Source organism: Hibiscus syriacus, unplaced genomic scaffold (assembly GCF_006381635.1).
Source record: "Hibiscus syriacus cultivar Baekdansim isolate YM2019G1 unplaced genomic scaffold, ASM638163v2 tig00110065_pilon, whole genome shotgun sequence".
Taxonomy (NCBI): domain Eukaryota; kingdom Viridiplantae; phylum Streptophyta; class Magnoliopsida; order Malvales; family Malvaceae; genus Hibiscus; species Hibiscus syriacus.
The window spans coordinates 661,523-733,611 of record NW_024062585.1 but is presented as its reverse complement, the minus strand read 5'-3'; the positions used below and the strand labels follow the sequence as shown (position 1 = coordinate 733,611).

Here is a 72,089-nt window from a genome sequence, read left to right as displayed (position 1 = left end):
AGGAAGGATTAAAGAAGAAGGGTTTTTAAATGAAATCTTGGTAGAGAGGTAGTAATTAGATTTGAAGACTAAATTTGACTTGTCATCAGTATAATTAAGGAATGTGAAGTGTTAAAATTGAAATTATAACCTATTGAAAATTTGGTGTGATTCTTGAATTCTATGTAGATGATAGCATTTGGAAGATAAAGATGTGATAAATTAGTACAAATGGATTTAAGCATGTGTATGTGAGTTAAGAGTATGTAAGGGAATGAAACATGAAGAATTTAAGCTGATATGGATGAATTTTCAGGCTTAAAATTGTTTATGGGCTATGGGTATCGGTACTGATTCATCAGGTACCGATACTTCAAGAGTAAAATAAAGAAGGTATTCTCATGAGGTATCGATACCTGAAGAACAATATCGATACCAAGAGTACTGATACCTTAAGGATGATATCGATATCATCTTTGAAACGAAAATTACATAATGCAATATGGGTATCGATACCTAGGCATGGTACCGATACCACAGTTAGGGAAGTATCGATACCCTATAGGGGGTACCGATACTACTTTAAATAGAAAATGAAATTTCATCTTTCCTTTAGTTTAAGAAATGAAGGGTCATAGTATGCTATTTGGAATATTGATATGTATAAATGTATGGTGATGTAGATATTGAACGTAAATTCATTCCAGAGTATCGAAGAATTAGAAATGGTCGAGAGAGAGAGACAGATCTAGAATCGATTCGAATAAAGTGAGGCTAAGGTGAGTGCATACTATAAATATATTTCAATGAAAATAAGACTTGTGATAAGTCTATTTCCTATATTGGATTTCATGATTTCCTTTTTCATATACATACATATGTTATGATTATAATGAGTACTTGCATAAATCTTAAATACTTTAATATGATATAATATGTAATGTATGAAATCATAAGAGAATAAATCCAAGTATGTGTAATAAGAAAAGTAAACATATTTATGCATGTGAAGTGATTGATATGTTTATATGAGAAGTGATAAAAGAGATACGAAAATGTGAAATGTGTCTATATTTAAGCTCGTGTTATATAATATGAGAGTTGTATGTATAATTGGCACGCCAAGAGTCAAGGGATTATAAGTGGTCCTTCGGGACAAAGTGGTCATTCGGGACAAATTTTAAGTGCCCGTAGTGGGAATTCATTCGAGATGTGGTGACAGCATTTTTTTTATGTCTCACTAAGTCTGTGACTTAGCGTGTATGTGGTTTACACATAGGTACCAAGAATCAGGAGAATCAGAATTAGAAGTAGCATGGACAAAATACCTCTACTAGCAGATCAGATCAGAAGTAATTTGCAAAGTTTGTATTTTGTTGCATTAAGTGTACTGTCATGTAAACAAGTTGTGAATTACACATGCTCTGATCGATTTTGTATTATTTTGGTCTAACTTATGTAAATTAATGAATTTTATTTAATGAAAGTTTAGATTTTCATGATTTTTATAAGAGTCAAGTTTTGAAAAGTCAAATGTGACACCTCGTATTCGTATCCGGGTCGGGTACGGGTTGGGGGTGTTACATTTAATGGTATTAGATCCATGGTTTAGCCGGTTCTAGGTGTAAACTAAAGTTATAATGATTTTAAATGTATACATTCCAACAAAAATATTGAGAACTTCTCATCTGATAGAATAGTGAGTATGTTGTTTTGCTAATAGAATGGTATGGTTATGTCTTATTAGATATTCAAACATGATAGTTATAAAAGTGAAGTGGGAGACGATAAGGCCACTGAGAGTAGTAATTCACCTGCCCTGGCCAGGCAATGTGAAGAACAAGCACCTTTTGGAGTGCCTGTGGGTGATCAATATGTTTTCTTCTGGACGTTGTATTGGCGCGTTTCCAACCTCCTGCCTCTTCAACTTAGAGAATGAATGTTGCGAAAAAGTTGAAGGGTTTAGGAGCTCTAGAATTAGGGGTGAAGCCAAAGAAGGTCCTGTTGCTGCGGACCTTAGGCTCAATGATGTGAAAATCATGCTTGAGGGATTTCATTGTTCCGATTTAGAGAAGCTGGATGGAGTGGTTTCCTTTCTTAGAGGGCAAACAAGGATTTGGTATACCAATGTTACACTGAGAATGACTAGTGATCAGATAACTTGGTCCTTGTTTTTAGAGGAATTCAAGCATAAGTATATAGGAGATCATTTCATTAGATAAATGAAGCAATAGTTTATGAATTTGAAGGAATAGAATCTCACAGTATATGAATATGAGTGTGAGTTTAACAAGTTGAGCCGCTTTGCTGCCGAACTTATTCCGACAGAGAAGGATGCTTGAAAATGGTTCGTAGAAGGCCTGCGTCCAAGATTAAAAGAAATGTTGATTGTATTGAACATGTCCTCATTCCAAGAGGTGGTAAACCATGCCAAAGATTTGGAAAGAGCTCAGAATGAAAGGTTTGGAGATCAAAGAGTTCAGAAGTCTAAAAGAATGGGTGCTTCTTCGAGTTCTGCACCAACAAAAAGGGGCAAAGATGTTGGTTCTCGACCCCATGCTAGATCGGAGTCAGTGGCATTCTCTGTAAGAGGATCAAATCCGATGAGAGGCATACAAACTCAGTCTGTAGGATCTGGAACTGGGAGATATAACCTGGGCCAAGTCAGACAGTGTCCATGTTGTGGAAAGAATCATCCGGGGATATGTAGAATAATTTCTGGAGCTTGTTTCAAATGTGGGGTCACTGGTATTTTATCCGGGATTGTCCTATGATATATGGGGAGTCTGCACAGCTGGAGAGGTCTACTTCTATGACTCAGAGGGGAAGAGGTATAGGTCGAGGAAGAAGTCAGCCAGAGTCCACTACTCAACATGAAATACGATCAACTGCTCAAGTGTATAATCTCAAGACCAATGAGGATCGAGATGCCCCAGAGATAATAGTAGGTATCTTTCAATTGTATGACAAGAGTGTTTTAGTATTGATTGATTTGGGGTCTACCTATTCTTACATTAGTAGTAAGTTAGTGAGGGAATTGAACATTCAATTAGAAGTTACTAGCAATGATGTGATAGTGATGAATCCGTTAGGGGACAATGCTCGGGTAAATATGGTGTGTCGGGGGTGTCCCATATAGGTTCAGGGAATTGAATTCCCTACTAATCTGATGAAATTACCCTTTGTCGAATTCGAAGTGATACTGGGAATGGATTGGTTATATCTTTACCATGTTAATGTTGATTGTAGACTGAAAAGGGTAATGTTGCTAAGTTCAGAAGGTATGAAATTTATTGTATTTAGTGAATGATGGAATCATTTGGCAAATGTGATAATGGTGATGTCAGCAAAGAAGTTACTGCTACAGGGATATCAAGGGTTCATTGCTAATGTGCTGGATGTTAGAACTAAGGAAAAGGGATTGAAGAAATTCCCATAGTCAGAGAGTTTCGCAATATATTTCATGCAGAGTTGCCAGGTTTACCTCCAGATAGAGAGTTGGAATTTCAGATTGAGATAATGTCGGGAACAGCGCCCATTGCAATGGCACCATACAAAATGGCTCCAAAAGAGTTACAGAAATTAAAGATTCAATTACAAGAACTGTTGGACAAAGGGTTTATTAGACCAAGTGTATCACCTTAGGGAGCTCTAGTTTTGTTTGTCAAGAACAAAGATGGTTCAATGCGTCTCTACATCGACTATAGGTAGCTCAACAAGGTGACTATTAAGAATAAGTATCCCCTCCCTAGAATTGACGATTTGTTTGATCAGTTAAAGGGAGCTTTGGTGTTCTTCAAGATTTATTTGTGGCTGGGATATCATCAATTGAAGATTCAAGAGAAATATATTCCAAAGAAGACAATTAGAACGAGGTATAGTCACTATGAGTTTATTGTGATGCTATTTAGAGTTACGAATGCACTGACTGCTTTTATGAACCTAATGAACATAATATTTCAACCCTATTTATACCACTTCGTAGTGGTATTCATTAACGATATATTGGTGTATTCGATGTCATAAGAAGAACATAGTACGCATTTGAAGACAGTTTTACAGATTTTACGAGATAAGAAGATATATGCTAAATTATCTAAATGTGAATTCTTGTTGAACGAAGTGATATTCCTTGGACATGTAATTACTGTAGAAGGAATTTGAGTGGATCCTCAAAAGATTAAGGCCATTATGGAGTGGGAAGTTCCAAAGATTGTGTCAGAAGTTCAAAGTTTTCTGGGGTTAGCCGATTATTATCAAAGATTCATTAAAAACTTTTCGATGATAGCTTTACCCTTAACTAGGCTGATGAGGAAAGATGTAAAATTTTCTTGGACTCTGGAGTGCCAAGAGAGTTTTGAAATGTTAAAGTAGATTTTGACATAAACTCCAGTATTGGTCCAACCAGAGTCATGCAAGAATTTCGTGGTTTATAACGATGCGTCCTATAATGGTTTGGGATGTGTGTTGATGCAAGAAGGCAACGTGGTGGCTTATGCTTCAAGATAATTAAAATCACATGAGAAGAATTACCCAATGCACGATTTGAAAATGACTGCAGTAGTGTTTGCTCTTAAGATATGGTGTCATTATCTATATGGTGAACGTTGCTACTTATATACCGATCATAATAGTTTGAAGTATTTGATGACTCAGAAAAAGTTGAATTTAATAAAGAGAACATGGGTGGAATTTCTAAAGGATTATGATGTGGTGATTGATTTTCATCCGGGAAAAGTAAATGTAGTAGCGGAAGCCATAGGTCGAAAGATGTTTGCATTCTTGCGAGCTTTAGATGCCAGATTATCATTAAGTGGAGATGGTGCAATATGTGTGGAATTGACTCTTAAGCCATCATGGCTAAATCGAATTAAGGAAATGCAAGCAAAAGATGAAAAGTGTTTGAAGAAGTTATAACAAGTAGATATAAGGAGATAAAAGATTATGAGACCAAGTCTGATGGAAACTTGTATTACCAAAGGAGATTGGTGATTCCAGATGATGATGAGTTAAAGAATGAATTGTTAACAGAAGCTCATTGTAGTCCATTGACGATACATCCCAGAGGAAACAAAATGGATATAGACCTTAAGAGTCAATATTTGTGGCCTAGAATGAAGAGGAATATTACAGAATTTGTATCCAAGTGTTTGACTTGCCAGTAAGTCAAAGCTAAGCATCAGGTTCTATCTAGAATTTGTGGCCTAGAATGAAGAGGAATATTACAGAATTTGTATCCAAGTGTTTGACTTGCCAGTAAGTCAAAGCTAAGCATCAGGTTCTATCTAGACTGTTACAACCCTTGTCTATTCCTCAGTGGAAATGGGAGTAACGATGGATTTTGTGACGGGGTTGCCTTTAACTCTGAACAAAATAGATTCATTCTGGATAATTGTAGATAAATTGACTAAATCAGCCCATTTCATTCTGGTACGAGCTGATTTTTCTATGGACAAATATGTTGAATTATATATCAGAGAGATTATATGATTACATGGGTTACATGTTTCCATTATTTTCGATCGAGATCCTAGATTCACATCGCGGTTTTGGAAGACTTTGCATGGAGCATTAGGAACTCGACTGAACTTTAGCACAACATTTCATCCTCAGATAGATGGATAGTATGAGCGGACTATCCAAATTCTAGAGGATATGTTGAGAGCCTATGTAATAGAATTCAAAGGATCACGGGAAAAATACTTGCCACTTGCCGAATTTGCTTACAATAATAGTTATCATTCAAGCATCAAAATGGCTCCCTATGAAGCTCTTTATGGAAGGAGATGTCGTACGCCTTTGAATTGGTTTGAGATTAAAGAAAGAGAAGTTATCGATCCTGAGTTGATTCAGAAAGTGGAAAATGTTCAAGTAATTCAGAGTAATCTCAAAGCAGCAGCTAATAAACAGAAATCATATGCGGATCTGAAGAGAAAAGAAATATTATATCAAATTGGAGACAAAGTGTTTCTAAAAGTACCTCATTGGAAGAAGGTTTTGAGGTTTAGATGTAAGGGAAAGCTTAGTCCCAGGTTCATTGGACCCTATAAGATTGTTAAGAGAGTGGGACCGATGGCATATCAATTAGCTTTGCCACCTGAAATAGAGAAGATACATGATTTCTTTCATGTTTCAATGCTTCGAAAATATAGATCTGATCCCTCCCATATCGTGACACCAAAAGAGATCGAGGTTTAACCTGACTTGACTTATGAAGAAGAGTCGATTTAAATTGTAGCTCACGAGGTTAAGCAATTAAGGAACAATATTATTCCATTGGTTAAAGTGTTGTGGAGGAATCATAATATAAAGGAAGGAATGTGAGAGCGTGGAGATGATATGAAGAATCAGTACCCCCATCTTTTTGCGTAATGAAAATTTGAGGATAAATTTTCTTAAGGGGGAGATTTGTAACATCCTCAATACCGGGTTAGTGACTAAATTGTTAAACATTAGAATTTGGTGACTAAAGTAGAATAATTGAATAATTCAAGGACTTATATGGGAAATGTTGTGTAGGATTGAATTACAAAGAAGGAGGAATAGAAGAACAAAATGGTCATTTAGTAAAGGAAATAATTAAAATTGGTTATGGTTATATTAAACCCACGTGGAAGGAAATGAGGTAAAAATAAAAGTTCCAGAGTTCTATTCTTCTTCTTCTTCCTTCATACGTGAAAGCCCAAGGCAAAGGTGAGTTTTCTTGTTAGTGGATTATTAGTTGAAAATTAAGTTTGGTTTTGATCATCGGGTGATACTTAAGCTTAAGGAAAGCTTAAGTGGTCTTAAAGCAATAAGATGAAGGGGATAGGAAATATTAAAGATGAGGGTTTTTTAAATGAAATCTTGGTAGAGATGTAGTAATTAGATTTCAAGACTAAATTTGACTTGTCATCAGTAGAACTAAGGAGTGTGAAGTGTTAAAATTAAAATTAGAACATGTTGAAAATTTGGTATGATTCTTGAATTCTATGTAGAGGATAGCGATTTCAAGACTAAATTTGACTTGTCATCAGTAGAACTAAGGAGTGTGAAGTGTTAAAATTAAAATTAGAACATGTTGAAAATTTGGTATGATTCTTGAATTCTATGTAGAGGATAGCATTTGGAAGATAAAGATGTGATAAATGAGTACAAATGGGTTTAAGCATGTGTATGTGAGTTAAGAGTATGTAAGAGAATGAAACATGAAGAATTTAAGCTGATATGGATGAATTTTCGGACTTAGAAAGTGATTTCTGGGCTATGGGTATCAGTACTGATTCATCAGGTACCGATACTTCAAGAGTAAAATAAGGAAGGCATTTATGAGGTATCGATACCTGAAGAATAGTATCGATACCAAGGGTACCGATACCTTAAGGACGGTATCGATATCATCTTTGAAACGAAAATTACATAATGCAATATGGGTATTGATACCTAGGCATGGTACCGATACCACAGTTAGGGAAGTATCGATACCCTATAGGGGGTACCGATACTACTTCAAATAGAAAATGAAATTTTGCCTTTCCTTTAGTTTAAGAAATGAAGGGTCAGAGTATGCTATTTGGAATATTGAAATGTATAATTGTATGATGATGTAGATATTGAATGTAAACTCGTTCTGGAGTAATCGAAAAGAATTAGAAACAGTCAAGAGAGAGATACAATTCTAGAATTGATTCGAATCAAGTGAGGCTAAGGTGAGTGCATACTATAAATATAGTTCAATGGAAATAAGACTTGTGATAAGTCTATTTCCTATATTGGATTTCATGATTTCCTTTTCCATATACATGCATATGTTATGATTATAATGAGTACTTGCATAACTCTTAATTACTTTAATATGATATTAATATATAATGTATGAAATCATAAGAGAATAAATCCAAGTATGTGTAATAAGAAAAGTAATCATATGTATGCATGTGAAGTGATTGATGTGTTTATATGAGAAGTGATAAAAGAGATATGAAAATGTGAAATGTATCCATATTTAAGCTTGTGTTATATAATATGAGAACTGTAGGTATAATTGGCATGCCAAGAGTCGAGGGATTATAAGTGGTCCTTCGAGACATAGTGGTCCTTCGGGACAAAATGATCCATCGGGATAAATTTTAAGTGCCTGTAGTGGGAATTCATTCGAGATGTGGTGACAGCATTTGTGCACAACCTCAGTGTACTCACATACCTCATGTTCTCAATAATGTACATGGAAATCCAAAGATAAATTGAATTGAAACTCTTATAAGAGGTTAGGCTTCATATGTGCATGTTATGATCATATATGTTATAGTTTAGTAGATAAATGCAAATGGTAATGTGATGATGTAATGTTAGTAGTGCATGTTTCATGAATTATTGTTACATATTTTTTTATGTCTCACTAAGTCTGTGACTTAGCGTATATGTGGTTTACACGTAGGTACCAAGAATCAGGAGAATCAGAATTAGAAGTAGCAGGGACAAAATACCTCTACTAGCAGATCAGATCAGAAGTAATTTGCAAAGTTTGTATTTTGTTGCATTAAGTGTACTGGCATGTAAACAAGTTGTGAATTACACATGCTTTGATCGATTTTGTAGTATTTTGGTCTAACTTATGTAAATTAATGAATTTTATTTAATGAAAGTTTAGATTTTCATGATTTTTATAAGAGTCAAGTTTTGAAAAGTCAAATGTGACAACTCATATTCGTATCCGGGTCGGGTACGGGTTGGGGGTGTTACAGAATGTACCTACACACATAACATAAAGAATAAGTTACGTATATGAACTATATTAATAAGTATAAGATAAAGATGTGTACTATAGGTTATATTTAATAATCAATATGAAACATATTAAACAACCTATTATCTAATGTTTCTTTCTCATTAAAAGATTTAAAAGCATGAATGCACTTATGAGAAAGTACTTCCTGAATTGTTTTGCCTTTGCACGAGTGATAGGTCCTTTAGGCTTGACTTCAGGATCCATTTGTGTGGTTATGATCATATCAATAGCGTAGAGAGTGAGTATTCGATAATAATCACTAAAGTAGTTTTAAAGCATCCTAGCTTGGCACAAGGTCCAACACTAAAGGAGTGGGCTAGTAGAACATAACAAATATTAGAATAGATAACAATAGACTTGATAGCTTGAGCATGTAATGAACACTTTTAGTATGGCTCAGTTGTTAGTGTGGCATTGTTCTAGTTAGCTCAGCGTTTGGAATTTGTTTCCTTACGTAGGTTAGTCGATAAGCAGTCTGACTTTTTGACAGTAGTGATCCAGACCCAGCTAGTGCAGAGTATATCTCGAGTTCATCTTTAGAGGGCATGTATATTTGTAAACCCCAATTTGTATATTTTGTATGAGTCATAACTCATTTTGAACTATGATTTGTATGATTTAAACATTATTTTTGGAGCTCCTAATGTAAACTATTTTATTTAAATTGTAGTTGATTATTTTAGCATTAATGAATACAATTGGTCATTTTAAAAGAAAAAAATGGTTAGCCACTCATGTGGTTCCGTGTGGCATTCTGATTGGTCGACTGTGTGTCGTACTGGTGTAGGGTGTTACATTCAAACTCAGGTTTGCCTAAAGCTTTTGTGAATATGTCTGTAACTTATTGATTAGAAGATATTCCCTTCAGCTAGATTTCTTGATTAACACTTTCTCATGGATAAAATGATGATGAACCTCAATATGCTTCATTCGTGCATGAAAGACCAAATTTAAAGCAAGATTGGCAGCATTTTGGTTGTCATAATAAATTTGTAATTGAGAATCCCTTGCATCAAAAATATATTTTTATCAAACACTTCAGCCAAACAAACTCTTGTGCTGCCATTGTTGCAGCAATATATTCAACTTTAGTGCTGAAGAGTGAAACGACCGATTGCTTTTTACTGCACCATGAAATAACAACAACCAAAACTGAAAAAGTGCCCTGAAGTTGATCAATGATCATCTATGTTGCTAGCCAGTCTGCATCAGTAGAGGTGAACACTCAATCGAGTTGAGTTGAGTCGAGTCAAAAAATTTAGAGTTATTCGAGTTGACGACTCGTATTTTTCAACTCGAACTTGAATTGAAATTTTTTCGAGTCGAGTCCAATTTAATAAATTCAAGTCGAGTTATTTGAGTTTCTATACTAATTTTATTATAATTATTTATAGTACTATGACAATGATTTGTTCCAATTTTTTTACTTTCTTTAAACATATATATATATATATATATATATATATATATATATATATATTCTTTTCACATTATAATGTTATTTAATATATCAAATACAATCTAAAATTATAAAATATATTAATAATATTATATTTTAAAGAAATTATTTTGAGAGTAAAATATTGATGAGAGTATAAAGGAGTCAAGGAATTGACAAGAATAAAGAATTTGCAAACAATTGTAGACAAAATACCAAATTTAGTAAAATGCAAAGTTAAAGGACTAAAAAAGAGCACAATTTTAGTAAAAAAAAATAAGAATTGAAGTTACATAAGTATTCTATTGTGGTATATGAGCATGTGGTTCAAATTTGGTAAAAAAAAATACTTAAAATAAAGGATGAATTGAAGAAATAAGGAAATTATTAAAAATTGAGGGACTAAATTGAAAAATTGAAAATTTTTAATCAAAAATAGGAATTTAAAGTAAATATGTATTCTATGATGTTTTAGGAGCATGCGGTTCAAATTTGGTAAAAATGAACTTAAAAAGAATGAGAAATTAAAGAAATAATAAAATCAGGGACTAAATCGTAAAACTACCCAAATAATTAGTAAAATTTTTGATTTTTCGAGCGACTTGAAAATTCAAAATTTCAACTCGAACTCGAAAACCAAATTGATATTTCGAGTTGACTCGAATAACTTGACTCTCGAATAACTCGAAATTAAAAAAAATTGATTATCAAGTCGGATCGAGTTTTACTCACCCCTGTGTATCAGTGTAGCCTCGCAAAAAAAACTCATTTCATGTCTTGTTGAAAAGACCAAAATCAGTAGTGCCCTTGATGTACCGTAGAATTCTCTTTGCAACATCCAAATGTGGAGTTCTTGGAGCTTGCATAATCTGAGAAATAACAGTAACTGCATACGAAATCTCAGGTCGTGTGATAATTAAGTAAATTGCCAACAATTTGTCTGAATTTTCTGACATCCTTTAACAACTCCCCTTCATTTTAATTTTTTTTGAACTTGAGATGTGTTTCCATTGTAATTGATTTTTCTTTGGATTGCCCCATATTAAAAAGTTACAACATTTGATTTAAATATCTACGTTGACAATTGAAATATCCTTGGTATAATTTTCTAATTTCTAAACGAAGAAAACGACCAACCTTTCCCATGTTTCTTCATTTCAAAATGTACTAATAGTTCATTTGTCATCATAAAAATTTCAGCCTCATTATTCCCAGTAATTATCATATCATCCACGCACAAGAGAACTAGCAAACATATATTTGATTCTAGCTTAATGAACAAACTAGAATTGGTGTCAAAAACTATAAATCCATAAAATATCATAAATTAAGCAATTAGATCATACCAAGCACGTGGTGCTTGTTTGAGATCATACGTTGCCTTTTTTAAATGATAGACATAATAAGAATATTGGGAAAATAGCCAACAGATTGTTCCATGAATACTTCATAATCTAACTCTCCGATTAAAAATACATTTTTCACATCAAGTTGTCATGCTTTTCAACTTCTCACGGCTACAAGAGAAAAGATGGTTTTCAAAGTTATTATTTTTGCAATAGAGCTATGCGTCTCTTCATGATCTAACCTATAACTTTGAGATAATCCATACGCTACAAGTCATGCTTTACATTGATCAACTATCTATCTAATTTTCCCTTAAAATGGTACACCCATTTACAAGTGATTGGCTTATAATTTTATGGTTTAGGCACCAATTCCTATGTTTGATTCTTGTTTAAAGCCTCGATCTCCTCATTCATTGCTTATTCCCATTCTAGACAACCTTTGTCTTCTTCAAAGCTTATAGGTTCCTTACTCATTCCTGTAGTAAACAAATGATACAACATTGTTTAAGGTTGAGCTGCACCTCGTAATCTTGAAAATGACTCGACAATCATTTTCTCTTGGAGACTTTCTCAACACTTGCTTAGAGTTTGAAGCTGGACATCTATCATTATTTGACGTATTTAAGTCACTTTCTGGTTGTTTCTCCAGGCACCTCTGATTACTATTAGTATCAAAACGAAGGTGAAAAGAGGTTTTATGTGGAAAAAAATAAGATGTCACTTCAACGAACACCACATTTCTAGAAACAACAACTTCTTTATTTCTGGATATATGCACCTCTAGTCTTTTTAACATGAATCGTAGCCAAAAAATGCATTTCTTTCTTTCGGATCAAATTTAGTTCGATCAGATTTTGGAAAATGAACATAACAGATTAGCCCAAATACTGGAAGATAATTTACTTTTGGCTTTTCATCATATGGAATTTCAAATAGAGATTCTTCTTTACCTAGCCATGGAGGTAAGCGATTTATGACATGGAATTGATGCTTCAAATAATGTAACAACAATCAGTTCAAGCATACACTATCGTTTATCAACTAATAAAAGTGGACGCAACAAGTGCATTGAGTATCATATACACATGGATTAGTATTACTTCATAGAATTGTTATGCAGCAAACGTAAAATTGTATATAGTTGATGCGGAGAGAAATGATGTAGCAATATAATAGAAAATAGAATAGAAATAATGGGATTGCAACTCAAGTAAATGAAGCAATGGTCGATTTAGGCAAAGGATTGTGGGATGTCAAATAGCAGCATGCAATTAACAATGTTGTAGCATTATGATTGATGTGTCTAGCATTAACCTAGAAGGTTATTCTTCTCTCGAAAATATTCACCAACAACTTCCAAGAAGGACTATATCTCTATAGCAATTTAGATAAGCATACTAAGAATGCTATGATAAAACAGTTAACAAAAATCTCTTTTATGCTAAATGTTGCTCTCGTATACGTTGATGGTATTCATGATGTAACCTAGTCCTGCAACATTATTGGACATTTTATAACTTTACAAATAAGCTAAAAATTAAACTCAAGCAACTCCAATCAATAATACTGAGGCAAAGCAAATAAACATGAAATTCATAAAGTATATTGAAAATAACGATCCAAGTTTAACATATCAACATAAAATAAAATAAATTATCTTAACAAAAGAAATCCCCCTTCTCAAGTTCAATCTAATCGCTAAGAAGACGCCAAATCGATCGTCGGTCACCGCTATCACGATTACAACATGCTTTACATCCAAGTGTTGTTTTCCCAAAGGTTTTTAGGTTGTCATGGTGGTGGTAATGGAGAAAAATAAAAAGCGTCTATGAAAATTACGGTTTTCAAATGTGTTTAAAGTGTGTAGAAAATAATATATTTATAAGGCCATCAATGTCAAATTTTCCACCAATAGGAAAATCTATTTTTTTCTCTGAAAATCCCTTTTTTAAATTCAATTTCCAAGATTTTTTCCGTAGCTTTATCAATTCTTAAAATTTCTCTAGCCACTTAGTGACTCAACTGTTGTTATAGAATCGATTTGACAATCCAGTTCGGCATCAGCTGTAACACTCTAAACCCGATTGGACCTAAAATACCACATTGGGCCACCTAGGTAAACTAGTGATTTTCAGAAACCTGCTTGTTTCCTTTTAAAACATACTCAATGGTATCATAATTAAACATAAATAATTGTTATAAAAACATTTTATAAAACGGAGCTCCATGACATGAGTTTAAATCAAAATATTACAAACTTTCTAAATACATTATATGGGTCCTATGAATACACATGCCCACTAAAGCTATAGTACAGTACTCTAAAGGGGGATGCTGGAAGTGCTACCGTGACGGTGCTCCTCGAACTGCCCAACCTATAAACCTGCTAACGAAAACATCTGAAGGCTGATCTTACAAACCCCAATAGTATAGTCGCTAAACTAGAGCAGCATAAGAATTTTATAAACATAGGCATGTTGAATATTGGGTATTAAACAGTAGGTACCTGCATGATCTAGATCAAGTACTACCTACTTAAGGGTTTACTATTCTATAGCTAAAGTAGGGGTCTCACCTTCCCGTAATCTTCTGCTAAGGGTATCTCCATGATTACACCTATAAGGGTCTCTAACCCTAATAATCAAAAATGTTACACATTATATAAATGTGACACTGAGACTCATGTGCATTATCTGAATGTAAACCTGTTGTATTGTGCATTATCTAAATGCAACAGTGTTTATACTGTGGTAGTATCTGGTATCACATAGCATCAAATACTTACCTACTCGAAGGGAGTATCGGTATCACATAGCATCAGTAGTCCCATTTAATATGTTGGATAATCATCCGGTATCACATAGCATCAGGTAGACCATCGAAAATGAATCTTGGTATCATACAACATTGGATATTCCCACATAAATGAAGCATTATCTTGGTATCACACAACATCGAGCAAAATTTTATGATAACTGAGGTACTGGACTGATGCAATTAGACATACATATCTAAGGCCCAAAAGCCACACAACACTGACACCGCTAACCCACTCCCTGCAATTGTTCGGGCCTCACGCCCTAGCTAGCTCCTGAAGTTCCTTACGCACTGACAATGGCCCACAAGGGAAACTAAGATAACCTGGGTATACGCTAGCATAACTGGACTCATTAAAATGTGGTTATCCTCTTACTAGTTGTTATCTCGCTTGTTATCTCATCTAGAATGTTATGCGAAGGCTCATTAGTCTGTTACGAATACTAGTTACTAAGTTGCTCTATTTTGACCGTTTGATACTTAGGGATGCTTTAGTCACTGTGACTCAAGAGGAGTCTCTATGTGGTTTTTGATACTACGACAATGTAACATCCCAAACTATGGGTCAGTGACCAAATTGTAAAAAGTTCAAAAGTTAGTGATTAAAGTAGAATTTATTGAAAAGTTCAGAATTTTAAAGTGATAAATTCTGGTTTTTGATTAAATTGTGAGGAATGAAAGTATGAAGGGTAAGGTGGTCTTTTCATGAAAAAATATATTTATCTCTTATTTAAGATATAAGCATGGGGGTTGAATGGGCATCTAGAAGCTTATATTCTTCTCCTTCTTCTTCTCCCCGTAGGTCTCCATTAAAGGTAAGTTTTCGGTTTAGTTAATTATTTGTTAATTTTAAGATTGGGTTTTGATCATTAGATGATAACTAAGATTAAGGAAAGCTTAAGTTATCTTAAAATCAAAAGATGAAGAAGTTATGAAAGATTAAAGAAAATGGGTTTTTAAGTGAATTCTTGGAAAAGAATTGATAAGTTGAATTTGAAACTAAATTTGACTTGTCATATGAGTGAATAAGAAGTTATAAGTGTTAAATCAAAGTTTGGATAATATAGAAAATTTGGTATGATTCTTAGCCTTAAGAATTTGGATGAAATATGGAAGATTATAAGGTGTTGGAATGATAGGAATTGGTTAAAGTTGTTATAGATGAATTTAGTAGCATAATAAGGATTTTATACATGAAAATTTGGGTGAAGTATTGATGAATTTCGGGTGGAAATAGTCTATTCTGGGCAAGTGCGTCGATGCACTATGAGTGTGTACTGATGCACTAAGACAATTTTTGAATGTGCATCGATGCATTAAGGGGTGCATTGATGCATGGAGATTTTGAAGCTATTTTGTGTACCGATACACCCATAGTGCATCGATACACTCCTAAAGGAAAAGCTGAAATTGGGTTCATTAAATTAGCTCAAGTTATTAGTATCGAATTATAAGGTTTAGGCTTCTTATGATTGTCTTGAAAATTATATTTATGTAGATATTGAGCCTAAACAAGTTCCGGAACAAGTGACAAGTAAGATCGATCGAAGAAAAGGAAAAGGGATATAGGTGAGTGCATACTATAAGTATGGTACAATGGAATAAGACTTGTGATAAGTCTAATTCATATGTTGATTTTCATAGTACAATAGTTATGAACATGCATACATGATAATTATTATGATACATGCATAAAGTATATACATTCATATGATTTGATAAATGATATATGTGAAAAGATCCAAATGCACATGTGATATGATAAGTGATATTAGCTATGTGATCACAAGAGAAATGGCATGAATACATGAACATATGAAACATAAGAATAATCCCCATGGTATACGATATGAGAGTTATAGGTATAGTTGGCATGCCAAGAGTCGATGGTTCTACGTGGTCCTTCGGGACGTATATGTATCCTTTGGAACATTTATAGGGCCTTTCGAGACATATTTGATCCATTGGAATATGTATATGGTTCTTAAGGAGTGGTCCTTCGGGACAAATACAGTACATAGGTCATTCGGGATAAAATTTCATAGCCCCTAGTGGGACCCCATACGAGCTGTGGTGACAGCAATAGTGCACAACCTCGATGTACTTCGAATACCTTGAGTTCTAAAAAATGTACATGGGCCTATAAAAGGTTATCAAAGGTAAGTGCATTATTATAGTTATATGTTACCATATTATTATTGTTTATATTGAATTGCATATGACATGATTGAATGGATAGATTGCATGTTCATATTCATACGGAATGCATTATTATTATATTTTTATGTCTCACTAAGTCTATGACTTAGCGTGTAATCGATTTACATGTAGGTACTGAGAAGCAGGAAGATCAAAGCTAAGCTTATCAGAACAACATAACTCCACTTGAAGGTCAGATCAGAAGTAGATTAAATAGTATGTCTTATTATGTGAAAATAGATTGGCATGTAAGCAAAGTTGATAAATTAAGTATTTATGCTCTGGTCGAGTTTTGTAATGTTTTAAACGTATTAATGTAAATTTAAATGTATAGTAATGAACGATTAAGTTTTTACGAGTTTTGTGTACATTTTACGAAAATCACTGTAGCAGTACTGTAGCAGTGCATCGATGCACAATTTTGCTTCGAAATTTTAATGCATCGATGCACTGTAGCAATGCATCGATGCATTGTAGTACTGTTCACGGTATTGTTCATCACTGTTCATACCGTATTTTACTGTTAATAAATACGTTTTTGCCTTAAATTTTTATAATGAAGAATAATTCAATAATATATCATCGTATTTTCTTAAAACGAGTTCAATTATTTGGTTATTTTGGAAGAACATTGTTTTAAAAAAAATCAATGTGACATCTCGGACTCGTATTCGGGTCGGGTACGGGTTGGGGTGTTACAGACAATTACTGAGTTTATTGATCACTGATTGTATATTCGTTAGCTCGATACCTGACTCAGGTTCAACTCTGAGTAGCGACGCTTTAGACGCTCTTAACGAACTCCCTTTCAATACCCCTTGAACTGAAAGGGCGGCTTACCCTTCCTGAGTTCACTGTAATTCTCAAAGATCATGCTCTCTACTATTACTGATTTTGACTTATTTCTTGTACCTCTTGTCAGTATATCCTCTGCAACAATCCTCGTCCTTAACAAATTGTATATGTCCTCGACTGTAGACACTTTGACTTAATAAGCTTAATACGGTTACGCTCTTTGTAACCTACTCCTATGAGTGATTCTAGGCATGTTAGGTCATTTATGTCCCTCACAGACAAAATCTTTTGATTACAAGTCGTCCTTAACTTTTACGGGCCTTAAACGGGTCAAAACTGACCATCCAAAGTAAGTAGTATTGATACCCTAGGGTCAAGTATCGATACCCCTATGAGTATCGATACCAAAAATGCATTCTGTTTTTGAAATTGGGGCTCAGTATCGATACTCTCCCTGGCAGTATTGATACTCTTTGCTTAAATTCCTAATTTTTACCCCTATTCAACCAATATCGATATTATTCATCCCAGTATCGATACTCGAATTCTGAAGTGGGTATTCTAGGTTCGAGAAACACCAAAAAATCATCCTAAAGGCCATGGTTTAGTTTCTAATTTTGTTTTGAAGCTTTAGTAAGTTGTTTAGGGTCCTAAGGTTTCATAAAAACGCATTAAGAACACCTAAAACATCCTTTTGGTCATAACATCAACTATAAACCTTAAAATTTTCAAATACTCAAATCCTAGCAAATACTTTAAATTTATGAAATCTTAATACTCCAAAGGATTAGAAATACACTACATTGATGCTAGGATCCCGAAATGAAACTCCTTGCTTAGCCAAAATTCTTTCCTTGATGATTTAGGTGAAAGCCCCAACGTTTCTTTAGCTAGGATTAAACCAATACTTTGATTCATTAAACTAAGGTTGCTGGAAGAATTTAGGACGAAAATAAATTATGAAATGGGCTCTAAAACTTACATTTCTTTTTCCTTAGAAGAGGATGAGGAAGAAATAAGGAAGAGAAGAATATTAAGAATATAAAAAGACTCATCTTTAAAAAATGGGAAAATTATACAACTGGTTCTTCCTTGTTTTCTACAATAAAAAATCTCCTTTTTATGGGTAATTGTGCTCGATTCCAAGCCCAATTAAGCCTAATGACTTAATTTAGAATTTTCGCGGGATGCACTTACCTACTAGATAAACCTGAAACTACTAACATGGAATTTAGGTGTTACATCACTGCACAACAACACCTACAAAATTAACAATGTCACAGCATCGGTATAGCAATTTGAAACAAAATATTAAAATCAGCCCAAGTACTAACAATTCACCCGTAATATGTAAATCATGCAAAATATGCTACAATAATCTAAATATGATCATAAAAATACTAAACTAAAATCTTAACTTAAGTAAAAAGGCAATAAAATAATAACTCTTTTTTAGAGTTTATCGGACATGCCCGTTGAAAAGCTTTGGCCCAAAGCTCTCGAGGGAGATTTCCATCGTGTATCTTCTACTGATTAAATCCCCTTAATTCAACTTGTCCACATCAAATTCTACTGATTAAAAATATCATAATAATATTTCTAACCTCAAATTACCTTCCTTCAATTTTTTTGTAAACTTCCGATTCGATCCGGTTATCTGAATATCTTACCGAACTTTATCTCTTAATAGACTTTTATACAAATCCCGGATCAAAATTTTAAAACCCACGAAAACGTCATTCTTGGGGGAATTATTCATTTACGAGCCAAAAATACATAATTTTTAAAAATTATAATTTAGTCCCTAAACTTTTACAACTTTATACTTTGGCCGCCAAATTTGAAAATTTTACATTTTAACGACATTTTGGCAAATTAATGCCTCTAGATATCACTACATAGCGGCGTTTGGTGGAACAAACACCACTAAAGATAAAATAATTTATAGCGTTAGGCAGTAAACGTCGCTATATATAACGATAATTAGTGACGTTTGAGAAACAAAACGCCGCTATATAACTTGACCTTCTACTATAATTTTTTTTTGTTAACAAACGCCGCTAACTATTGCGACGTTTGACTTAATGGTGTGTCTTGTGATGCTCTTATTAGTGTTGAGAGGGTTTTATACGGCGCTTAAAAACGCAGTTACACACAATTAAAAGACATTGCTAAAAACATGTTTTGTTAGAGTGCAAGCAAAATAGAAATGTAAACTGACTCAACCTAGATGCAATTTTTAACAATGTAAATGATTCTTTACTATAATCTCGTAATCAATGGTAAAGTTTACTCCAAAACTTTCTTTATTATAGTGGAGATTCTCTCTTTTAAAAGTCTTTAGCTTATATAAAGTAAAAACGTGGCGCAGTCCAATGAAAACTGGTAACTTATTGAAAAAAATAAAATAAAAAAGGAAAAGTAGTGCCCCAAAATTTCCAACTTCTCTAGAATCAAGATTTTTTTTTCACTTATCACGACGTGTGTGTTTTGTTTTATTGATAATAATTAGACCTAAATATCTAAAGAATTTTTTTATTATTTTAATTTTTTATATTTCAATTCTAAAATATTGAATTTTTTATATCATTTGTTAATTTAAAAATATTATCAACTACTGATTTAGCTGTTATATGACTCTTAAACTTTAAAATAAATAAAATTATTATTAATTAATTAATCAATAATTTTTAATCATTTATATTTACAATTTTAAGAGTTAAATTGATACAAATCGTGCACGTACAGAATAAAAAAAAAAGCTTATTCTATTTTTTATGATTATTTAATCAATATTAATGGTAAAATTAAATAAAAATTGAGAAGGATCAAAATTTCTAATTATTCTAATAATTCAATAAATGATATTTATTTGATAATTAGTAGTTAAATTTCTAATTATTCTAATATATATATTAGGCTAAAAATAATAATCCTCAAACAAAACCATTACTCTTGTTTTGGAATTTTCCAAAAATTTTGTCTTGTATACCTGAAAAGTTACTAAATTAAATAATAAATCATTGAGTAAATGTTCATTTTTTTATTCTTTTAAAGTTAGATATTTTAAAACAACATTCTTAAAGTAGTTTTGATCATTTTATGTGTTTATTTGAGTGAATATTTACACATTTTCTAAAAGTACAATAATTACTTGGTGTTATGCTTTCTTTTTAACAACATGCATATTTATTAAAGGGACCATGTTTTAGTATCGTATCCAAAATTACCAAAGCTTGTCCGATAATAAGATATAGTACAATGAACTTATTCGACAACTTTAATGATAAGTATTATTTTTTAAAAAATATAAGTTCGAACAGTTATATCGACAGAATGTATGAATATTATTAATAATTGTGAAAAAAAATCCTGAATGAATATCACTGGATGACTACCCTGAACTATCTAAAAAATGATACGAAAATGGGCTATTTTTCATAACATATTATCGTTATATAATTAATCTTAATTAATTATACTAACTTGTAGTCTAATGTTTTGAAAATAATTTAATAATAGGAAGCTTCTGAAAAGGCGGATATAAATTAGCTGCCAAAACAAGTGACTGTAATTTATCAATTTTATGTTAATACAGATAAACAATCAGTTAATCTAGTTTTATGAGTACATCCCCATTTGGGTAGTTCTGCTATATGGTAGCCGAATATAAGACTAAAAAAAATGTATTATCGAAAATATTAATATTTTTTAATATTTTCGGTAGAGCACTACTTAAAATATTATTTTTTATCGAAAATATTAATTTTGTTACTTAAAATGAATATTTTTGATATTAACATTTTCAGTAAAAAATAATATTTTAGGTAACGCTTAATATTAATATTTCCTATAAAAAATAACATTTTAAGTAGTGCTCTATCAGAAATATTAAAAAATATTAATAATTGTAATAACTAAGCGCTATTTTTCTTATTGCACCGACAGAAAGAGTTTGCAACCGTTGTGTGACAGGTAGCCGTCTTATTTCTTATTTTAACAGATAAATAATATAATCATTATTTTTAAATTATATAATCAATCATATAATATTCCGAGAATTAACTTTTAAAATCATTTCGTTGTCAAGGGTAGAAAATATTGGTGAAATCCAACAAATTTAATTAGTAAAATATAATTTATTTTAAAATTTATGTTATATTTGATAATATAAATTTAATTTTAAAATTAGTATTAATTATAGAATTGAATAATATGATTATAAAATCAATTATATATATTCTCATCCTCTTTAAGAATTCAAGAGTCTAATTGAAGGTTCTTAGTTATACACAATCAGCAGGACTTATGAATTACAATAATTGACTAAACATGTTACATTTGTGTAATTACATATAATTATTAATTATTATGTGAGTTTTTAAATTCGTCTTTAGAAAATTTAGATTCTAATACCATAATGTATATACTATATGAAAAATTCTACAATGTATGTCACATATTGAACTGCACCACTAATTTTATAGGGTAACTTTTTAAAATGGTCATTAAACTATGTTAAAATAATCTTTTTTGAACATTAAACTTTTAAAAGTTACATAATAGGAATTAAGTTTTAAAATTAATACAAAATGAATACCACTTCTTTAACTACAATTAAAGGGGTAATGTAACATACTAAATTAATAAAAAAAATCTCACTCAAGCCCTCAGCTGTAACTAAAATTTCATTTGGATATTTAATATTTCTAGATAATAATTCTAAAACATCAATTTTTAATATATAGATATAGATATTCACAATTTATTTATAAAATTATTTTTTAAAACTTATAATTTTATGAATTTATTTGTTAATAAAATATTTTATAATTAATTTTTATTTAATTATGATTATATTTATATAATTTTTTATATCCAACAATTTAGTTAACAGAAAATAAATTAATTTTTATTAAATAATGTAATTGAATTATTTAACTTCTGATTAATAGTTTTAAAAAATATTTAAAAATATATTTATAACTTCATAAATAAATTTATATTTAATTTTTTTAAATCATGGAATTATTACTTAAAAATATATAAAAAAATCAAAACTGAGAGATCAAATGAGATATTTTTTATTAGTTTAGTATGTCACATTTAGGGTTGTAAAAGAGTCGAGTCGAGCTCGACTCGACTCGAAAACTAACTCTGAAATAGATCTCGAATCAACTAAAAAACTTACGAGCCTAAAATTTTCAAGCTCGACTCGAACTCGAAATCATAAACTGAAGCTCGTAAAAGCTCGAAAAGAAAAAAATCTTAAACTTAACTCAATTAAAGCCTCAAACTCAAAATCGAACTTAAACCTTAAATACATGAAAACTTTATATTGCATTTAAAAAAATCAACACATAAATGTTAAGATTATTAAATAATTTATTTTTTAAATAAATAAAATCTTAATATATTATATTTTTTAGCCTCTCACAAGCTTTTCGAGTTGAGTGTCAAGTAGCTCATTTCGGCTCGTTAAGAATTCGAGTCGAGCTCGAGTCCATTCGAGTCGAGTATTTATCGAGCTTTGACCGAGTCGATCTCGAGTAACTCGCAATCTGTCTCGTCTCATTTACAGCCCCTAGCATTAGCCCTTTAACGATAGTTAAGTGTGAGTGTTTTTAACCGAAATCCAAAGTTTAATACTCATTTTATAATTTCTCAAAGTTTAATGACAAAAAATTATTTTACCGTAGTTTAATGATTTTTTTATACACAAAAGTTTAGGTTAGGGTGGCTCCTCCAATCCAAGGTTAGGACATACCTAAGACCCAATTGGGATTTACATAGGACTTTACAGATTGCCCACTAAGAGTGACGGTGGTGGGATTTAAACTTGACCTTACAAGCTCAAATTCATGAATCCCAACAACTCGTGCCAACACTTGACATAGTTTAATGATTATATATATATATATATACACACACATTGATGTGTACCATTCGTTGTAGACTCTTCCTACCATATATAAATTTAAATACATATTTACGTTAGTCTAAGTTTATACATTATCCACATTTGTTAATTTATGTTTAAATATTTTAATTATTCAAAATGGATAATGTTATATAAATACGACAATACTTGACCAATTATGGGTTAGATTATGTGAATTCGGTTTGATTCGACGGGTATATTTAGACCATAGTTTTGCTCTTTATTTAAAATAATTGAAACGTATTAACAAGTTTTGTGAACAATTCTAACATCTTGATTTATTTATGGACCGACTTATAACATCAATGAATTTATGAAATAAGAATTGTAAGTCAAAGTATTAGTAGCAAGATCATCCATTGTTATGATTACATGGTAATAGAACATAATTATTTGATAATTTAATTTGTTGTATAATTTCACCAAGATATATTGGTAGCATATACTATATTTATATATGTGTATGAATATATGTTTATTATTCTAAAATATTGATAAAGTTTTAGGATAACCTAATTTCGCAATAATAAGAAGAAGATAATGAATTTTTACTAGAAAAAAATACATAAATTAAAGATGGATGGATTAATCAGTCAGCATCACTAAGAAAAATATAACATTAAAGACAAGGAGGAAGGTGAGTCATGAATTTCTGACTCACCTCCGACAATAACCCTATAAAAGCATCAAAAGTCGCATGATGCATGCTTCCTCTCTCCCCACCTTTGATGATGATGATGGATTCACAACGTTCCTCATCCATGCATGTTACACATGCACATATACATACATACATGTACGCATGCATGCATTTGTGATGGAGTGCTTGAAAAGGGATATGGAGTTGGGGTACCTTGAATAAAATCTCATAAATTTGGACACAATATCACTAATCATGTGACACCAAAAGAAAAGTTATATACATAGTTTAAATAAACATATTAATTTTTATTATAAAAAATTAACATGTTAATTTTTGTAAATATAATATTTACATATTCATAAATATTTTAGAAGATGAACACATATATTAATAATATAAAACTTTTGTAGAGATGAGCAATGGACAATTCCTTTAACCATTGAGATAAGTTAATTCATGCAAGTACATTTTATAATTTAAATTTTAATATTATAAGTAAATTAAATAAATTAAAAGAACAATTTAATGATAAATTTAATTTGTATTAATAAGTTAATTAATAAGGGCTATTATGGAAAGACAATGGTGGTTGGAGGGTGTAGTTAGGCAACCGACATAAAGGGAGTAAGGGTCCCATTCCACGTCATCTACACATGGCGCCTCGTTGGAGTTTGGAATTGACGCCATTCTCTGACTCGGAGCTACGACTTTCCACCTTCCCATGTTATGTTTTTCTTGGATTTCAATTTCAACAATTGACAACCAATATTATTCTTATTATTTTTTAATATTACTAGAAACTACACTCTTTCGAAAATTTCAATTTTCTTTAAAATATTTACATTAGTGTCGGTAGATATTATAAAAAAAATTAAATTGAAATTAAATTAAAGAAAATAATGTAATAAAAATTATAAATGACCATTCAACTCAGTTGGTAGAGCACAAGGTTCTTAACCTTGAGGTCGAGAAATTGAGTCTCATGGAGAGCATTTCATAATTCGGAGGTCTCCTACGGAAGTTGCTCTCAACCTAGTGTTGGGTGTAGCCTATTATTTTATCTCTCCTTACCCTATTACAGATGGAAACAAGGGACAACCATTTTTTTTAATGTAACAAAAATCGAACATGAATCAGAACAATAATTAAAACAACATGAGCACCACAGGAAACTACAAAGTACGAAAATATTAAATTTATAGAATATAAGTTATTAATGTATAAAAGCTATTGTATTTTCGTTTAATATTCTCCGTATATTATTTTCACACCAAAATCGTATATCATCTGGTGTGGTTAAAAAATAATTGTGCCTTCATTTTTAATGAATTTGAACTTAAAATGTGTATTTAATTTATATAATATATTTAATATTTAATAATTTCGGTTAATTAACCGATTTCAAACCGAATTAACTGTTAATCAAATATTAAAAAAATATTAACTGATTCCCGACTGAACTAATTAGATAACCGATCGAATTAACCGAATTAATTCGGTTGGATATGTTAATTCAGTTAAAATAAAAAAATAATACCCCTTGCCATCTTTCACTTCATCATTTGTAGGAAATTTTTATTGGTCACGGAACTGAAGCCAGTTTGTTGCCCCACAAAACAAAATACCGTTCCAATGAACAGAAAACAGATTTCTGCACACACATGAATCTAGTAAGAGTTGTCTATCAGCCCCCAAGTTTTCAAAACTAACAAGGATTTTCATAAGTGAAGGAAGTACTTGTGTGGTTTTTGTCATTCGGGTGGGATATAAATATTAAGTCCAAAAAGTATAAGTTGTCTTTCACTTAAGCATTTTGGTTTTATCACGGTTGGTATTAATTAGTGTAATTTTTTTTAGTTTTACGCTATATAATTGAATCATAACCTCTCTCTCTCTCTGTATATATATATATATATATTCGGAACCTCATCTGTTGGGCTTTCCCTCAATGTTTTGGCCATGCAAAGCATGAACTAAGCTGGTTTTAGTACTTGTGCATAACAATATAGTGAAGGAAAAGTACTTTGGGGTGCATGATGGTCTCTGGCCAGTCCACCATCCCTAAACAATGATCCTAGACTCTGCATGCTAAGCACCATCAACGTTGATTTTCAACCATCCACGTGAGGGACGCTTCCAGCATAATTTTTCGGGCTCGCTTGTTATGGAGTTACCAGCTCTTCCATCCTAGGCTTGTTGGATCTTTTAGATCGAATTTAGGATGTTACGGAATAAATTCGATCAAACGTTAATTTTTATATATGAGTCCAACTTAAGGCATAATGAAGCTAGTCAAGTACGATTAAACTCGTTTAACGATTATAACGAAGCTACTCAAGTACGATTAAACTCGTTTAACGATTTTTATACTAAAGATTGAATTCAAGTTGGATTAAGCTCATACATATCCAATAGCATATCATAAGGATAGAAACACAATTTAACAAAATAAAAATATATACTAAAAATTTTGATTACACTTGCTTGTCGTTTGAATTGAATATTATGGTGCTCAAATTTGACTCGATTGATATCTCGAGTTGTTTGAACTTGAGTTTGACTTGATATACATCGTTCGAATACTTTCCGAGCATGGATATCTCAAAGACAGTCAATCGGAGCCACTAGTCGCAAATAGGGTTTTGGAAAAGAAACATAATCTTTCTTGGGGTGATTAGAGTCAGATTTAAAGAATTGATGTGTAGGGCTTTAGATAATCTTCCAGCTCCAAACCAAATTAGCCCAAGTTCTTCGGTAAACGAAGTTAATCTCCGACTTGAACGACTTTTTAGCCCTCTATTAATGTTGTAAACGAGTCAAGCTCAAGTATAAGGACAAAACTAAGATGAAATTATGGGAAGGGCCAAAATGCTTATCTTTGAAACTAATAAGGCTGTAAAAGGTAATTAATTCACAAAAAATAGGGGTTGAGGCTTAATTTTACTAATTTCAAAACTATCATGTCCTAAAAGTAATTATATTAAAAAATGTTAGGCGCCAGACTTAATTTCATTTAACTTTAAAATTGATAGTGTCTTAAAAAATAATTAAGCCAAAAAAATTTGAGTGGGGGGGTCGGGACTTAATTTTAATGGTTTCAAAACTTTCAGGGCTTAAAATATAATTAAATCATAAATGTTGGGATGGGCCATGCCCCCTCCTCTCCCACATGGTTCCGTTGTTGCTTAAGTATTGTTGAGCTTGACTCAAAAATTCGTAAATTTAAAATTGTTAAGCTCGATTCAAATTCAAAATCAAAAATTAAAGTTTGATTTGATCGAAAGTTCGTGAGCTTAAATTTTTCAAGTTTGGCTTGAAATAAAAAATTGAAGCTTGACTCAATTCGGAAATTTGTGAATTTAAAATTGTCAAGCTCGATTCAAACTCAAAATCAAAAATTAAAGTTCGACTTGACTCGAAAGCTCGCGAGCTTAAAATAAAAAAATTGAAAAGTTAAAACATTCTCAGACTTAGCTCGATTACAACTCAAAGTCCAGTTCAAACATGAACCTTAAATATATGAAAATTTTATATTTTATTTTAAAAAATAATATATAAATGTTAATACTATTAATAATTTAATCTAAAAAATTAAAATTTTAATATATTATTTTTTCAGAATTGCTTGCGATCTTTTTACACCGAGTATCAAGTAATTCACTTCAGTTCATTAAGAACTCGAGCTCAAGTCAGATATATTTCATTCAATATTGATTGAGCTATGACGAATCAAACTCAAATAACTCGTGATCAGTCTCGTCTCATTTAGATCACTACCCTCACCTATTAAAAGCCAATCATTAAAAAAAAAGTCAAAAACAACCCAACTGGGATCAGCTCAACCGCTGATACCATCCCTGAGCTTAATCGATCATCAAACAAGTGTTACCAAAATCCAGAAACATCAGCAATCTTCATTCTTTTACACCCAAATCCAATATGCAAATAGTTCTTTTGCTCATGGATTCCCCCTTCTCCCTGATTCTATCTCTCCTCCTCTTCATCCTCCTTATCCGATTTGCTTTCGTTTTCTCTCTTCCTCGCCCTCCTCTTCCTTCTTTGTTCCTACTTGGTCTTCATCCTCTTCGATCTTATTTAACTTCAATGCCCTCTCCAGAAGCTTCTACCAATGGTTCCTCCAAGCTTCCATGGTTACCGGCCAACAGGTTTTCCCTTCCGGTGATGATCCCGGCACCTGATTTGAGAATAAGCCAACGGTCTGATCAGACTACACTTTAAATGAGGTTACCTCCATTCTATATTAGCATGTATATAGTCTTCTTCACATAGGAATAAAGTAGCCGTGCCGCCATGGATAGATTGATACTACATCTCAGTTATTATTAGCAGAATTCAGAATCCTAATGCTGTTTTTGAATTTCCATATCATGTAGTAGTTTATTTAATACATGGACATGCATAGGTTATAATTTGTTTTTATTATTCGAATCACGTTATAAATGTTTTACTTGGCTCATTTTATGGATTTTATGTTTTCCATAGTTTATATAAATAATTTTAAAATTTTGAGTAAACTATAATTTTAGAAATTTTGGTCTTTATAAGATCATTTTGATGACCGAATGTGACACTTGTAAATTCAATTTGTAAAAATCCTATAACTTCAATACTGTGGAAGACCAAGTTGTTCCAATCCTACAAAACTTCACCCAACTGTATCTGAGATGTTGCTTGAGAAAACCCTCTCCTCACTGACCTATAGTAAGGGTAATGGTCGCAAGGTTGTAGAAATGAAACAACAATTTAGCAATATGCACTAACCATATTGATCCCGTAGGCTCTCCCACTTTGGGAGGACCTTACGCAAGCACCCCTCCCAAAGGGAAATGGACCTAGGCCATGAGTCTTGCTGACTATTGACCCCGTTCAGGTAAGTAAGTTGTACAAGAGGTAGCCGACGCCACTCGTCCATTCGTGTATTTCTTCCATGTGGGATGAATGACTCGACATGCATAAATATCTCCTTCAAGGAAACACAAACAATAAGGTAGCTTTGCTGGATTAGATTCTATAGATTAAGAGTAAATTTTAATCGGTCATGGTTGGTTGTTGCTCGACTAAACAACATAACATTTCAATGAACAGAAAACAGCTTTCTGCACACAAATGAAACAAGGGTTGTCTAGAATTTTTTTTTGGGTAAATATACTTAGAACCTCTTCCTACTGGACCTCTTCCTACTGGGCTTTCCCTAAATGTTTTGCATTGATTTTGCATATCATGAACTATTGCTTGTGCGTAACGATATTAGTGGAGGGAAAAGATCATTTTGACGTTAAAAATCAGAAAAAAAAAATCTCCAAATGCACCGGCCGGGAATAAACCCGAGTTTGTACCGTGGCAGGATACTATTCTACCACTAGACCACTGGTGCTTGTTGTTCGTAGTACTTTGATAAAATATTTGACCTTGCATTCACTTTTAATTCGTCAGCAGCTCAAATGGCCTATACTTTTTTAGTAAGCTGAGGATCTATGGTATATTTTTCTATATAAAGAACTAATAACGGATGAATATCATTTTATGATATAAACGAAATAATGACGAGAGGTCAAAAGTCTTAGATGGTATAACATTGAAAGGAAAAGATCAAAAGATCTCATATCTGATTCATTTAAATTTCTGTTGGAAATAAAGATGGTCAGACAAATCATTCAGTAATTTTACTTATCAGTATTATCATCATTCAAGAAAGATAATAGTGTGATAAGCTCAAGACAAATGATACGGAAAATACTATAACATCAATCGTAATATGGGTGCGACAAGTGAAGGAGTCTATGGCTTCATCACTTGAGCCACACCCCTTTTAGTATTGGTAGGGTAGGGTTTGTTGGTTAGTTCCACATCCACAATGCTAACAATGTAGTGAACATGAAGCACATAGAGCTTAACCAAAAGAATGTCACTCCCCTCCAACACAATAATCATAACAAATATTATTTATTGTGAAAAAAAGTAGTAAGTTAATGGGATAACCTAGTGCTTAGTTTCTGTATTATTACTCTTAGTCCTATATTCAAGTCTTCCTTGTAACAAATTTTAATTTCTTGTCTTTCTAATGAAAGTTTAAAAAAATTGTAAACAATTTAACAAGTCTATGAGTTGGTTTAATGGTGCTTTCCTTTTTTCGATTGTTCTTCCGGTTTCCAAGGCTTTGTCTTGACTAGGCGGATCAACTTGGGTCGCACACCTAGCTTTGGTAGGTGAGTCTTCCAGTAGGAATTTTCTACATACACAAATACTCGAACTCGAAACTTGCTTAAGCGATATCAAGCTGCTTATCGCTTGAACCAACTCCCGTTAGTTAATGATGCTTTATTTTAGACTCAAGTTAAGGGATAGTCGTTATTCTTAGAAGTCTTGATTTCAAGTATAAATATTGCATGATATTTAAGTGTTTATTGTCAAATGTTAAATTTTTTTAAAACATATTTTTGGGATTTTGATGAAGCTCAAATTGAACAACCAAATATTTTGCTAAGAGGGGGTAATTGGCTTTTTGAGTTTAGGGAGTAAGGAGTAAAAAGAGATAGACAAATTGCACAAGGATTTGTAGTGGTTCGACTTCTCAATCAGTCTACATCCACTACCTTAGCTCCTCACTAAGGATTTTCTAACAAATTTACTAATTTGTTCTTTCTGTTTCCAGGATAAAGAGATAACATTTACAACTCCCTAGCTTTTCAAAGGCTAAGCTAAAACCAATCCTCTTTTCCAAATGTATAAAAGATGTAAACAATAAAACCTCTTAAAGAAGGTGTTTAAAAAAAATTAAGCTCACTAAAACATTAATATTTACAAGAGAAAAGAAAATACAAATGAAAACTCTTCTCCTGTGTTTGATTGCTTGGATAGGTGTTCTCCCTTCTTCAAGTGTCCTCAACTTGTTTTTATATGTTGGAATGAGTTTGTGGTCGTTTCTAGCCGTTGGGGATGTTTTGGGGCAGTTGGGGATTAACTTTCAGCAAAATAAAACTGCCCAGGAAACGGAGTATTAATACTCCTTTAATGAGTATCGATATTACCTTTGTAATATTTAAATAAACTAGTCGTTAAAGATCGTTGGACTTGACCAATATCGATATTATGCTTCATGATATCGATACCACTGTGTAAAGTAGTATCAGTGCCCCTTTGAGTATCAGTACCTATTTTGCATTATGGAATTTGAGCAATTTGGAAAACAACTGGTAGTATCGATACTACCTAAAAAATATCAATACTTCTCTTACATTTAGAATCGGTACCACGTGAACAATATCAGTAATGTTCATTCAGTATCGATACTGTAAGAATAGTATCGATATTACGTACCTAGAAAAATAGTTTAGTGCTCAAATTCTAGTTTAATGGATTTAGAATTGTTTTTGAAAACTTTGAACAAATTCAATCAAGTCCAAAAAAATATTTTGCCTTAATTTGTTATATCAAAATATTATAAAACATGGTTTTGAAAAATTGTTTTTGACAAAACTCCCTCTTAATAAAATATTTCATGAAAAAGAGAAATATTTGGAAAATATTAAATCTCCTCATTTTTCATTGTTGAAATTGAATTTCTCAAACTCATATTTCTTCCCTATTTTGTTATATAAAAAATAACTCAAACTTTTAAGGTACAAAACAACAATGGAGAGTAAGTAATAATTTTAACATTAAAATCATTTAAAAAATCAAAGCTCCCCCTCAATAAGAGCATTCTAAACAGGAATTTGACTTTAAAAGCTTGACACTTAAAAGACATTGAATTTCAACAAAGATGAACAAACAAATTAGTAGCACAAGAAATTCAATATATCAAAGTCTAATAAACTTTATGCAATACAAATTATAGTATTTAAGTGCATGTGCATAAAGCTATCCAAAAATGTTATGCATTTGAAAAATTGATATCAATTGTTAGAGAGATATCATTTGCAATAAATCACATGCATAAACATTTAAATTAAGGTCAAAATTTAAAATTTGTAAAAACAAAACATTTAAAACAAATTTTGACCAAAATTCATTATGATGAACTAAAAATTATGAAAAATCATTAAAACTTTAAAATGTCCATCATAATACACTTTTCAACATTCATGAGATGAAAAACATAAAATTATTTAAAATCAAAACTCATGCATGCTTAAACTAAATGATCAACCAATTAAGCAAGATAATTAAAATAAGCTTAGATGTTATCCATTTTGAATATATTCACTTTCATCACCATTGCTCCCCCACACCTATAAAAGACATTTATTTAGATTTTGGTATCCAAATTGCTTTGGATCCTTGAATATTAGTTTCAATGCCCCTTGTTCCCTTAGGAACACATAATTGTCTAATTTTAAAATGTTTTCCTTTCTTTATAGGCCAAGTATGTTCCAAATGACCATGGAAATGACAATGTGAGCATTTTGCCATTTTTAAATATGATGAACTAGTTTGAGAAATTAATTCTTTTTCCTATGTTAAGCTTTCAAGCTTAACTTTAAAATCAAGATTTTCTTTTCCCAAATAATTGATTTTGATTTTTGAAAGCTCAAAATCATTTTTCAAAATTTCATTTTGTTTTTCTAAATCAACTTTTGCTTTCAAAATCAAATCATTTTCAACTTTAAAATTTGAAATTAATTTCTTATATTTGGAATTCATGGTCTCAAAATTCCAAATACAATTCATCATAGGCAACTTGTAGCTCATTAAAAGAATAAGAATTTGATTCACTAGAGCTAGAAGTTACCATTGAATCTTCTTTGATGGACATGAGGCATAGATTTGCTACTTCATCTTTATCATTGAAGTTATCTTCATCACTCCAAGCCGCCACAAATGCCTTCTTCTTACTTGATCTCTTCTTCTTTAGGAGGGGACAGTCATACTTGATATGTCATGTTCTTTGACATTCGAAGTACATCGGGGGACCCTTCTTTTTCCTTGATTCATGCTTCACTTCCTTAGAAGTCATGAATCACTTGAATATTTTGAAGAGCTTGACTATCTCTTCTTCTTTATCATCATCTTCACTTGAGTCTTGATTACTCTCATTGGTGGATTTGAAGGCAATGCCTACCTCATTCTTCTTCTTGTTTTTCTTCTTTTCATCTTCTTCTTCCTTTACCATCAACTCATGAGTGAGAAGAGAACCAATAAGCTCATCAAGAGTGAGAGTCTTTAGGTTCTTAGCTTCGATGATCGCCGTCTTCTTTGATTGCCAAGACTTTTGAAGAGAATAAATCATCTTCCTCACAAGCTTCTCATTAGGGATAACTTCTCTAAATCCCTTGAGACATTTGACAACCATGAAAAATATATATCCGTCATAGCTTTAATATCTTCATTCGGATTCATCTTGAAATTCTTATAGTTATGATTGACAAGATTAATTTTGGTTTCCCTCACTTCATTGGTTCCTTCATGAGTGACTTGGAGCTTATCCCAAATCTCATTGGCATTAGAACAAGAGAAGACTCTTCCATATTAATCCGGGCCTAATGCACAAAATAGAACGTGCATAGCCTTTGCATTGAGTTGAAACTTCTTCTTCTCTCCACCACTACAATCATTCATCTCATCGGTTGTAATGGAGTATCATTTAATAATTGAGTTCCAAGCTCCTAGATCGTTGGCTTGAATGAAGAACATTATCCTATTCTTCCAATATGCATAATTTGCTCAATTGAAATAAGGTGACTTGTTGACCGGTTGAGAGTCTTCAATGTAGTAAGAGCCAGAGGTCGAAATCATCTTTCGGTTGTGTCGAAAATTGGTTGAGTTTCTTCAAGGATCGTTTCAAGGTTGTTAGACCTTCTAATGAGTCAAGTTCTGATACCAATTGTTGGGATTTCGATTAAGCTCAAATTGAACAACCGAATATTTTGCCAAGAGATGGTGAATTGGATTTTTGAGTTTAGGGAGTAAGGAGTAAAAAGAGATAGACACATTGCACAAGGATTTATAGTGGTTCGACTTCTCAACCAAGTCTACATCCAGTACCTTAACTCCTCACTAAGGATTTTCTAACAAATTCACTAATTTGTTCTTTCTTTTTCCAGGATAAAGAGATAACCTTTACAACTCCCTATCTTTTCAAAGGCTAAGCTAGAACTATCCCTTTTTATAAAGGTATAAAAGATGTAAACAAGAAAACCTCTTAAAGGAAGGTGTTTACAAAAAATAAGCTCACTAAAACACTACAATTTACAAGAGAAAGGAAAACAAGAATGAAAAACTCTTCTATTGTGTTTGATTGTTTGTATATGTGTTCTTTCTTCTTCAAGTGTCCTCAACTTATTTTTATATGTTGGAATGAGTTTGTAGCCGTTTTTAGCCGTTGGGGATGTTTTGGAGCAGTTGGAAATTAATTTTCTGCAAAATAAAACTGCCCATGACTGTGAGTATCGATACTCCTTTAATGAGTATCAATACAAACTTTGTAATATTTAAATAAACTAGCCGTTAAAGACCGTTGGGCTTGAACAATATCGATATTGTGCTTCATGGTATCGATATCACTATGTAAAGTAGTATCGGTACCCCTTTGAGTATCGATACCTATTTTGCATTATGAAATTTGAGCAATTTGGAAAACAACTGGTAGTATCGATACTACCTAGAGAGTATCAATACTTCTCTTACCTTTGGTATCAGTACCACGTGAACGGTATCAGTACCACGTGAACAATATCAACACTGTTCATGCAGTATCAATACTGTAAAAACAATTTCGGTACTGCATACCCAGAAAAACAATTTAGTGCTCAAATTCTAGTTTAATAAATTTTGAATTATTTTTGAAAACTTTGAACAAATTCAATCAAGTCCAAAAAACATTTTGCCTTAATTTATTATATCAAAATATTATAAAACATGGTTCAACACATATACTACCACTTAAAATAGGTTTAAATTAATAAAAAAACCTCCATTTAATAACTTTCTATTATTTTTCCACCAATGACATGATGAATTAATTAAAAAAAGTTTAAAGGCATAAAATGTCATTTGGGCTCTAATAAAGTCGGTCCATTTTTGTTTTGCCACGTGCTTAATATCCCTCTACCAATTTCAACAAACAGTGCAAATTTACACCTGATCTTAAATTTGCTTTAATATGTTGCCACGTCATGTGCCTATCTCTGCTACATTGTTGATTGATTAACTTGTCCATTTTATACAATATATTCATTATTTTTATTATAAACCCATATATTAATTTATATAAATATATAATTATTTGGTCATTTTTCCAACCGCGTGTACTTGCATTTTCGTGTTTAAAATATTAAATAAAAACTCATAGAAAAGTACAGAGAAATATTCCACACACATATATATGTGCCGACACTTATAAAATTATTTATTTCTTCAAAAAGGAAATCAAATTATTTACTTAATTTTATTTGTTACTCTTCTTTCAAATTACTACCAAATAAACTTCTTTTTCTTCAAAGTAAAAAAATTCAAAAACGAAGACTTTAAAAAAATAAAGAAAAAATCGTTTCCACCGTAGACGTCTGCCGGGCGATTCTTCCGGTGTTAATAGCTTTTCTTCTTTGTTCAAAATCTGAGCTTTCCTTCCATTTCTCCATATATCTTTTTACTATTTCAGGTATCTTCAAATTAACTTTACTTTCTTCTTCATTTTCTTGTTTTCTTTGTTTCCCCCCCCCCCTGTATATTATTAAGTTTTTACCGGTCAATTTTACTGTAGTTTGAAACCCTAGCTTTTGTTTCGCTGTCGAGGAATTTAAATTATTGTATGTTCGTATGTTTTTCTTTCTCCTATTTAGTTTATTTTTGATGCGGAAAACTGGAATCAAATTTGATCAATTAGTTGTACGGTTGACTTTAGCTTTCTGTGCTCCATTGGATCTAATGCACTTGAAATAGATTAAGCTAGCAATCTTCGTTTTTTTAGTTTTCTCGCATTTCTTGGCAACCTGACTGTTTATTTTTTTCCTCCTTTTTGAAGTCTGCATATTTTAAAGTTGTATGGTTTTATCCTTTTTGTTGAATTCTATTGTCAGCTGATGTATGCCGAGATGGAATTTGTTGGTTTTAGGGTTTATTGGTATAATGAAATTCAAATGTTATCAAGACAAATGATGAATGCTTAAGAGAGAATGTTTTGCTTGGGATGATATTCTTAGTTTCTTCTAATATGAAGAGCGGTTGTGTGATGCACTGAAATGGGTTATTTTAGTTTTATTGTTGCTGAATGTAAATAAACATTGTTCTGCATACTATGTTTATTGAATTGAATAAATAAATTTGAAAGAAGAATTTAATTACCTGGAAAAATTGAATAATCATTTGCTCGTGTATTAACACATCGACTATGATAGTTGCATTGGATGATACAAGGCGCTCTTGGTTAACTAAGTTGCATTTTTGGTCTTGAATTTCTTGTTTCTAAGTATGACAACAAGCTTCTGATTTAGAGAATTTTTTAGGTATTCAAATGGGATTATCGGATTTTCCTTTGCTCCACTAGTATATAAAATTGTTTTTACTATTTACCAAAAAGAAAATGTTTTGATTGATGTGAAATTTACAGAATGATAGGAGATGATACGAAGCTGATCAGTATTGTTGTTGATTGGTTCTACTCAGCCATAAAATTCATGATCCTATCATTCAATAAGAATCTCTTGTATTTGTTAAGAGTCGAAGAGGGGAAACTTCTTATTTTCACTACTTTCTTGAGGAAAGGGATATTTATGCCTAACTGTACTTTCTTGAGGTGCTTCCAGCCTGCTTGTTTATGACTATATTATGATTTGTGTTCCTTTATTCTTTGTCTTTTCCAGTTTTCTATATATGATCATAAACTAATTCATCATGACAGAGCTTCTTGATTTTATAGGCATTAGTTTTCATGTGATGCCGTCAACTTGCAAACCGTCACTGGTCTCCTTACCCTCGGAGGCACAACATAGTCAAGAAAATGTTCCTATTCAAATTGGAGATCATGATGTATCTCCATCCACTTCAAACAGTACTGTGCCAGAGCAACGTGGTATGTGAATGCACTTTGGTGCTCCTTGTAATGGTTTTCATTGTTTCTGTCTATACACAACATCTATGGAAAGTAGTGATTGTGCCTTTAATTTTTGTATGAATTGATCTAATGCAGCTAAAAAGCCAACTCGGCAGTGGGCTGCTTGGACACGTCAAGAGGAAGAGAGTTTCTTCACTGCATTACGACAAGTTGGGAAGGTATGTCAAGGTTACTTTTGTTTTGGCTTTTAACCTTTTTCTGTATAATATTTCCCGACACATACGGTACTTGCAGAATTTTGAGAAGATCACATGTCGTGTTCAAAGTAAAAACAAAGATCAGGTGATCTGCTACTGGATTTGTTCTGTTTGTTTATTGATACTAGTCAGACGTTCCTTTCTCAATATTTTGGTGTGTCTTTTTTCTTTTTGAATTTGTAGGTCAGGCATTATTACTATCGTCTTGTGCGGCGCATGAACAAACTTTTGGGTCCGCGGTTACGTTTAGATGCCAAAAACTCTAAAGATACTAATGCAGCAATGCTTCGTTGGTAATGTTGGGAACCTTGCCTTCACTCTAAAACTCTTTTAGACTTGGCCTTTATTTCTATTGAGAGAAGTGTTGTTGGACTGGGATGACCCACTTCAATGCAATAAGCCGCCTACCCACAAGTGGTAGATTCCCTTTGAATATTAGGTGTATAACTATGTTGGCTGATCCTATATTTATAGTTACGTTGTTTTATGGTTGTTTCGAGTTTTTGGTTGGTGGGGTGTATAATGGTTGTATCTTATGTAAATTTATGGTTCAATAAAATCCTAAGGCACTCTTTTCCTCCTTCCGCTGATTAAGGAGTTTTATAAGCTCCATTAATCAAGAAGGGGGTTTTTAACGAGGCCTGAAATTCTTATCAAAAAAAAAAAATCCATTTTGAGGGCATATTTGATATGGACCTTTGGAGAATCACACCCCAAAATCTAGCTATTGAGGTGGGAGGGCCTAGGTCCATATAAACCCCACAAGGAAGCTCTCACATCTTTCATATGTGGGATCCAAGTCCCATATCTTGCAATTGACACATATCAATATGCTACAAACATTTATGGCTCATTGTTAAGCATGAGGATTAAAAACCTGATTAAAGGAGTTTTTATGGTCTCATGTTATGACAAAGATACATAACTGAGGCTCTTTTTCTTTGTTTAAAACGTCTTCTTCTTTTACAGGTGGTCTCTACTGGAAAAGTATAGCTGCAGAGCTTCTAAGCTTCATCTAAAACCACGAAGATTTAAAAATTTTGTTGAATCTTTGGTTAGTCAGAAAAATCTTTTGTAACACATTTTTGCTTTCCTTTCCATTGAACGCCACATTTTACGCTTGTTCTGGACTGACTTTTCTGTTGTCCCTATGAAGGAGCATCAACTCTTGAAAGACCAGAAGAAGACTGCAAGAAAACGACCTTGTCAAGGGAAGAATAATTCACCTACATCTCCAAACAATGTATCAAATCAGAGTAGGGCTTCGGGACATGATGCTCATACAGTCAAACTGTTTCTTGTAGAAAGTCAAAACATTCATAAATTAGGACCTGGGAAAGGGTCATTTAAGCGTAATAACAATGTAGGTGTCGGTCGTAACAACAGTAAAGGAGAGTCAAATACCATGAAACCGGCAAGACAACGGCGGAAACCAGGTAATTTTACCCCCCAACCCAAGTAAATAAATAAAAAAAATGAAACTATATCTCCAGATTCTTGCATCACAATAGCACAATTGAGTTTCCAACGTTTGCATTTACTCTTATGTATTTCTGTCATGATGTTATAGATGTTCAGTATTATAATAAACATTTTTGTTGATGTCAATAGTCATGACCGGTGTTTTTCCTAATAGTAACCTACATTTTACTCTCTTTCGATGCTGTTCTTGCTTTGTATTATTAATATTTTAAAGTTTGAAGGCATTGTATGGCCATTCTCTGTCAATGTTCATTTTTCCTTTCACATTTAGGTAAACTTGTTTTGCTATACAATGCTTTTAGGTGCCTCATCATCTGCATATAAAAAATGGGAAAAGGCTGCAATTGCTGGAGTGTCTTTGGTTGCTGATGCTGCTGAGCATTTGGAGAGAACGATTAATGATAAAGAAGATGAGCAGGAACAGAACGATAGTGCTGGTGATGTTGAACTTAATCAATTTATCAAGTATTTCCTTGAAATGAATTAAAAATTACCATGAATGTGGGAAAATTCCTAAGTCCAATTTTTTTCTACACCAGGTCCAGGGCATAATATTCTTGATCCAGTTGAAAATAATGAGCCTCCTTTGCCTTCTTTCCCTCAAAATCCTTTCACAGAGAACAATATACATGCTCCTGGGAAACTTAAGCTCCAACTCTTTCCAATTGATGACAGTACTAGAAGAGCCTTGGAAATGGTGAGCACCAAAAGGAAACTATTAATGATTTTGATAAAGCATCAAGCAGTATAACTCGGGCATTTTTAGGGAAATAATTGGGCTCTCTCTCTTGTCAGGATAAACACAATCCACATTTGGAGCTCACTCTTAGTACACAAAAGAAGATATCATCAGTATTAGAGCATTTGAATAGAAAATGGGGGAACTCAAGCATAGCATCAGGAGAGCTTATGCTTTTCCCTTATGGTGTTCAAAGAGAAAACCTTAGGGGTCATCAGAGATGGACTCAAGCAACCATTGTCAGTGCAGCAGATGTATTTGCAATGGTTGGAAGTCCCCAAGTATTTCGCCTAAGGTACTTTCCTCTCTTTTTTTTTTGTCACGTCTCATCGCTGTGTGTGATTTACAAGAAGTGCTGATAAATAAGTTATTTTCGAAGGTATGGTTGGCTTGCTGATACTGAAATTGCATCTTTGTCGGGGCAAGCACCTCTTTCCTCGTCCTACATTCCAAGTTTGCATGATATGAACCTAGAAAGTAGGAATGGCCAAATTGGGGAAGAAGTACAAGCTGTCTCATCTGATGGTGATCAGTGTTGGAAACTTGATGATTGTTGCAAGAATCAGTCAATGTTACAGAAAAAAAATCAAGTCCTTGAAACTTCGTTGGATGATTTTCACGATGAGATTAATGCATACATTAACACTAGTTCTAAAGATAATCTCAGGGATGCCCATGTTCCTGCAAGAAATGCATCATCAGATAGAAGTGAGGCTTGCAATGTTTCTATCATGAGACGGTCGGAGGATATGGTAAGTGTCAATCATTTCTTAAAGAATTTGAATCTATTTGAGATTTTCAGCTGTTCCTTATGATTTAAAACTCTCCAACTTGTTATAGCCTTTGTTTAGACTTATGGTTATCTATTAGCCTTTGTTTAGACTTATCAATGAATTTTATTCATTACCCTGAGCTTCACAAAAATATCTGCTCAAAATAACCGACATTATCTGCTAATACAATAGATGATCTCTTCTGAATTTTACTATTAGCACCAAAGGGTCCATAGGAATCTTGTTACATAAGACTTGTTCGACACTTGCACATTATCCTTTCAGTTCTTGATAGGCTTCCCTTTTCAATGGATTTCACTATTGGCACATTCTACATGACTTGTTCGACACTTATCAATGAATTTTATTCATTACACTTGCATGTTTTAACTTTCTTTTGTTTGCTTAGGATGATCAGAGATTGAACAATAGCACCGCTGCATTATCTGCTGGAGAATGGGCTGACAGTCTGACAAACATAAGTGTCGGAGATCTTCTTGCAGAAGTGCCTCACGACTTCGACAATAACTGTGTCGACCACCCTGTTCCAGAAAGCTCACTATGTCTTCAGCAGATTCCATTCAGCTGCGACTCTTTTGATGCAGCCATTGCTGCTCATATTTCTAAGCATCAAAACAAGATGGAGGTTCCATCATTGGCATCCCGTGCATCTTCCATCTGGGACGCTGAAGAAACATGCGACGCCTTCTTATTTTCGAAGAATCCTAATCCTTTTACCGACATTGCTAGATTATCTGATTCCGCTTCCCCATCAGCTTGCGAACAGATTGCAAGATCTGACACACTTACTGAGGTATATTTGCTTCCAATCACACAATTTGATAAGCCTGGTAAAATGTTTATTCCGCTTTTCATGCAGTCACCTGATCGGGAGGAGACGGTGGAAGATATTGCTTGTGAAGACCTTGTGGACAAGTGCCCATCTGATCCCGACAACATGGATACTACAGAAAAGGATTTCAATGGGCTGAGTGACATTTATTGGGTATGTTAGCTTTTCTAAGCCATTTATTGCAGTAGCAAAGCTGGTTTGTTTTGTTCCGAGGCTCTTACTCAGAGCTTCTTTAATAAGTCGTATATTCTTTAGACGACTGAGTATCTTTCTTGCTCTCCATGTTGCAGCCCGACTCTTTAGGACCACTAGAACTCGATGCACCATCTCGGAAGTATCATAGTGAAGAATTGATATTAGGTGATAGCCTTGGAATTTTGAACCGTTTAATAGCCAGCAGTCTGGATGCATTTCAAAATTGCTCATTCTTCGGGTTGGACAAGAAAGAATCAACGTCAACAGTCGAAGTTCGGGACACTGCATCCCCGGCTTTCAAAATTGGCAGCGAGGGTTGAAAATCTTCATCGAGTTCTATATGGGATGGCACTAATCTAGAATAACGGATTTTGTTGTCGGAAAACCTTCGAATACCGTGACTAATTACAAGTTTGGCTGACCCGAAAGGCGGACAGGTCAAGTGGAGTTTATTATAGGATTTCCAACTGACCCTAGGAGTGAGCATCGTCGACTTGTACAAAAAACTGAAGCATTTCACTTTGTTTATAGACAAGGGTGAGCCGTTCGTTCTGATTGTAACAATTTGCACTATCTTCAATAGATATGATGGGAAATTTTATTTAGTTATAATACAAAAATATATAATTGTTTACAATTTAAGTGTTCATATATTGTTGTTTTTAAGTTATATTATTTGCATGCAAACGGAATTATTTATGTTAAGAGTTTATTTAGATACAATAAATTAAAGGTTTAATTGTTTAAAAGTGATTAGTTGAGGATGAATAAAAGTTTATTTTTTATGGTACAAAGTGATTATAATATAATATCTATTTTGAATTTTTCTTAGTCAATTGATAGCATATACATTTTACTGATGTAATTATTTGAACTTGGTTTCCTCTATGAAGAACAATTTACAGACATTTTTTTATCACTATGGTTAATAAATTTTATTTTAACATTAAGGCCACTAATTATATTTTAAAAGTCCAAAGTTTATTAACAAAATTAACCTCTAACGATTGATAAAATAATTATTTTGATTTATATTCTTGTTTTTAATCGCTTTGACCTTCAAAGCTTTAATCGGAGCAAAATACTCATGATTAGATATTGTCATAGAAATTAAAATGCTAACATGATAAAAGGATTAGTAAACACCTAAGGAAGTGAGAAGAGTAGCGGCTCAGCACAAACACCTTGTCGCAACAAACATCATACTACTACCATCCCAGAGAGCGGTAGCAGCCGCAAGTCCGGCCTTTGTGTCATGACAACCACTAACCACAGTTAAAAGGAAAACGAATGAAATAATGGTAGTGCCCTCAGGGGCCTCTGATTGTCTGGGCAAACTGAACGAAGGAATTAGGTTAATTTTCTGGTTGATGCTAGCAATGGCCTACGTTATTGTAAGAAACTTGAAACCAACAATCTCTCCTTTATGTATCTGCTACTGGTTTGAATGTTTTGATTAGGGTTTTTACTTTAAATTGGGTAAACTACACCAACTACCATTAAAGTTTGAGTAAATTTTTTTTCCAATGTAGAAGTTCTAAAAGTTACAAAACAGACACTAATATTATTGTTTTCTAATAAAAGAGTCACTAAACTATTAAACCCTTTAGTTGTTGACAAAAGTCTGATGTGATTAGGGACTGATTGGACACCCTTTGACATATTTAAAGAACCATATAAATTTTACAAAAGTATTTCTTTTTCCTCTATTAAGGTTAAATCTTCTCACCTTCCCTTCTTCACTTATCCTTTCTTGTTTCTCTTTCTTTTTTTTTTCTAATTTTTTTTTTATTTTATATCTTTTTATACCCGTTCTGAAAATGCAGTTGTAATGACACAACTCGATCATCAATTAATACACCATAATTCAGCCTACTCCCCATGATAGTGACTATGTCCTCTGTTATCCCTTTACAACGTCGAGATGTTGATATGTTCTCCAAAAGTCTCTATACGAGATGTCAACTTTCGCATGAGACATTAAACAGAGCATCGAGAAAATGACAAAAAAATTTCACCATCCCATGTAGCACCATTCTCGTACATGATTAATACCTCTACATTCAGTGTCGAGAACCTTTACTCAAAGAAGCCTTAGTACCAGAACATGACAGACATGCATTCACTCTATCATAGGGTCGAGATCCTATGTTAAGTAATACAACATGGAGAAACCTCCACTTACATTCATACCTAAGTATTAAAACATGACCGATGCCATCTACTCAAGCGACAAGATTCTTAAAAATTTTCTAAGTACAAATACTTTTTTTCAAGCGTTAGTAACTTTCTCATTAAGTTAGGATAGTTTCACATTAAGCATTGAGACCCTACAAACATAGCCTTGAAAAGTCTTCGGATGCTATCTTATGAAACATCAAAGATCTCCTAGAAAAATAACCGAAAAAAAAAACTTCGTAAGACATATTCCGTAGTATTAATAATACATCTACACCTTTACTAAGCATTAAAGTAGCATCAATCTTTTCACTATATAATTTAAGCGTTTAGAATCCTTCGTAGGGCCTATAGGGGGCATAGAGATAACTTTGTCTAGACCTAAAATCTTATTGTGAGTACGTAAGGATGTAACAGTCCGCAACATAAGTGTTGACATATTTTTAACCAATCAACAAAACTAAACACCTTACGAATAGATACAATATTTTAAAATTGCTCAAACAACGAAGCCTCCGCACGTCAATCGAATCCATTTAAGGGTGTTAACTTGTTTTCTGTTTCAATAAGGGTGTTGAGAATCTTCAACCTTATCTTTTGATATACTAACTCTACTACCTCTAATAGCACCTAACCGAGAGGGTCGAGATGCCTCTACTATCCCTTATCCTCCGCATGAGATATTATTTTATGTGAGAAACATCACTCCCTACAAGAGCCTCTATCCTCCAAGTGAGCTTAGGTATTAGCTAATAAAACTAATATTAGGTGATTTGTTAGAGCTATAGATGTTGAGCATGAGTTATTATCTCGACGTGGTGCTCTTGAATAGGGATGGTAACGGGTTGAGTTGGGTCAAATTTTTGGTCAAACCAACCTGATTCGACCTGAAAAATATATGTCCTCAACCTGACTCCAATCTAACCTGAATTTTTAGAGTATAAATTTGACCCGACCTGACTCAACCTGATCGGTATAGAATAAAGATTTAATTAAAAAAATAGATAAAAAGGGTATTACAATAATTATCCAAATTTATTTGAAGAAGTTACACTATTATCTACTGGTCGGGTCGAGTTAGCATTTATTCATCCTTCACTTGAATTGAACTGACCCGAACCTAATTTTTTTTTTAAAATTCTGACCCTAACGAATTAGGTCCGGTCAAAATCCACTAGTTTTGTGTTAAATTATCATACATACTATTGATTTAGGGCCACTCGGGGTTGGTAGAGGGTATGACAATGGTGGTTGTGAGTTATTATCTTCACCTCTCTTGGGGGATGTCAGCTCGTATAGTGATATAGAATCTGGTTCCATGGAGCCCACGAACTTGGTGGGATAAAACGATGTTATAATGAATTACCTGCTAGCTGTGATAATGTGGATTCAACTGAAAGTTCTAGTTCTACTCCTCAAGGGGTTTTGTCAAATAGTATAGTTAAGGCTGCTGCTACAATTGACTTGCTTGGTAGTCGAACTCCCTCGACCTCTATAGAACCAATATTTTGATATAACAAATAAGGACAAAATATTTTTAGACTTAATTGAATTTGCTCAAACATTGCAAAAATAATTTAAGTTTTTAAGATTTTAAACGGTGAAATCAGACAATTTTGGGTGATTTCGAAACGCCTAAGGCAGTAGCCAAAAATTGCCATAATGTTTCGAAACCCCTCCTATAGGTTTCGAAACCCCTTGCTAACGGTCAAAAATTTCAAATACAGGTTTTGAAACACCTTTGCAGAATTGTAGATTTTTCAGCTTCCAACGGCCAAAATACGACTAGTAACTCATTTCAATATATAAAAACAAGTTGAGGACACTAGAAGAAGGTTACAACACCTATCCAAGCAATCCACAATAAGAAAAAAACTCTTTCAATCTTATTTTTCCTTTTCTATTGTAAATAGAGTGTTTGAGTGAGCTAAATTGTGTAAACACCTTCCTTTGAGAGATTTCTTGTTTACATTCTTTTTGTCCTTTTGTAAAAGGGGTTTGATTCTAGTTCAGCTATTGAAAACTAGGGAGATGTAGAAGGTTACTCTTGAGCCTAGAAAAGGAAAGAAAAAATTAGTGAATTTGTTAGAAAAACCTTAGTCTGGAGCTAAGGTAGTGGATGTAGACTTAGTTGAAAAGTTGAACCACTATAAATCGTTGTGCAAATTTCCTATCTCTTTTCTCGATACCCCCAAAAAATTTATTTGGCCAATTCACCCCTATTGGCACATTTTCGATGGATCGATCGAGCCCAACAACCTCTAATACTTATCATATGATCACCATAAGCAAAGTTAGGGTTTTTAAACCCAAAATATTCTCCGTGCAAACAATGGTCGATGGAGATGAACTAATCTCGATTTAATAGGCCGTTGATGTCACCTGCATGGAAAAAAGCTGTAATGACTAAGTATGATGCCTTGGTTCAAAGTAGCACATGGCATCTGGTATCATTTCTGATGTGAGGCTAACCAGGCTTCTTCAATAATGGAGAAGTTGGCAACCTTGTTGTTTCCCGATCTAGGAGAGACACCAAATGCTACACGTTGAATTGGAAGTAATCTGCAAAAATTAAAGAAAGAAATGATTAAAATAGAATATGGAAGAAGAAAGGAAATGATAAGAAAGGGAATGGATAGAAATGTTATCAAAAATGGCTGCAGAAGTATTATAGAAGAATCCTTCAAGAATTGATGAATTCAACCTCCAAATAATGTTGATAGACGAATGCCTTGATGATGATTGAAGGATAATTTAATGGTGAAAAGATGAAGATGACAATGGAATGGTAATGAAATTGGCGTGAAGGTGATGTACTATGGTGATGTTATAGGCGTGAAATGGTGATGGAAGATGGTGATGAACAGATAGTATCTTGTAAAACTAAGAAGGAACCAATGCTATAAAGGAGCAAAGACCCGTTTCTTATAAGTTTTATAAGGGATGGTAGTAAGGACTTTGACCCTCTAGTTATATGAACTAGGAACCAAAAGTATCAATGGAAGGGATTGACGCCACAAACTTTAGAAAAGCTTGCTTAATCGATATAGTTCTAAAAAGAACTTGAAGAGAGAATAATCTCACAAGAGTTTAATTTATCAAAAAGGGTTTTGTTTACAAATGAATGCCAAAGCCTATTTAATAGATTTGTAAAGGCTTGGCCGAATAGATATATGCCTTTTCGGCAAAGTACATGTCTTAAAATGAAAATAAATGATGCTTGGATGAGGGGACATGTCTTTGGTCGAATGGTTCCCTTGTCTCTTCATCTTGGCGCCAATTTGAAACAAGATGATGCTTTGGTCGAATGGTTAGAAGCCTCTTCATTTTAGCGCCCATTTCATCCACATGCATGGCACATGTGTGGGGTGTTCATGAGACACTCACATGGGCGGCATAGGGACTTATGGTGTGGCTTCTTCTTGGCGTGAATTTGAGCAACAACTTAGGTGTGACTTGGCATCAAACTTGCATCTAGGTGACATGGCATCAATGGGGCAGCAACTAATTATGAAAGGTCACATTTGTGTGAGACAACCTTTCATCATTTGAGCTACTTCCCATGAGTTTGAGCTGAAGTTGAGCTGGCCATAGATGCAATACATGACAATGAGTCTTAGGACAGCTCCTTGTGAAAGGGCACTTCTCGGATTGGAAACTCTTCGCGAAAAGGTACGAATTCGCAAAATTTGACCTAGACCATATTTGTAGTGCTATGTGTGGTGAAGATGATGGTGCAACTCTCCAGCTGAAAAGAGGTCTCTAGCTAGCTCAAAAGTCCAGCTCAAGTGAGCTATGAGCTCGGAGGTCAGCTGACAACTTTATCTCAAAATGTCCTTGAGCTGTCCCAGAGTTGTCCTACTCACTTTTCCTTAGCTCGTTGACTCCAATGCTAGCTTTAAGTCAGCTCCCATCATGTGGCCGAACATGTATCTACAAAAGAAAGCATTTATAAGCTCAGTAATATAAGATATAAATATATAAATATGTGGTTCATAGATTATATTATATGTTAACACAAAATATAGTATATAATATATTGTTTGGGGATGCATTTCTAAATGATTCAAAGGTTTTAATGCATTTGGTTTTAAGAGCTTCCCTGAAAAGTTTGGCTCTTGATCGGATGATTGGTCCTTGTGGCATTACTTCCAAATCCTTTGAAGATGGCGATGGTATGCTCATATCATCCCCCTTTCTTTTATGCGATTTGTCCCCAAATCATCATCATCCTTGATTGGAGAAAGATCTGTTATATTGAAGGTGGCACTTATATTGTATTCTCCGGGAAGATCCAATTTGTATGCATTGTCATTAATCTTCTCAATAATCTGAAAGGGACCATCACCCTCTTGGTAACAACTTAGACTTCCTTTTAGTTGGAAACCTTTCCTTACGCAAATGCACCCATACCCAATCTCCAACTTCCAAATGTAGTGGTTTGCGTTCCTTATTGGCTTGTTGTTCATACTGCTTTGTTCTTCTCTCAATATTGTGCCGAATCTGTTCATGTAACTTCTTGATGAACTCAGCCTTGTTCTTACCATCCTTGTTAACCCATTATTCTTGAGGTAGAGGAAGAAGATCCAAAGGAGTTAAGGGATTGAATCCATACACTACCTCGAATGGTGAAGTTTTCATGGCTGAATGAACTGACCGATTGTAAGCAAATTCCACATGTGGAAGACATTCTTCCCAAGTCTTTATATTCTTCTTGATGATAGCTCTCAACAATGTTGATAATACTCTGTTGACAACTTCTGTTTGACCATCTGTTTGGGGGTGACAAGTTGTTGAAAACAATAATTTAGTTCCATGCTTGTTCCACAATGTCCTCCAGAAATGACTTAGGAACTTAACATCTCGGTCCGAAACAATGGTCCTTGGTATGCCGTGTATCCTCACAACTTCCTTGAAGAATAGATTAGCCACATGGGTTGCATTATTAGTTTTGTGACATGGTATAAAATGGGCCATTTTGGAGAATCGATCAACCACCACAAATACTGAATCTCGTCCATTTCTTGTTTTTGGAAGTCCCATCACGAAATCCATAGAAATATCAACCCATGGTGCGGTAGGAATAGGAAGAGGTGTGTAAAGTCCATGAGGCATGACCTTTGATTTAGCCTTTTTGCAAACGATGCATCTTTCACAAACCCTTTCAACATCCATTCTCATCTTAGGCCAATAGAGATTTTCTTTCAAGATTTCCAACGTTTTGCTGATTCCAAAATGTCCCATAAGTCCTCCTTCATGGGCTTCTCTTACCAATACTTCTCGGAAGGAACCTTGTGGAATACATAACCTTTCTTCCTTGAATAGGTACCCTTCATGTCTATAGTACTTCTCAACTGCATCTTTTTCACAAGACTTGTATTTTTCTCCAAAATCATGATCATTATTGTAGTAATCTTTAAGGAAAGAAAAACCAAGTAATTTAGAATTCAAGGTGTTAAGAATTACATACCTTCGTGAAAGGGCATCTGCAACAACATTCTCTTTTCCTTTCTTATAATGAATGACGTGTGGAAGGATTCAAGAAATTCTACCCACTTGGCATGTCGTTTGTTAAGTTTGTGTTGGCCTTTAATATGCTTCAATGCCTCATGATCAGTATGGATGACAAATTCCTTGGGCCATAGATAGTGTTGCCAAGTTTCTAAAGCCCTTATAAGAGAATACATCTCTTTGTCATAAATGGGGTAGTTTAGTGAAACACCACTTAACTTTTCACTAAAGTATGCAATTGGTCATCCTTCTTGAGTCAAAACAGCACCTATACCAATTCCAGAAGCATCACATTCTATTTCAAAAGTTTTATCAAAATTAGGAAGTACCAGAAGTGGTGCTTTAGTCAAGAATTCCTTGATGGTCGTGAATGTTTCTTCTTATTCTTTGCCCCATTCAAAGGTGGAATTCTTTTTAATTACCCCAGTTAAGGGAGAGACAATAGAACTAAAGTTGGGCACAAATCTCCGGTAAAAGCTTGCAAGTCCATGGAAACTTCTGACTTGGCTTATTGATGTAGGTGTCGGCCAGTCTTGAATTGCTTTAATCTTTTCCGGATCTACTTCAAGTCCCTGTGAACTTACAATAAATCCTAAGAATATAAGCTTGTTAGTTCAAAAAGAACATTTTTGAAGGTTGGCATAAAGTTTCTCCTTTTGGAGAGTTTCAAGTACTGACCTCAAATATTGCACATGATCATCCAAAGTATGGCTATAAATCAAAATATCATCTAAATATACCACACAAAACTTACAAATAAAGGCTCAGAGTACATGGTTCATTAACCTCATGAAAGTACTAGGTTCATTGGTTAGTCCAAAGGGCATAACCAACCATTCGTATAATCCTTGCTTTGTCTTGAAAGCAGTTTTCCACTCATCTCCTTCTCGCATCCTAATCTGATGATATCCACTTTTAAGGTCAATTTTGGAGAAGATGGTGGCACCACTTAATTCGTACAGCATATCATCAAGCCTTGGAATTGGATGTCGGTATTTGATGGTAATTTGATTAATTTCTAGGCAATTTACACACATTCTCCACGAACCATCCTTCTTTGGTACAGGCAAAATAGGAACATCACATGAACTTAAGCTTTCTCGAATGTACCCTTTTTCCATTAACTCACTAATCTGTTTTTGAAGTTCCTTTGTTTCTTCCGGATTGCTTCTATAGGCTGGTTTGTTTGGAATGGTAGCCCCGAGAATGAAATCGATTTGATGTTCAATTCCTCGAAGGGGTGGAAGTCCTCTTGGTATATCTTCTGGAAACATGGTTTCGAATTCCTGTAAAAGAGAAACAACAGAATAAGGCAAGACTTCTTGGAGATTAGTTAAAAGTAGACTTTCCTTGTACATTAGTACAATTAAAGCCTTATGTGACAGCAAATGTTTCCGAATCTCCTTTCTTCCAGTATATATGTTCAATGCTTTGGTCGTCTCATTTTCATTATTTTTGAATGACTCCATGCTTTTCTTCAAATGAAGTTAATCTTCATTCACTTGACTAGGAGATAGTGGCGTCAAAGTGAATTTCTTTTCATTATGAATGATAGTGTATCTGTTGGTAAACCCATCATGGATTGCTCGTCGATCGAATTGCCATGGTCTTCCCAAAAGTATATGTCCAACATCTATTGGTACAACATCACATAGGACTTCATCTTGATATTTACCAATTGAAAATGGAATGACAACTTGCTTTGTGATCCTTACTTCTCCACCGTCATTTAACCATTGAAGTTTATATGGATTTGGATGCTTGGAAGTCTTCAGGCCAAGTTTTTCCACCATAAGAGTGCTTGCAACGTTCGTACAACTTCCTCCATCGATGATCATAAAACAAACTTTGTTGTTTACATGACAACGAGTATGGAAGATGTTTTCTCTTTGGTCATCATCTATGATTTGAGTGCTTAGAGCCTTTTTAATGACAAAAACTTGTCTTGAAACTGAATAAAAATCAAACAATTCTTGTGACATGGTTAGTAAGAAAAAAAAATTAAAACCTTACCAGCACACACACAAAACCTCACTTGATCACGCCAAAGAAAATTTCAGATTGCACTCCACTCATACTCGTGTTTGCACTCGGGGATATATATGTCTTGGCTTTTTCTGATCCCCCTTTTGATCTCACCCTTTCGTATGCCTTTTCCACTCGATTCTCTCTTGTGGGTCCTTTTTAAGAACTAACTAAAGATTGAGCAAGTCTCTTTAGTTTGTGCGTCGGTTTAGAATGGTTAGGAATAAAAATGGTTATGATATAGGATAGGAAAGAAGAAAGGTAAGAAAAAGGATATGGTAATGAAATAAGAAAGAAAAAGGAAATGAAATAGTAAGAAAGTGAAGATAACTTACAACTCAAGTTGCAACACTTACTATCTTTCTTCACAAGAAACAACAAGGATACCTCCTTCTAGTTTGTTGTTGGGGCAAATTGTATTGTGCTTATCTTTGAATGTACTTTGCAACTTTCTTCACTTTGAATTTCTATTTTTCTTTTCTTTTTCTTTTGTACTCCAAATTTGATGTATGAGTCTTTTTCTTTTCTTTTTGTTTTTCTTCTTTCTTTTTCTCTTTTTGTTTCTTTTGTTGCAGCACTTGATTGTCAATCCACCAAAGCTCTGATTACCGCTTGATGTGAGGCTAACCAGGCTTCTTCAATAATTAAGAAGTTGGCAACCTTGTTATTTCTCGATCTAGGAGAGACACTAAATGCTACACGTTGAATTGGAAGTAATCTGCAAAAATTAAAGAAAGAAATGATTAAAATAGAATATGGAAGAAGAAAGGAAGTAATAAGAAAGTGAATGGATAGAAATATTATCAAAGATGGCTGCAGAAGTATTATAGAAGAATCCTTCAAGAATTGATGAATTCGGCCTCCAAATAATGTTGATAGACGAATGCCTTGATAATGATTGAAGGATAATTTAATGGTGAAAAGATGAAGATAGCAATGGAATGGTAATGGAATTGGCGTGAAGGTGATGGACTATGGTGATGTTATAGGCGTGAAATGGTGATGGAAGATGGTGATGAACAAATAGTATCTTATAAAACTAAGAAGGAACCAATGCTATAAAGGAGCAAAGACCCGTTTCTTATAAGTTTTATAAGGGATAGTAGTAAGGACTTTGACCCTCTAGTTATATGAACTATGAACCAAAAGTATCAATGGAAGGGATTGACACCACAAACTTTAGAAAAGCTTTCTTAATCGATATAGTTCTAAAAAGAACTTGAAGAGAGAATAATCTCACAAGAGTTTAATTTATCAAAAAGGGTTGTGTTTACAAATGAATGCCAAAGCCTATTTATAGATTTGTAAAGGCTTGGCCGAATAGATATATGCCTTTTTGGCAAAGTACATATCTTAAAATGAAAATAAATGATGCTTGGATGAGGGGAGATGTCTTTGGTCAAATGGTTCCCTTGTCTCTTCGTCTTGGCGCCAATTTGAAACAAGATGATGCTTTGGCCGAATGGTTAGAAGCCTCTTCATTTTGGCACCCATTTCATCCACATGCATGGCACATGTGTGGGCTGTTCATGAGACACTCACATGGGTGGCATAGGGGCTTATGGTGTGGCTTCTTCTTGGCGAGAATTTGAGCAACAACTTAGGCGTGACTTGGCATCAAACTTGCATCTAGGTGACATTGCATCAATGGGGCAGCAACTAATTATGAAAGGTCATATTTGTGTGAGACAACCTTTCATCATTTGAGCTACTTCCCATGAGTTTGAGCTGAAGTTGAGCTGGCCATAGATGCAATACATGACAATGAGTCTTAGGACAGCTCCTTGTGAAAGGGCACTTCTCGGATTGGAAACTCTTCGCGAAAAGGTACGAATTCGTAAAATTCAACCTAGACCATATTTGTAGTGCTCTGTGTGGTGAAGATGATGGTGCAACTCTCCAGCTGAAAAGAGGTCTCTAGCTAGCTCAAAAGTCCAGCTCAAGTGAGCTATGAGCTCGGAGGTCAGCTGACAACTTTATCTCAAAATGTCCTTGAGCTGTCCCGGAGTTGTCCTACTCACTTTTCCTTAGCTCGTTGACTCCAATGCTAGCTTTAAGTCAGCTCCCATCATGTGGCCGAACATGTATCTACAAAAGAAAGCATTTATAAGCTCAGTAATATAAGATATAAATATATAAATATATGGTTCATAGATTATATTATATGTTAACACAAAACATAATATATAATCTATTATTTGGGGATGCATTTCTAAATGATTCAAAGGTTTTAATGCATTTGGTTGTAAGAGCTTCCCTGAAAAGTTTGGCTCTTGATCGGATGATTGGTCCTTGTGGCATTACTTCCAAATCCTTTGAAGATGGCGTTGGTATTCTCATATCAATTTCTCCATGGCATGATGACTTTCGGGTGTAAATGATTTTTCAAGATTAAGAAAAATATAGTTGGAACGATTACAGTGTACAAAGCTCAATTAGTTGTGAAAAGCTTTGCTTAATTTCTGGGTTAAGACTTTCATGACACGTTTAGCCCGTTTATCAAGCCCTCCACGATGAAGGTTATTTTTTCATTAGCAGTAATGCATGGGTAAATGTTACGACAAGTTGATGTCAACAATGCATTTCTTAATGGGAACTGTGTGAGGAAGTGTTTATAGTGTAGCCTCCAAAGTTTGAGCAATATGTTTCTGATGGCTATAAGTTCGTTTGTAAGCTAGAAAAAGTATTGTATGGTCTTAAGAATGCCTCTCAAAGCTAGTATGCTAAATTACGAGTATTTTTTGGTTTGCATTGGCTTCCAAGAAACTTAAACTGATGTGTCTTTATTTATTCGAAGGATGAACGATAGTTCAGTTTATATTAATGTGTATGTTGATGATATTATCATCATGGGAAATAATGATGTTGAAGTTGAATAAGTGATACCGTGTTTAGTCCACAAATTCTCTCTAAAAGATTTAGGGGAGTTAAATTATTCCTTGGGTCTAGGGGTTCAACGTGATGATCAGACTCTTGTCTTATGACAAAAGAAGTTTATTCTTGAATAATTAGAAAAAAATGATGTTCATCCTATTTTTACGCCAATGGTTGTGTCTCCAAAACTCAGTAAAGATGGTAGGAGCCCATTACTAGATGTTGAGATGTATACATGTGTTGTTGGGGCACTTTTGTATCTGAATCACACACGACCTGATATTGTGTTTAATGTGAATTATGTTGCTCAATATATGCATGATCCATGTGAACATAATTAGATGGTGTAATTTTATTTCTGTATTTTGTGTTTTTCTTGGAAGAAACCTCGTATCATGGGCTTCTAAACATCAACGATTTATCTTTAGGTCCACTATTGAGTTGGGTTGGTCTTACACAAGGATGGAATAGGGTTGTAATTGGAGGCCTTTGTTGATGCTGATTAGGCGAGAAACTTTGATAATTGGTATTTTATTTCTGTATTTTGTGTTTTTCTTGGAAGAAACCTCGTATCATGGGCTTCTAAACATCAACGATTTATCTTTAGGTCCACTATTGAGGAGGAATATCGTGGGATTACTGAAGTTGTAGTTGATTGTAACACACTGAATTTTGGGTTTATTTGAATGAACCTTAGGATGAATTCTTCCTAGTTTATGAAGACTAGACCCAAGTGCCTTCTAGTTTGGGCCTAGGATGAGCCAATAGAGATAACAAAGATATCTTTTATTATGAACCAAAGGAGGAATGACTAAGAGGGTAATTATATATTTTTTTGAAACAAAGGCTGAAACCCCTTAATTATTGGTGATCTCACGATCTGATTTCTCATATCTTTTTCACCCAACTTTGTCTCTTCCTCTCCACTCTTCTTCCTCAGGAGCCACACAAATATTGAAGCTTTAAGAATCCTAAGCCTTTTCTATGAATTCCAAGATAAGAACAAAAACCTACTCTTCCTAAGCTTCATTTCAAGCTATCAAAAGCAAGTTTTGGCCTTAGTAACAAAAAAATGAATTTTAGTGGGGGTTTATGGAACCTTGAGTTCTAGCTAGTTTTATGGGGTTTAAGTTGTAAGGAAAATAGTTTTAGCTTCATCCTAAGGCTTAAAATGAGTTAACAACTCATTTCCCTTATTGTGACTAGTGAACTCACAAGGGGAGAGTTCCAAAGAAAGAGGCAAAGAGAATTGGTCATTGAGTGAGTTGAGGATGTTTTTCAATAGCTTGGAATCAAGGTAACACGATTCCAACTTGACCGTAACACATCTAGGTCATTAAATGTGCATATATGGTTAGTTTAGCTCATGAAGCATGCTAGAGTAAATTCATGGTAAATGTTATGTTTGATGTTTGTAAGTATGAATGATGACACCTTTTAACCTCTAAGACCTTAAATAAGACTCTAATAACATTTGTTAGTCTTAAGGGAGTGAATGAATGAGTTAAAGATGTAATTTCATGCCCAAAACAGGGCACTTTATGTCATCAGTATCGATATTGTTCTTCCATTATCGATACTATTCTTCTTGTAGGGTAAAAGCAAATGCAAAAATCTTAGGGTTTCACTGCAACAAAATATGTTGGCATAATAACGAAAGCTCCTCAAAGTCCTTTGATCTAATGGAAAGTTTATAATAATGCAATATTGAATATTTAAAGAAAGAAAGGAGAAAAAAAGGTTAGGCCATATACCACATCAGACATATCAAATATGCAGGAAACAAACACCATATTCGTGTACACAGCCCATGCAAACATTGAAACAAACAAACACAAAGACTACACAGCCAAAAAATTTAAAAATATTGTATAGCTGCAAACCCAGAATCGACAAGATGAGCAGGGACGTTTTATGAATTAAATAGTTGCTAGAATTCAACAAAGCTTGCTAGATCAAGTCGAGGTTACAACATTTCATGCTTCAAGTTAAAAATAAATACAATATATATGGATGGATATATTTATTTCGGCTCAGACCTCCTAAGGTAAAGAGAAGGCGTACATGTTATTGAGCGTAGTGGATTGATGGAGGCGCGAGAGTCATGACTGATGGCGCGACGCTGGGACTGACGGCGTGAATGGTGGCAACTGCAAGCCCGATTTGCTGAAGATGATACTGAAATAGCACAGAGGACTGATGGAGGATCGAAAGTGATGAACAAATTAGGGTTCGGTCAATTGAAAAAATTTGGGGGTTTTATAAAACTTTGCGGCGTTTTTAAACCAAACGCCACAATAGTAGAACAAACTATCGTTGTGTTTTCAAACAATACGCCACAACCATTCTGAACTATTGTGGCGTTTACTAAAAAAACGCCACTCCTGTCCAAGTCTATAGCAGCGTTTGTATGAGAACACCTCTATAGTGCTACTCTATCGCGGCGTTTACATAAAAACGTCACAAGATTCCTATTCTTTTGCGGTGTTTCTACACAAATGCCACTAAAGTAATAGTATTAGTATTTTGCGCCTTTGATAAAAAAAACACCGCTAAAAATCATAAATTAAACCCTTTATCAGGAATTTTTTTTAAGGGTATTTTAGTCTAAAACACTGGGAATGTAACAATACCTAAGAGAAGGGGAATCACATTCCCGCTAATATACCCCCAAAATATCACTGTTGGGAATAACTTATTACCGGGGTTGGGAATGTTTGCGAACCAAACGGGGGAATCACATTCCATTCCCCCCGGTAATATGATATACCCCGAACCAAATGCCCCCAAAGTAATTTGAAAGGGGAACAAAGTGAACCTTTTGAAAGTGGATGGGGTAAAAACAACTAATTAAACAAAGAATTAAAATACCTGAAGATATTCAGGAATTTTATCTAGGGAAAATTTGATGGCGGTAACAGTATCATCGACTATCTTAGTTAGTTCAAGAGAATAATGGAGACGAACCTCTTTCAACAACTCTTGAACTTTAAACTCCATGGAGGATATACATATTTCAGTCTCCATGGTTACTGGTGTAAAGAGATGGGAGAATAATGGTGATTTCAATCTCCATTTGACAAACCTTTGGCGGAGAAGGTGCCTTTACGCGGGTTGATCGAGTTACGGATAGAAACATTGTTGCAGAGAGTTGAAGCTGAAGAGCGCAGAGAGAGGTACAGTGGCAGTGGTGGTGAAGCAGGATATATGAATTCAATGGTGGTGAAGTAGAGAGGGAAGAGAGAAAAAGAAACATTTTGATTTTTCAGAAAGGGAGGGAGCGGGAATGAAAAAAAATGTAAACTTTAAACTTTAGCGGCGTTTGTGTTTAAAAACACCGCTAAAGTACTAGTCTATAGCGGCGTTTGGATAAAAACACCACTAAAGTATGAGTATATAGCGGCGTTTGTATAAAAACGCCACTAAAGTATGACTCTGTAGCGGCATTTTTATCAAGAAGTCACTAACGTACAAATATGAAATGCCACTATAGATTATATCTATTGCGGCGTTTGTATGAAAACACCGCTAACGTAATAGTCTATAGCAGCGTTTGTTGAAAACTCCACTATAGATGAGCCATATTGCGGCGTTTTTATATAGACGCCGCTAAATTATTACTCTGTAATGGCGTTTGTTGGAAAAACACCACTATGGATGAACCTATTGCGGTGTGTGTATAAAAACGCCACTAAAGTCCTACTCTTTTGCGGTGTTTTTATTCAAAACGCCTCTAAAGTTAACATTTTGTGGTGTTTGGAGTGTAAACGCCGCTATATGATTAAAGTTAATGGCGTTTACTATAAAAACACCGTTGTCGAACAATTTTGTTGTAGTGATTATAATCAAAGTTCAACATCGAGCCTTCGAAGATGTCTTTTGAAAATACTTTACGAAGAAATTGTAACTCCTCTACTAAACAAGGGCTTTTATGATCCGTTTCCACAAGGGTTGAAATGCCCCTACCCTTTTATTGACGTAGAAGCTCATCTAAATAAATTTATCGCCAGCGACTGGGCAAATGTATTGAGATGCCTCTATTCCGATAATAGAAAATTGTCCACTACAATTATATGACGATAAGACGAAGAATGCATCTTTTACTGCCTCGCTCTGGGGGTATTATCCTTTGCGCAAGTGTAAGCGTTGGGATGCCTTCGTCAATTTAAAGATGATTTCCTCTGTCAGCCGACTTCTTTTAAGAAGGAAATGAGTCACCTCTATCTTGAGAATAAGATCGTTGAGATACCACTGCTATTGAACAAAATCGAATATTATATCTTCCATCATAATTCTCAAATCTAACCATTTTATGACATGCCCTCGACAAAGGGGAACTAATGTTATGCCTTTGAAGATAGCCTCTAAAGTCATCCTCAAAAATGGTATCTTTACCCACGATTCAATCAGAAGCCTATACTCACCGGATGACTACAATCCCACGATTAGACCTTTAAAAGACCGACGTGTTATACAAGAGCGAAATTCAAGATTTGATATCCAAATCTATTTAGATTGCTGACTTACAAACAATCATAATTCTCTATATTTGACACTACTAGCTGGGGTCACTATAAATCTCTCAGTCATAATTGAGAGAAGGAACTCTCTTTTCCTGCTTTTTCACCTGTTGGATTGATCCTCTTCTATCTCTATCCTCTCTCTTCATACAGATAATTACCGAACGGTTATTATCTCATCGACTGCGACTCTTCATCTAAATTAGAAAAACCTCTAATGACTTATGAAACCAAATTATTTCTATCAACGGGATTCCCCAATCATGTCTCACACGTTCGCCAGAGTCCACTTCATAACTTAGAAGTTTATCATACTGGCGATGAGAAAGGTGCCAACAAAACAAAAATCAAACGAAATCCAAAGATCCGTGTTTCCCGACTCTATTTGCAAACCATCCTATTGGCCATCATTGATTGCTAAGCTTATTGACCTGTTCGCCCGCCATCGAAACAACCCTAAAAACATGAAGACAGAAAAAAAAGGAAAATATGTTTCCATAACTATAAGAACAAAGAGAATACGTGTCAGTAAAAGCAAAAGCAGAGAAAAATTAATGGTTTAAATTCCTTGTTCATTTACAATATATAAATTTATACTCGTTGCATCAAATGTAAAATCGTTTAGAGTATTATATCTTCCGCGTAGCCCGTTATTCATATCGACATTTATACTGCACCCTAATACATGTCATTAACACACATTCCACGGAGAGTGATCTCAATAAACCCTCCTCTATTAGATTATTAGTCCAAGTCCCATGGGAATCTAAATCATGGAACAACTGTCAAGTGGTCGGAGAAGATAACTTAATAAAAGATACATAAATAGATTAAGTATGTATGCTTATTAATGATGCTTATTCGAAAGGTACAGGGATCTCCTTTTGTTTTTTTACTTGCTTGTTCATCCTCCTAGTATCCCCTATCTGATTTTATTTTAAGAGGTTGAACTTCTAAAATTTTAGAAATTGACGAACTTATAAAATTTCAAGAAAATGAAAACAGATTTTCAATAAAAAATATATAAAATGAATTAAAAATATATGTTAATTTTAAATTTTCAAGAAGAACGACTGCCTCCTCCTCTTTCATTCCTGCACACATGCGTCACGACAAAACCACCTTGCTCGGTGTGCTAGACTGCCATTGCATTCATGCAGTTGCAGTAAAACGAGATCCCATTCCCCCCCCCTCAAAATAGTAAACTTACGTAAAAACAAGGACATGGACTTTCCATGGATAGATAAAGGGGATTACTCAAAGCAGTCGTTTTTTAAAATTTTTAAAATATCATATGTTTTAAATATATTTTATATATTTTTTATTGTTAATTTTTTTTTATATCTTAAGATTTTATAAATTCGTCTTATTTTAAATTTTTATAAATCTATCTTCTACCACGAAATCTTATGTTCGTTATTTATTTACTCGAATATTTCAAAGTTGTCAGCTTTGCACCTATTATCTCTGCCAAAGTTAAGGGTCCCCTGCCTATTGCCGTCACATGGTATTCTTTTTTCTTTCAAATTCTTTCCACATTTGGTACCCCTTTCATTCCAATCTTTCAACTTTGGCCTTCCATTTCTTGCTTTTACAGGATACTTACATATAGGGGGTATTATTGTATGGCATTCTAATATAAGGTTAAGAAAATATATTATCAAAAATGTTAATATTTTTTAATATTTTCGATAGAACTGTACTTAAAATATTATTTTTTATACCGGAAATGTTAATTTCGCTACTTAAAATGAATATTTCCGATATTAACATTTTCGGTAGAAAAATAACATCTTATGTAGTGTCCAATATTAATATTTATGATACAAAATAATATTTTAGATAACATTCTATAAAAATATTAATATTTCTGATAATATTTTTTAATCATATTAGGTTATCCTTATAGTACTCCCATTATGTTTCACTTTCAATTTCACAATATTGAAACATTTGCAGAAAATAATGTTAAAACTTGAGTTTGATAAGACATCATAAGTATCAAAACATGTGTGGATTACGGGGGAATATAAAAGGTGATGAAAGCGTTGATATAGTGGTGAGTGTGGGGTGGGGATCATCAAAAGAAAGAGAGTTTGTCATGCAATAATTAATTCACTTCATTTAATATTCCAATTTCAATGCATATATTATTTTTTTCCGAATGTAAATTAAGAAGAAAGGAGTGAAAAGGGCAGTGAGAGTGGGACAACCGCAGAGAAAGGGAGAGGGGAAGGGCCATACGAGGGAGAGCACTGACAATAGTTGTTAGTTGTACCATATAAGCCTCGTCTAGGGATGGGTACTGGTCGGATTTTGGTCAATCCGACTCGATTCGAAAATTTTATATACTCCATCCGAATTCGGTTTAATTTTTTGAGATGAAATTTAAATTTGGTCAATCCAATCCAATCTGAAATAATATATTTATTAAAAAATATTATTTTTATTCAATAAAAATAAGGATTTAATTGAAAAAAATAATATATAGAGGGATATTATTGTAATTATCCCTAAATATATAAAGTAAAATAATTTTTTAGGGTCGGGTTAGGTCTAATATTTTTCATCCTAAACTCAAATTTGACCCAACCTGAACAAAACCTTTAAAAAACTCGACCAGAACCCGTCGGATTCGAGTCTCATGCACATCTCTAACCTCATCTTTGTAGAATTGATTTAATATATATATATATATATATATTAACAATTAAATTTTTTACATAAAGTAAATACAAATAAGGTTTTAGGATATACATAATTAATAAATAATTATTCAAAAAAATAAATTTTAAGATTAGCACACGCCTATTATGAGAACAAGCTATATCTGTTGTTGTTGCTCTAATAATTTAAATTTCAATTTTTATATAGTTTCAATTTTTTATATTTTTATTAATTAATTATTTTTATTTTTTAAAATTTTATAAATATAATTTTTAATATAAAATTTTGTATATTATTTTCGTTTTCTCTTCGTGGACTCGCCCACACTGCCCTCTTTCACATCAACCCTCCAATTTTCCCTCTTTTCTCCGTACCTCTTCCTTGCCTTTTCCATGCTCTAAACAAAGGGTGTAAACGCTCCGAGTCGAGTAAAGTATTGTTAAGTTCGACTCAATTCGAAAATTTTGAAATGGAGTTTGACTCGACTCAAAAATTTACGATCTTAAAATTTTCAAGCTCGACTCAAACTCGACATCCTGAACTAAAGCTCGTGAGAAGCTCGAAAAGGCTCGAAATGAAGAAAAAAAAATCTTAAACTTAACTCGATTGAATCGTCAAACTCAAACTCGAACATGAACCTTAAATACATGAAATCTTATTGTATTTTTAAAAAATCAATACATAAATATTAATATTATTAATAATTTATTTTTTAAAAAATAAAATCTTAATATATTATATTTTCGAGCTGCTCACGAGCTTTTCGAGTCGAATATCGAGTAGCTCGTTGCGGCTCGTTAAGAACTCGAGTCGAGCTCGAGCTCGAGTCGAGTCCATTTGATCCGAGTATTTATCGAGCCTTGATCGAGTCGATCTCGAGTAGCTCGCGATCTGTCTCGTCTCATTTACAGTCCTACTCTAAACTCTAATAATCTCCATTAAACTCTTTACTCATGTGATCTGAGGTCCAATTTTCATCCATAAATATGAAATATATTTCATGATTCGTCGTTTATTTCTTAACAAAAACCCTAATAATAAAACAAAATATTTTTATTAATAAATTTAATCAAAATATCTAAGAATATATATATATATAAATCTTTCGCTTACGATAAAATGAAGTTTTAATTTAGATTTGGTAAATACAAATAGATTAACTTGAATATGGGGTTTGCCTATATTAACATTTTTACTCCATATATATAGCTTGAATTATATATACTGGAAAAATTATTAGATGGATCCGGCTCATCACGTCATCCGTGGCCTCAACTAATAACATTTTTCTGTTTTATTTTTTTCATGGTGTAAATAAAGAGTGAGAAGTTGCTTGAAAATTATTTTAAAATTAATGAATGTGATTCACTGAGATCATAGATGACTTTGAGTGTCGGATCCATGAAATAATTTCTCAATATACTGCCATGAAAAAATTCATTTTACCCAACCCAATCTAAACTATTAGTACGTTACATGTATGATGACCAAAGAAGCTGTTCAAAAGCAATGGAAAAAGATGTGGAATAACCAAATTGTACCCAAAATTTTCTACCCACTTTGAGGATTAAAACAAAATTATTTACCTTTTTTTTTTTTACTTTTAGCGGTACTACTACATTTTTTCATCACTAAAATACAATGCAACATGTATATTCATGTCATTTGCATCAAATAATATCTGTAGCCCATGTTGGTAGTACCTTTCCTACTGTTCTTGGATGTATCTATATCACTATTAGCTTTACATGCTTTGTTTTGCCAAAAGTACTTCAATGGTTCTTTTACAAGTAAAAAAAATTTGTGAGATAAAAATGAGTAAATCTGTCATTTTCATATATAATAAACAAAATATATTAATTTTGTAACGTGAACTTTGATTAAATGAGAGATATTAATTGAAAACAAGATATGATTCTTTTTTATAGAAACCATTAATTTTATTTAAAAGAAGAAATATTTAGAAATATAATGAATGTTTACGACCATAATCATAAATTAAACATATAATTAAGATATTTTCCTATAACTATTGACACAAAAAATTAGTCATTTAAGATCACACAAGGACAATGCAATGAAAATGTTAAAAAAACTAACAAAAAACTCAAACAAAAGATAGATACGAGCATATCTTACAACATCGACGAGCAAACTATAAAAGATGATCAAGTTACTGAAAGATCACTGACAAATCGTAAATCATAGTCGAGAGACGTGAAAAACTATCCACAAACATAAATTGTGCATCCAAATCTAATTCGAGGGTTCAAAGCAAGAAAGATCAACATGATAAAAAAAGTATCATCTTAATCATTCGCGATGAATAAAAGTTCAACCCTAAAAAAAGATAAACGAAGATAACGAATGAACGGCTAAAAAAATACCCAAAGTCATATGAAAATATGTCATAAATACAAAAAAATATTATAATAAAGATAAAATTATTTAAAACTAAAAAAAGATAAACAAGAAATATGATATACCAACACCAGAGATAAGAAGCATTTAGAGTTTTTTAAAACATTCAGTAGAGACCAGGAAATAATATGTAAGACATGAATTTCTTAAATGATATGATATGTTTATCAAACTTGTCGTGTAACCTGATTATATTTTATTCTCTATTTACAAATATAATGATTCTTATTAAGTTATAATAAATCGGGGAAAATATCGCAGAACCATATCATATACAAATTATTATCGTATCATTTAATTGAATTTAACTCGTAAAAATAATAACATTTTTTTGCAACTACCATAAAAGTAATATTTTTTAATGCAAAACCTTTTAGTCTCATCTTAACAATTAGTACACAATTAATACGAACCAACTTACATCATTGGTTAAAAGAACCGTTGTTGCTCTTAGAGATCACGGGATTAAGCACCACAAATTGTAGCATGATAATATATCAAATAATTGAAAGTATTTAGAACAAATACTACTTTGTAATTACTTTAACTTAATAAAAAAATTGGGTTAACTAAACGAATGATCATTTATGCTTCTATTTTGTCCACTTTTGGTAACTGATTTCAAAAAACATAAGATATAGTCATTTTCATTTTTATTTAATTAAGATGTGATCACTCCAAGTAAATTGTCGTTAACATCGGTTAAATATTTTAATACAATCTCATGTTTTGTCCACATTATTTACATGTTCTCTCAATTTAGTCATACTTTTAATAAATTAAAATAAATTTAATACTTCAATCGAATGATATCACATGTCATGCCGCCATTTAGTTAGAGGACTAACTTTATTTGAATTTAATATATTTATTTCCACCAATCAAAGAGTGATATGTGTCACCCTCTGGTTGAAAGAAAACAAAAGAAAGCAAATTGGGGCAAAAAAGATTCAAATCTGGGTCACTTAGGAAACTAAATAAGTATCCAACCATTAGGTCCAGACCATTACTTAGTCTAAAGTAGACAACATGGTGTATATATTTTGTATCTTACTGTATAAATACTGAAATTTATAATATTTTATATATTAACTTAAAAAATATATTTATATTAACTTATTAAATATATTTTATTATTAACTTAATTTAAAAATATTTTATTTTATTTAAAAATATATATTTTATGTTGAAATTTATTTAAAAGCATGACTAAATTGATAGAATACATAAATACCAAGGATCAAATGTGTGATTATACTAACTATCACGTCACATATTCTGTTAATTGTTAACCACAGTTAACTTGTGATAACCACATCTTAATTAAATAAAAATAAAAGTGATCATATCTTAATTAAATAAAAACGTAAGCGATAATATTCTGTGTTTTTTTAAATCAACGACTAAAAGTAGACAAAATACAAACATAAGTAAGACTAAAGAGGATTCATTTATTTAATAACCCCAATTCACTTATACTATCATATTTCTCTGCATATTTTATTCATATATTTATATTATATATATATATATAAATATACATTAATTATTATATTATTAATATTATTACATATATTTTAATTTATATATTTAAATATTTTAATTTTAATTTAAATATATTAAAATATTAAATAAATAATAAAATAAACAAACCATTTTATTTAACCCAAAAAAAATAGTACACAATCAAAATGTGGTCTGCCCTATAAGGATTTGTACATCTCTAGTACCCTTTTATTTCCATCTTTGTAGAAAGCGAAGTTCCATTTCTCTTTATCCTCAATTATTAAAGTTCATAGTCAAAGTCTGATTTCAAAAAAAAAAAGATTTATATTAAATTTACAGTCACGTTTTCAATCGTATATGATACATTATAGTTACAATATGTAGACATAACAAATATCATTACAGTGATCGTAGAATCGTGATAAGGGTTTTAAATAGCGTTTGTGGTCAAGTTTTCGGTTACGTTTTGTTTGTTACGGTTGAGGTATAACGGATGTTATTGCGGTCATTGCGGATATCGTGATTGTAAATTTTTTTTGAAGGAACTGATTTTTTTAATAAAAAACCTGTTTTTTTATAAATAAAAAAATTAAAATAACAGAATAATAGCGGAATAGCGGTCCGCTATTGTCGCGATTGGCCGCGATCCGTTAAATTACGGCCGCAATCCACATCTATTAGTGTGATCCTGCTTCACACTGTTATTTTCCGCGATAACGGTTTCGAACACCACTGCGACCTCGATATAACGGCTGCGATACTGCTATTCGTCCGCTATTTGAAATCGTGATCGTCATTACTAAAATAGGGTTCGAAAGAAGAGCAACTGATAAGAGTTGTTTGCAGACAAGAGATCACAAGCATGGTTTGTCTGTGAAATAGGGTTTATGCTCTTCACCCGGAAGCAGCCCAAAATCTAAATTCTTTTTAGTGTCAAATCCACTAATTATTTTGTGGGTTTCCGTTTCACATGTGATTTCCTGTGTACTTAAAAGGGCATCTTATCTTATGTGTTGGATATAATTCAAACTCTCACATGCATGGTGTAGTTCTGCGGTGCGGCGCTTAAAAAACGGCTAATATACGGCGTGACCGGTTAAACAAGTGACCGGTTAAAATTTAGACCGGTTATGTTATATTATTTAACCGGAAATATTATAAAGTACAATAACATACTAGGTAGCGCTTATATAATGTAATAGGTAGTGCTTATATTTACCTATTTTATAAGTAAACCGGTATATTTATACCGATAGCATTGCAAATTTACCTATTACATTATATTATATTGAAAGTGTCCATACTTTTTATAAAAAGGATCGATATTTCTTTTAAAGTTATGTAATTTATGTTTCAATTTTTTTTAATAGTGTTTCATGTTTTCCACCTACAATATTAATTTAATAATTTCATTTGTACAAAAAATTATTTGATTGTTTTGATATTTTATAAAATATTATTTAGAATTTTTAATTTAATAATAATATATATCGTAACGTAAAAAATAAATCATTAGACGCCTATAATTACTAAATTAATATCTTAAAACTCACTCAAAAGATAACCTTAAATTAATGTTTTCCACAGTGAGCATTGCAAATTTACCTATTACATTTTATTATATTGAAAGTATCCATACTTTTTTATAAAAAGGATCGATACTTCTTTTAAAGTTATGTAATTTATGTTTCAATTTTTTTAATAGTGTTTCATGTTTTCCACCTACAATATTAATTTAATAATTTCATTTGCACAAAAAATTATTTGATTGTTTTGATATTTTATAAATAATATTTAGAATTTTTAATTAATAATAATATATATCGTAACGAAAAAAATAAATCATTAGACGCCTATAATTACTAAATTAATATCTTAAAACTCACTCAAAAGATAACCTTAAATTAATGTTTTCCACAGTGAAAAAAGTATGGACACTTTTATAAAAAGGATAGACACTTTACAATATAACCACTACCTATTACATTATATAAACGATACCTATTATATATAAGCGCTACCTATTACATCATATGTTTACCTATTATATTGAAAGTGTCCATACTTTTTATAAAAATGATCGATACTTTTTTTTAAAAGTTATGTAATTTATGTTTCAATTTTTTTAACAGTGTTTCATGTTTTCCACCTACAATATTAATTTAATAATTTCATTTACACAAAAAATTATTTGATTGTTTTGATATTTTATAAAATATTATTTAGAATTTTTAATTTAATAATAATATATATCGTAACGTAAAAAATAAATCATTAGACGCCTATAATTACTAAATTAATATCTTAAAACTCACTCAAAGGATAACCTTAAGAACACTTGAAGAAGCAAGAGAACAACTATCCAAGCAATCAAAAACGAGAAAATCCCAACATGATAACAACTGAACATATCATATCAATGTTCAAACTCAAGTTGTAGATTTTGATTTCCTTTTGCTTGGCATCATATGAGATTTGGATTTTGATTTCCTTTTGCTTGGCACCATATGAGCTTTTGATTTTGATGAGCATCGGAAGTATTTCAGACTTATGATTTGGGTGGTACTCAACTTATGATTTTAGTTGCTATTTGTTACATTTCTTGTATACCACCCAGATCATACGCCCGAAACGTTTCTGACGCTTTAAAGTTGACCAAAAAATAAAATGGTCGGGATTTCCCTCGCGTTTATACGTTGGAAAAAAACAATGGAAATTAGGAATAATCAATGATAACATGCATATTGGCTTGGGCTAATATTTATAGCGGAGCCGAAATATATATTGAAATTCAAACTCAAATTGAAATTTAAATTCAAACTCCAATTACATATGAAATGAATTTGAAATGCAGTGTTAAATTGAACATGAAAATTGCATAATTGATTCATACTGTTCAAGTAACATGCTTTATGAACCATCAAGCTAAAAGACAATATTGATTGAGTTCAAAGCTGAGTTGTGAGTTGATGGAGTTGTCACACTTGTCACATGGTTGGAATAAAGTACTCACATGCGAGATAGATTGTTTTGTTATACATAACCCATCTCAACTGAATGAAAATATACATACAATATAATCAAACCAAAACATACTTACACAACAAATTTATATATAACAATGTTCAAATAATGTACCCACAAAAACGAAATTAATCCAATGAAAAAGAGTTATTTCTAACAAAGTCCGGAACATTATTTTCCAAATAATGTACCCATAACAATGTTCAATTAATGTACCCACAACAATGTTTAATTGATTTGTTGTTTAATTTTCAATTTGAATTTAATAATAATATATATCGTAACGTAAAAAATAAATCATTAGACGTCTATAATTACTAAATTAATATCTTAAAACTCACTCAAAAGATAACCTTAAATTAATGTTTTCCACAGTGAAAAAAGTATGGACACTTTATAAAAGGATAGACACTTTACAATATAACCACTACCTATTACATTATATAAACGATACCTATTACATTATATAAGGGCTACCTATTACATCATATGTTTACCTATTATATTGAAAGTGTCCATACTTTTTATAAAAAGGATCGATACTTTTTTTAAAAGTTATGTAATTTATGTTTCAATTTTTTTAACAATGTTTCATGTTTTCCACCTACAATATTAATTTAATAATTTCATTTACACAAAAATTATTTGATTGTTTTGATATTTTATAAAATATTATTTAGAATTTTTAATTTAATAATATATATCGTAACGTAAAAATAAATCATTAGACGCCTATAATTACTAAATTAATATCTTAAAACTCACTCAAAAGATGTATATACCTAAATATGTAGTTAACAAACATACCTAAATATGTAGTTATTGTACATACCTAAATTTAATGATAATATACTTGTAGTTATTGTACATACCTAAATATGTACTGCGAATTTAATGTTGTACCCACCCTTTAACTACCACTACCAATGCCATATCCTATTGAAAGCAGCACGACAGAAACATGTTCAAAATGAACCTTTGTTTACATCTCCATCAACTCCTGGAGCACTGAACTTGCACAACAAAATTTTTGCCATGGATAATACTGATGTAGACAATGTTAAGCCAACCGAGGAATGCCATGAAGTACATAATGTTGATGAATCTGACAGATTGGTTGGTCAGCTCTTCTGTTCACGTGATCAAGCTTGGCACTTTTACAAGGGATTCGCACGGGAACATGGGTTTAGTGCACGTAAGGGAACAACACGGCTTGACGTGGAAGGGAATGTGAAGACACAAGAATTTGTTGTTCCAAAGAAGGGTTTCGAGTATCAAAAGTCAATATTGTTGATCGTCAACGTGCTCATACCCAGTCACAAGAACAGGATGTAAGGCTAGAGTCGTAGTTACAGCAACAAATACAAACGATCAGTGGGTTATAAGTAAGTCTGATCAGAAACATAATCATGCATTGTGCACATCTGCTATGACACCATTTATGCGTTCTAATAGAGCTGTAAGTAAGGCTGATATCGATGAGGCAACAACATTGAAAGAGGTCGGTGTTGGCACGTCACAAGTAATGAACTATTTAACGCAGCAGGCAGGGGGCTATCATAATGTTGGATTTACACATAAAGACCTCTACAATGCACTTCAAAGAGGTAAAGCAAAGGAAATCGTCGATGGGGATGTGAATGTGCTTATTGCCTACTTTGATTATAAGAAACATGATGATCCCGGGTTTTTTATGACATACTCGGTAGACGAATCGGGGGCATTGTATAATCTTATTTGGTCGGATTCTACATCGAGATCGGATTACACATGCTTCGGTGATGTAATTGCGTTCGACACAACGTACAAAGATAATTTGTATGGTCGACCAATTATGCCTATTGTTGGTGTCAATCATCACCATAACACAATTGTGTTTGCCACTGCCATAATCGCTGACGAGACGTCTCAATCTTTCGAGTGGGTGCTACAGAATTTTTTAGAAGCCATGATGAATAAATCACCTATTTCTGTTGTAACCGATGGGGATAGGGCAATGCAGAGGGCTATCAAATCTGTTATCCCTTATGCTAAGCACAGATTATGTTCTTGGCATCTTTCTCGCAATGCACAAGCTAACATTGGTGATCATATGGTAGTGTAGTTGAAATTGTTGCTCCCTTTGTGACCATATATACAATTGTATTAAATATGAGTTTTGCAATGTTTGGAGCCGTTTTGGATTTATACTTTGCTATCCACCAATAATCGCTGTCTCGAAGCGTTGAATGTTTTCCCCCACTAGGCCGGATATACCATGTGAGCATTTTGTGAAACACTCTCGACTCTACATCGAGGTGAATTGGGCTATTTCTAGTAACCCGTTTAATTGTAAACCAATCTACACCATTTTCATCTGAATCCCCTGTATTCGCTACACCTAAACCCTCCGCAATAGTTTCTGGAGATATATACATATCCTTCCCCATGACATGTGTATTAATTCCTATTATATTAGTCTTATTAGACTCGTGCTGTAAGGAAGCATTGTTGTAGAAGACTCTAACTAGGTTGGGATAATATCTTGGTTCTACACCAAGGAATTCAAGCCAACCCCAAGATGTAAATGTGGATTTAAAACTAAATGCATATTTATCATCAAACAAGAAACCCATGTCAATGACACGTTCGGGACGAATCTTCCTTACTTTAAAACTCGTCTGCCATCTTTATTTCTCCATGTCGGATCTAAAGTTCAGAGTTTCGAAGGACCTGATTTCCTCAGAAGAATCGTTTGTTACAGAAGGAGGTGGTTGAGAAGAACTGGGTTGAGAAGAGCTTTGAGAAAGACCTCGCTTCTGACGCTGACGTTTTGGAGCCATTTTGGTTGGATGCTACCCCTATTACAATGGAACACAAACACATTCAGGATAAAAACTCCAATATAGAAATCAATCAAACCCATAAAATATCGATAAATTTACCTGAATATCTGATCGTCACTTATGATAACGGTAGAAGAAAGAGGAAGATCTGCCTGCTTGCCTTTATGTTTAGGGTTTCTCGATTAAGAGTACTATATATCGTAAACGGTGGAAAACACTTGAAATTTAAATTAGTATCGACACAAACTATATTAGTGTCGACACATTTTTTAGACATATTCTCTCATAAAACCGGTATAATTGTACCGGTTAGATTGAAAAATTACATATTACATTATACTTTTGGGTTCGATGATTTTGGGATCGACACTTTTTATATATGGATCGACACTTTATGGGTGCACCCTGTTTTCCATTTATTCTGGAAAACAAATATCGACACAAACTATATTAGTGTCGACACATTATTTAGACATATTCTCTCATAAAACCGGTATAATTGTACCGTTAGATTGAAAAATTACATATTACATTATACTTTTGGGTTCGATGATTTTGGGATCGACACTTTTTATATATGGATCGACACTTTATGGGTGCACCCTGTTTTCCATTCATTCTGGAAAAAAATATCGACACAAACTATATTAGTGTCGACACATTATTTAGACATATTCTCTCATAAAATAAGTATAATTGTACCGGTTAGATTGAAAAATTACATATTACATTATACTTTTGGGTTCGATGATTTTGGGATCGACACTTTTTATATATGGATCGACACTTTATGGGTGCACCCTGTTTTCCATTCATTCTGGAAAACAAATATCGACACAAACTATATTAGTGTCGACACATTATTTAGACATATTCTCTCATAAAACCGGTATAATTGTACCGGTTAGATTGAAAAATTACATATTACATTATACTTTGGGTTCGATGATTTTGGGATCGACACTTTTTATATATGGATCGACACTTTATGGGTGCACCCTGTTTTCCATTCATTCTGGAAAAAAATATCGACACAAACTATATTAGTGTCGACACATTATTTATACATATTCTCTCATAAAACCGGTATAATTGTACCGGTTAGATTGAAAAATTACATATTACATTATACTTTTGGGATCGACACTTTTTTATATATGGATCGACACTTTATGGGTGCACCCTGTTGGCCATTCATTCTGGAAAAACAATATCGACACAAACTATATTAGTGTCGACACATTATTTAGACATATTCTCTCATAAAACCGGTATAATTGTACCGGTTAGATTGAAAAA

At 33.0% G+C, this 72,089-nt stretch overlaps 1 protein-coding gene and 1 non-coding gene across 5 annotated transcripts; one reads left to right on the top strand and one right to left on the bottom strand.

Moving 5' to 3' along the window:
• The first annotated feature begins 35,353 nt into the window (after positions 1–35,353).
• Positions 35,354–41,830, top strand: LOC120214462 (TSL-kinase interacting protein 1-like). 4 transcript variants are annotated; one of them, XM_039212353.1, is made up of 14 exons: positions 35,354–35,548; positions 36,806–36,958; positions 37,076–37,158; positions 37,235–37,282; positions 37,381–37,490; positions 38,167–38,251; positions 38,354–38,453; positions 38,565–38,633; positions 38,982–39,116; positions 39,219–39,376; positions 39,475–39,713; positions 39,798–40,170; positions 40,601–41,197; positions 41,335–41,830. In XM_039212353.1, the coding sequence occupies exons 2-14, from the start codon at positions 36,823–36,825 to the stop codon at positions 41,557–41,559; spliced, it is 2,358 nt and encodes a 785-aa protein (XP_039068284.1). In that variant the 5' UTR covers positions 35,354–35,548; positions 36,806–36,822; the 3' UTR covers positions 41,560–41,830. The 4 variants fall into 4 exon arrangements, with proteins under 4 accessions (XP_039068284.1, XP_039068283.1, XP_039068279.1 ...); XM_039212352.1 differs by having other exon boundaries at positions 38,354–38,633; positions 40,601–41,005; positions 41,072–41,197; XM_039212348.1 differs by having other exon boundaries at positions 38,354–38,633.
• A 575-nt stretch (positions 41,831–42,405) lies between these two features.
• On the bottom strand, positions 42,406–42,504 carry LOC120214583. Its single transcript, XR_005524884.1, has one exon. It is a non-coding gene; the product is annotated as a small nucleolar RNA snoR113 (small nucleolar RNA).
• Between the last annotated feature and the right edge of the window lie 29,585 nt (positions 42,505–72,089).

Coding starts and splice junctions, on each gene's coding strand:
- LOC120214462 (XM_039212348.1), top strand. CDS start 36,823: ATGCCGTCAACTTGCAAACCGTCACTGGTCTCCTTACCCTCGGAGGCA. Junction 37,159..37,234: donor CATTACGACAAGTTGGGAAG/GTATGTCAAGGT, acceptor CGGTACTTGCAG/AATTTTGAGAAGATCACATG. Junction 39,714..39,797: donor CCCCAAGTATTTCGCCTAAG/GTACTTTCCTCT, acceptor TTATTTTCGAAG/GTATGGTTGGCTTGCTGATA.